This window comes from Gorilla gorilla, chromosome 11, assembly GCF_029281585.2.
Source record: "Gorilla gorilla gorilla isolate KB3781 chromosome 11, NHGRI_mGorGor1-v2.1_pri, whole genome shotgun sequence".
NCBI classification, from domain to species: domain Eukaryota; kingdom Metazoa; phylum Chordata; class Mammalia; order Primates; family Hominidae; genus Gorilla; species Gorilla gorilla.
In genome coordinates this window covers 115,823,701-115,890,383 of record NC_073235.2, presented here as the reverse complement: position 1 = coordinate 115,890,383, position 66,683 = coordinate 115,823,701, and the positions used below count along the sequence as shown (strand labels likewise).

The following is a 66,683-nucleotide window of genomic DNA, read 5'->3' as shown; positions in this document are numbered from 1 at the left end:
GGACTGTTGAGACAGATTCTTGTGCACAGAACCACACAAATCAGAGATTCAGAAAACATGAGAATAATGAAAGCTAAGACCCATATGTGAAATACATAAGGGTTAGTCAGATTTTAATTAAAAATGTACTATTTTTTTAGAGACAGGGTCTCCCTCTGTCACCCAGGATGGAATGCAGTGGCCTGATCATAACTCACTGTAGCCTCAAATTTATGAGCCCAAGGAAGCCTCCCACCTCAACCTCCTGAGTAGCTGGAATAGCTGAGACTACAGATGCATGCCACAATGCCCAGCTTTTTCTTTTCTTTTTCTTTTTTTTTTTCTTTTTTTTTTTTTTTTTGAGACAGGATCTTACTACATTACCCAGGCTGGTCTTGAACTCCTGGCCTCAAGTAATCCTCACACCTTGGCCCTCTAAATTGCTGGGATTATAGGCGTGGGCTACCATGCCAGGCCCCCCAAAAATATATTTTTTTATGATAAGCCACTTCTGCAGTTCAATATGTGTACTTGCTTTAAACCCTACTTTGAATCTAAATTACTTCCTTGATGTTAATTGAGTTAAGGTCTAGAGGTACCCTCCTACCTGACACAGACACACCCTGATTTTCAGGACTTACGTATTTCATAAATCCTTATCGATAACTTTATAAATTAATTAGGCACAAGCAGATGATTGTAAAGTTTTCATAAAATTTGTAGAAGAAAAATAATTTGTGTTTATAAGAATATCACAGGAACTTTAGAGACAGTAGTTGCTGATGACAAACTAGAGCAGGAGAAAGGTTTCCTGAGACAAGGATGGTACAATTATGCTGACAGCTATGAAGGCTCCAATTTTCCCTACTTTAGCTACAACCTATGAAAACTGACATCCTATCAATATTCCCTAGCATTACTCTTGCATTTACAGCACAATGTTATTTTTAAATTCTTTAATAATTCCAATATCCAGACAAAGTTTACTTATGTAAATCTACCCATTCATTACCATTTTTTCATATTTACCTACTTTAAACAGTCAATGCTTTGGAATCTTTTTTTGTTTTTACATAGAAACATTTGAAACATTAAAAAAGAAATAGAATATAAAATATTCAGATGAGTGAACTTAGCAGCCAGGGAACATTTGAATAAGGATGATTGTTCCCAGAGACTGAGACAGTTGAAAATTATTGCCGGTTGAGCACGAATTTTTAATAAACATCCCAGAAAATCCAATGGCTAATCGATTATAAACTTGAATTTAGAGGGAAATAAATATTCTATTTTCTAAGAAAGCTTCAGTCATGAAAAACTGCCTCTCTTTGGTAAGATTACTCACTATTTTGGCTTCTGAGAGAGAAGTAATGTGGAAAGTGTGTCTGAGACACTGTCTTTCTACCTGACCTTACTGTGAAGGGCACTCAGCAAATTGCCCTCTACCACTCAAAGCACTCCCATACCACTGTTACCCATATAGTTATGCCTAAGCTCTGCTGATACCACCCACATGAAGGCATCTACTTCTTGGTGTAGTGAGCGGGCACAAGATAAAGTCTTAAATTAGGAGCAATTTCATGATATTTGCTAGTTTTCCAGTGCTGAGACTATTAGAACAATAACAGCTAAAACATACTGGATGCTGTATCTGGAATGTTTTATTTGATCCCACAATAATCCTTTGAAGCAGTTGCTGAGGGAGCAGTGAGAAAACTCAGATGCAGACAAAATACATATCCTGCACAAACTACCTTGTTTAAGCAGTGCTGACTAAGATGTCTTCACCCCTAGGGCAAGCAATTGTCTCTGATGCGAGAGGATTAGCCTGGTAGTGAGGCTCACCAATATCCCTCCTCACCCTTTCCATCTTGGAAACACTTTTCCTCTTACTTTTGGTCTTTGCATACAGTAGAGAAAACCGCTCCCTTGGAAATAACCTGTTCCTTTGGGGTTAGGATGTTCTATCACATTAATCTACACTAAACTCTAAACGAATAAGAGAGTGGTGATTCAGTTTTTCTCCCTCCCAAGAAATTATCTCTTTTCTTCATAAAAAACATGTTTCCCATTTTTATTTGGCTTTTCAAATATATTTTGCTATAAAGTATGTATAGTAGACCACCAATTGTGTAAAGCAAAGTAATATGCATGCTTGTATAGTCTTGTATACTTTTTCTTTTTTCTTTTTCTTTTTTTTTTTTTTTTTTGAGACAGAGTCTCACTCCATCGCCCAAGCTGGAGTGCCGTGGTGCGATCTCTGCTCACTGCAACCTCTGCCTCCCGGGTTCAAGCAATTCTCCTGTCTCAGCCTCTCAAGTAGCTGGGACTACAGGTGCATGCCACCACACCCAGCTAATTTTTTGTATCTTTAGTAGAGACAGGGTTTCACCATGTTGGTCAGGCTGGTCTCGAACTACTGACCTTGTGATCCACCCACGTCGGCCTCCGAAAGTTCTGGGATTGAAGGCTTGAGCCACCGCACCTGCCTCTTTCTTTCTAATTGAAGCTGATCAGAGTGGAAGGGTCAAGAATGTACCACACACTCTGCAGGAAATGCTCCTCCTCAAATTTTCTGTCTCTGGAATACCTTAACCCAAATTATTGTTGATTATTAAAACTTCTCTTACACACATACTAAAATATTTACCATTTAGAGTTTTATAATTAGATTAGGTTTTAAAATGTTAAAAATTTAAATGTAACACAATTAAAGTTTCAGAGAGAATTCTGAAATACTCTTGTAGAAAAACTTGTCTTCTTGTTTACTTACTGTTAGTATACATGGATGCACTTCTTCAAAGTAACAAAAAATCATTACCTTTTAAAAAACAAATGCTTAGATTGTAGTGATTGACCAACATTAATTAACATAAGTGTAAAAATTATTTATACCTTTAGCAGAACTCTTTTTGTACCTACCATTCTTTGGAGCAGCAATGAAACTCCAAAACTGTAATAAGGGAAGACAAGTATCTTTTCAATACTGTCACATTTCTAAACCAACTGTTATATCACTGAAGGTAAGCATCAATGAGTCGGCATAATTTTTCCTGCTTTGTGATCTTTGGCATAGTCACAATATGCAGAATGTCTGGTGTAGAACAATGGCTGCAGCTAAAGGTGAGGATCAACAATCAAGCAGGAATTATATGTGGAAGTCACTGCAAGTCATATTTAGGCACTACATATAGACCTTATCCTAAAATCAATAGGAAGCCACTGAAGTATTTAATTTACAGATTAAAATGGCCAAATACCAGGGGTTGTAACCTTAAAAAAATTATTCATAACTTATACTTTGAGTTAAAAACATAATTATACATAAATGTATACATATATACATATATTTGTGATTATGTGTTTATTAAATGCAGTCTTTTTCATTTCTTTTTTGTTTGCTTCATTCTTCCACATCTTCTCACCCTTCCCCCCACATCAACTCATTCCCTGCAAAGTCAATTGTTTTGAAAATATGATACATGTTCTATATTTTTCTCCATGCTCCTTTGCAGCTCACCATGGCCCCTAAATATCACTTCGTGTTCTTGCTAAGTAGGCTAGATTGCAAGGCTTATCAGTTTTCTCACGCCAAGCAGTTTCTCTTGTCACATTTGTAACAACATAGGTCAAGGAGACCACGGTTTGACTCCCTATCACAACTTGACTATCTATTGGGTAACTTTTTGCTCCCAGCAAGAGGGGGACTAGCTTCTTTGCTGCATACTATGGTTTTTTGTTTGCTCAAAAAGTACAGGACTCTTGGCTCTATCCATTCTATAATGCAACCCTCTTCTTCTGCAGATGTCAGGTGGCTTTCCATGTCACCCCTGTAAGACTCCAGGGCAAAGGGAGCTATTACAAATATGAAAATGATCATTCTGTTTTCTGTGCCATGAGTAATAAACCTCTTAGTTTCTGACCCAGGAGTCTCATGTTTTCTATCAACATCTGTAAAACATAAGAAGGCTAACTTGTTAGTTTGCAAATAGAATAAAATCTCAGACCCTTTGCAGTATTGATATTCATATAATTCAAATATGCCTATTCAGATAGAAATAAAGGGCTTCTTGGTTATTTTATGTTTTACAAAAATGGATGACATTATATTTATCTTTTCTCCTCTTGCTTTTCTTACTCAAAAATGCCTTATAGAAAAGCATCTAAGTCAACTTGCATTAATACAGTTTATTTTTGGTGGCTATATTTTATTCTTTGATGTACATATAATGGAATGTATTTAATCTTCCCTGTATAATGCCACCATGAGCACTATCACAATAAAATTCATGTACATGTGATTTTAATTAATGATGCTTTGCTTTATATAGTAAAGTTTCTGAGAATTACAGAAGAGCTGGATCAAAGTATGTGTTTGTTTTTAATTTCAATGGCTATTGCCAGATTGCTTTCCCCAAAAAACTATAAAACCTCACATTTTTATCTGTAATATATACACATACAGCTTCTCTTTAATTTTTCACTCTTCTTTGGGGATAACCTGATATCTCAATATTACTTTAGTTTTCATTCCTCAACAAATAGTGAACTACAGTGTCATTTTTATGCTTGTCATTTCAATTTACAATATTGTAAAATGTCTTCTATCATTTTCCTATTTTCTTTCTTTTTTTTTTTTGTTCTCTCCACTATTCAGTAGGGAATTCCCAAAACATAGACTTTCTTCAATTCCTCCAAGTAAAATGACAGAATTTTAAGAAATCTATACATATTTCATTTATTCACAAATTTTATACTGACTTTATACACACTGTAAAACTCAGAATTGTTTTCAAAAGCTAGTTACCCATTATTGTAATTACTCTGTGTACATTTTTTTTTTTTTTTGAGACGGAGTTTCGCTCTAGTTGCCCAGACTGGAGTGCAGTCATGCAATCTCCACACACTGCCACCTCCGCCTCCTGGGTTCAAGCAATTCTCCTGCTTCAGCCTCCCAAGTAGCTGGGATTCCAGGCATGCACCACCACACCTGGCTAATGTTTGTATTTTTAGTAGAGATGGGGTTTCACCATGTTGACCAGGCTGGTCTCAAACTCTTGACTTCTTGATCCTCCCGCCTTGGCCTTCCAAAGTGCTGGGATTACAGGTGTGCCACTGCGCCTGGCCTATTTTCTATAATATTCTTGTCAATTTGTAAATATTGATATTAGGCTTTGGCCTATCAATTCTGTTACAAATATTTCTACAATTACCATCTTGTTATTGACTTTATTTCTAATATTTGGTGAAAAGAAATAGCTTTCAAATTTCCTGTGGTCAGTTGTGGCTATTTTTTAAAAATGTATACTGAGTTTACAATCTTGATTAAGAATACTTTGTTAAACCTTAGATTGTATAAACACATTCCTTGATATTCTTGCAAGGTTCTTGTATTTTATTTTTCCATATTTATGTCTTTAATTCATCTGGAATTCATTTCTGTGTAAAAGACAAAATAGATTCCAATTTCTTCCAGGTGGATAGACAATAATACCAGAAATGTTTTTAAAATAATTTCTTCCTTCTCATTGACTATCTCATTGTGTACATTAAATTTTTAATTTTATGAGATTTGTTTATGAAATATTTGTTCTATTCTTATAATCTATTCGTCTGTTTCTCAACACTAATACCATATTGATTTGTGTTTAGTGGTTTTCAGTTTTGATATTCTGATAACTGGAAAGTCAAGATCCTTTTCTTGGTCCTTTTGCATACTCTCTTCAGCTCTTTCAGGCAATAAACATTAATATTATTTTATACATTTCCCCCTCCTAATGAAACATTTTGGGATTCTAACAATAACTTAATTAAGTTATTAATTTTAAAAGAAGTGACTTCCAAATGATAGTAAACCTTCCTAAGACATATTAGGCTTTCCTATTTATTCAATCTTGTTTTATGTATTTTAATAAGATTTCATATTTTTATATCATGAAATATTTGCATTTCAAACATATATTAGAGTAATAAAAATCACTTACTATATACCTTTTACAGAGATTAAACAAGGATTCTCTCACTTGAGAAAATATATATAACTGCCAGTTATTTTCATGAGTTCCTTGATATAAATCAATTAATTTTGTCCTATGAAGTATTCTCTACTACTTCATTTCATTTGACTTGTTTAATAGTGACTGGATTTAGCCAGTGTCCTCTAAAAACTATTTTCAGGTAAAATTCTATTTAATTTTTAAACTCATTTCTAATCAATATATCTGGATTGGTTGCTTCCTCTTGATATATTGTGCTATAAAACACCAAATAAATAACAAAGAAACATGGTACATTCAAATAAAGGAATTAATAATTTAAGATCCTGATTGATTCAGGTTTAATCATTTCATACTACCTTCTCTTCCTACAGACCCCTATAGGCTTCCATTCCTCTCTTCCTACTTCCTTCACCTCCCCGTATTTAAATTTCAGATGATTTAAACTCTATATGTGGTTTTTATGGTCTTCAGAAAAAAGAAATAGAGTCAAAAATGTAATAATATTTATTCAACACCTATGTGTTTATTTTATGTACAATGCTCAGTGCTACGCATTAGTTAAAAGAGGGAAGTGGGGATTTAAAGATGAACGGTATATGGTTCCTTGTGTCAGAAAGCTTACATTCTAATGATTACTTATCCGAAAAATTACTCCAGGAAGTTACCGTTTTAGTAATATATAGTAACCATAAAATCAGACAAATGTTACCAAAACAATAACGGAGAGGGGAGACGCAGCTTGGGTTGAGAACAAAATGAAGACTAACAAGGAGGAAAACAATCCCAAAAATTAAAAGAAGAAAAGTGAATTCTACAATATATAATGACAAGCAGCTATATAGAATACATTTTGAAAATAAATTTTAAACTTTATGATATCATAGTTTATTTTCTATTTAAAACTGTAATACTGATTTTGTAATTTCAAGGTCAATTATCTTTCTCTCAAGTGGCTCTGGAAAGTTCTGTAAGTTTAGTGCTCAGACCAGCAGCAGCAAGATCACTTGGAAACTTGATAGAAATGCAGATTTTTATGTTTATTTCACTAAAATCATTCCTGCATTTTTATTTATATCTGTTTTAAAATAGAAGATAATTCTTCCCAATAGATCTGAAATCTTAGCAAGGAAATAGTTTAAAAACAGAAGGTTATCCAGGAAAATGATAGTTCCATACTTCACAAATAAGTATATGCAAATTCAGTGAAACTGTCAGTGATTTAGCAAATACACTAGTCTAACATGCATTTAATCATTCTCAAAATATTTGAAAGCCCTTGATTATCTAATCATTAAATCAGAATTGTGAATGATAATTTGCAGTTCATCAGCTTATAGTCTAGAATTTTTGAGACCACAGGAGGTATCCATTTATCTTCCTGAGAGTCAAATTTTTAAAAATTTAAAAAATTTTAAAGTTTTTAAAATTTTAGATTTTTTAAAATAGTATTATTTCTACTTCATTTCCATTTGATATTTAAATAAACGTGTGAGCATAAACAATATGTGGTAGTAAAAGGCAAATGTACTTAAGTAAAACAAAAAATGGAGTATGACATCACCAAATGGGAATTAGTGGTTGGTTTTGTAGAAGTTAGTATGCTGTTTTATTTATTTTAAAATATGTTTGTTCTCAAACTATAACAGCAAAACAGCAAAAGAATTAACAGGCCAGGCACGGTAGCTCACACCTGTAATCCCAGCACTTTGAGAGGCTGAGGCAGGCGGATCACCTGAGGTCGGGAGTTTGAGACCAGCCTGAACAACATGGAGAAACCCCGTCTCTACTAAAAATACAAAATTAGCCAGGTGTGGTGGCGCATGCCTGTAATCCCAGCTACTCAGGAGGCTGAGGCAGGAGAATCACTTGAACCCAGGAGGCGGAGGTTGTGGTGAGCCGAGATCGTGCCATTGCACTCCAGCCTCGGCAACAAGAGTGAAACTCCGTCTCAAAAAAAAAAAAAAAAATAGCTAAATTCATTTTTGTTTAAGGGGCCTTTACCTATAGGCAAGGATAACTTAACTTTAGAGCACTGAGATACTACACAAAAACAACAAAATATAGTTTTTTAAAACTAACCCTGGAATTAAAGGGTAAGTATGTAAACAACTATGTTTTGTTAAAGATTTATAGGAACACTGTGACCCGATCAAGGACAAAGTGATTCCCAACCTCCTTAGAGCCTTGCTGGTGCCGAGATGTCTGTGATCATCAGTCACCTCTTCATCCCAACTCCCTTCTATTCCCCCCACCCTTAACATAAAAAGAGCCTGAAATGTGTACTGACTTATTTTAGGATGCAAGTCCACCATCTTCTTGGTTTACTGGCTTTCCAAATAAACAGGCTGTTTCTCCCACCAACTCATGTCTCTCGTGTTTAGCTTTTGAGCAGTGAGTAGCTGAATCTGGGTTTGGTTACAGTTTTATGGCGCCCAGTGTGGGGCTGTGTGCCTTGGGTGTCCTAGCCTGCGGGATTTCCAATGGATGGAGCAATCGGCCACAGCGGTGTCCCAGGAATTACCCATTCACACTATCAGGCAGATCAACAACCAGTCAAGAGTGCCAGTTGCTCATGGCTAGCTGACACCATGACTGGAATTCCAGAGACATCCCAGCAGCTGCCAATAATGCTTTTGTCTGAGAGATTCTCCCTTCTTTCTTCCTTCTTCTTGGTATCAGCTGCCTGTAAAGCTTTGCTGGTGGCAGGAAAAGAAGTATTGACAGGCTCCAAGACTGGGTAAGTCACTCCAGTGTGTGCAACCAAGAACTGCCTTCCCTTCCATGTGGGCTTTTCCTCAGAATTCACTGCTTTGTTTTTGTATTTGATTGGGGTATCCTGTGGGAGAGGGAAATAGTTGTTGGACTTTTACCCAATCTGAGAACCAGGTCATTTGAATTTGTCTGTTGTTTTTTGTGGGCCCTGGGCTTACACTTCAAAGGCATGCCAGGTTTTCTGGGACTTCAGCGGGTTACATATTGTGGACTGTTTTGTGCACATTTTAAAACTAATGGGCAAATTGCAGTAAGAAAAATTCAGAGCTCAAATTGTCAATCTACAACTATAAAGTTAAGTAGGGTCTTCTAAAATTCTATTTTTCTCTTTTCTGCCTAATTTGAATCTGCTGTTATTAAGCTACTGATGTGGATATAAAACTCACAAATTTAAGGTTACTTGGAGATTTTGGTTTTCTTATAGTGTTCAACCAGTTCTAGCTAAAATGGAATCATTAACTCATTTAACTGTTCTGCCCAGTAACGCAAACAGTAAGTCCTGGGACGCTACCGTGGCTAATTGCTCCATTGCTGTTGGAAATGAGGCAAGCTAGAACATCCAAGACACACAGCCCCATGCTGGGCACTATCAAATTGTAACCAAAACCAGATTTGGCTACTTGCTAGTCAAAAGCCAAACACGAGAGACAAGAGTTGGTAGGAGAAAAAGCAGGGTTATTAGGAGAGCCAGCAAACTGAGACTATGGTGGACTTGTGTCCTAAAATACCATCTTAAGTCAGTACAAATTTCAGGCTCTTCTTATGTTAAGAGTGGGCAGAAGAGAACACGGTTGGGATCAAGAAGTGACTGGTGATCGCAGAAATCTGGGCACCAGTGAGGGTCCGAGGAGGGTGGGAACTTCTTTGGCCTTGAACAGGTCATAGTGTCCTATAAATCTTTACCAAAACATAGTTGTTTATGTCCTTACCTTTTCATGCCAGAATTAGTTTTTTAAAACTACATTCTTGTGGGGGCCGGGCGCGGTGGCTCATGCCGGTAATCCTAGCACTTTGGGAGGCCAAGATGGGCGGATTGCCTGAGCTCAGGAGCTGGAGACCAGCCTGGGCAACGCGGCGAAACCCCGTCTCTACTAAAATACAAAAAATTAGCCGGGCGTGGCAGCGTGCGCCTGTAGTTCCAGCTACTCGGGAGGCCGAGGCAGGAGAATTGCTTGAACCTGGGAGGCAGAGGTTGCAGTGAGCCGAGATCACACCACTGCACTCCAGCCTGGGCGACAGAGCGAGACTCTGTCTCAAAAATAAACAAACAAACAAAAAAACAAAAACTATTATTGTTAGTTTTGCATATCATGTTAGTCTTTAAAATTATCCTTGCCTACGTCCAGAAAAGTGTAAAAGCCCCTTAAACAAAAATGTAGTTATACTAGCTCTTTTGTTGTTTCACTGTTGCAAATCTAACTCAACACTAGATCTATAGAGCTACTCTAATGGTACTTATAGGGTAGTACTGTTATTAATCAGCTTGTCAGAAAATATTTTATAATTATAATGAACTCGAAAAATAAATTGTTCAAACTATTGTTAATTCAAATAAATCAATGTTATGTCAGAAATATATCAACCTTTTTCTGGTTGATGAATTTTTCATTTGGACACAGCCGTTATTATTGTGCTAAGAAATTTTAAGTTGTAAATTCTAAATATAAATTTTTTCCTTCTTCATCCATTTTGTCCATCATCTGTTTGAGGGTTATAAGTTGTTTTCTTTACCTCTTCTTTTTTATTGTTTATGTATTCATAGTGCTAAGTGGAGCAATAGAAGTTTGAATTCTTACTATTTAACAGTTTCTTATAAGTTGTTTAAACACCCTAGTTATTTCACATATGAAAGATATTGCAGTTAAACTGCCAAAAATATTGAAAGAGTGCAAAGCCTCACTTCAAAGTGATGTTCTAATGTGACCTTCCTCCAAAAGACCAGACTATTTTCTGCTAAGGCTATGGAATCATTACAACTGGATCACAAGGTGTAATTAATCTGTATTTTATTTATAAGAAATGAAAGTTTTTTACTTACAAGAAAAAAATCTCTTTCAATTGAATTTACTTCCATAGCAAACATAGATTCAATTAAAAATGTAACATTTTCCTATTTAGAGTTGACCTTTGCTAGTGAATAAGATTCTCCTGATATATTTGAAATTATGAGTTTCGAAAGAAAAAGAGGAAGGTGGAACTAAAAATAAAAGACCAAATTTTATTCTTACCAATATAAAAATATTAACTGCTTATAAAATAGTAAAGAAATCTATATGTAATAAAATATTGAATCAAAAAAGTTGGGTTTAAAACCAAGAGAGAGCAAATCAGGAAAACATTAGAGAACTTTTCAGAAAGCTAAAAATTGTAAAACTCCAGCTGTCTAGAATTCTTTGAATAACATTATTTTGCATAGTCAGATTTTATAGACATATGATGTTTTACCTCTAAAAGTTAAAAAGCAAAATTTTGGTTTGTAAATATTTCTAAAATATATTATACATTTATCTGAATCCTTAAATAAAAAATTCTGCTGAGAATGTAAGTCTGCATCCAGATGATGAAACATGATTATTATGAACATCTGCTATTTCACTATCTGTATATAAAAAGTGCATAAGACTGACCATTTTAAATGTCTCCAGACTTTGTACTTTGTGATCATAATAGCTACTTTTCATAATTATGTGGTTTCCTCCATTGTGGATAATCTGCTCTCTTACTTCTACATTTATCACTGTACCTGCATATAGCATCACTCTACAGTTTATTTTGTTGTTTCTAGTCTATATAAGACATGTTAATATTGTATGCAAAATAATATTAAATATCCTCTGAAAGAAGACCTAATGAAACAAGTTGTCATTAACTTATGTGGAATTTCTTTGGCAGGAGGCTTTTTTGCTTACCTCCTGATGGTAGGTAGAACTTCTATTCAGGATAGACAATATTGCTTGCCGGTGAATTCTAAATAGTTGAAATGTTATTATATGAGAATACAATTAACATAAGGGAAATAATATATTTAGATTCAGACTCTTAGTGTAAACCACTTTGTGTAACCAAAAAAACCCTTTAATTTAAAGAATTCATTATACCAGTGTTTTTAAAGGCATGCTATCATAGATTCCTTAAAGGAGCCATAATAAAATAATCTTATTTAAATTTTTACAATTTGTGCACTTCCTATTAAGAGATATTTAAAAAACAACAAACTGTTCCAGTAATTTTTTTACATGTGTGTTTGAAAACTTCAGAATCTTAGAATCATAGAGTTTTAGACCTGGAAACTTTCAAGATAATCTTTCTGATCCTTTTCCTTTATAGATGATAGCCTGATAAATAGACCAATTGTGCCAGTTCACAGTAGAACAAAAAGAACTGGAAGCCAATAAGCGCACATTCAGGATTTTGCTATTCTTACTAATGCATGCATTTATTAATGCTCAACAAAATAATTCTAAGGTATGTCAGCTGTCAATTCTTACACAAAGACCACCAAAAAACTGTTGATCAAGTAAAGCTGAGTGATCTTTTTTTTTTTTTTTTTTTTTTTGAGATGGTGTCTTGCTCTGTCACCAGGCCAGAGTATAGTGGTGTGATTTCGGCTCACTGCAACCTCCACCTCCCGGGTGCAAGCAATTCTTCTGCCCTAGCCTCCTGAGTAGCTGGGACTACAGGCGTGTGCCACCACGCCCGGCTAATTTTTGTATTTTTTCAGTAGAGTCGGAGTTTCACCATATTGCCCAGGCTGGTCTCAAACTCCCGACCTCGTGATCCACCCGCTTCAGCCTCCCAAAGTACTGGGATTACAGGTGTGAGCCACTGCAACTGGCCAAAGCTGAGTGATTAAATATACTTCAGCAGGAAAGAATATCAATTTGACAGTTTGAGTCATCTCTCAAAGGTAGAGAGGTTAGGGAAGAATAGGAAGTTTTAGAGTTTGTGCTCATGGGGTATAAACCAGGTCTTCAAGAGGGCAACTAGTTAGAATTGGCAAAAAGGGGAACTAGTTAGAATTGGCCAAGTTAATGCCCTAATAGTTTAGAATTTGAAATGAAAGTTTTAAAGTAAGTCTTAATAAATTAATTAATACCCTGATAGATGATGTTTGTTCAGGTGACCAAACTAATGTTCTTACTAGTTATTTGCCCAGATAAGAAAACTATTTGCCCAGAAAAACTGCTTTGCAAAAAATTTTCTGAAGCAAACAACCAAGATGTTTATTGGTGTAGAGTCTTATTTAAAATGTCCTGGCTCAAGGTAAAGTAATGTTGACACAGGTGGTCTCAGATTATTTTCTGATGTTTGGTCTGATCTCAGGCATATCACTTAATTAGTTAGTGTTTCATTTTTCTCATTAGCAAAATGAAGCTAAAGCTGTTACTAAGCAAACAGAACATCTTTCATCCTTTATCAGTCATCTACTGCTACAAAAACGTGGTCTTACAAACCACTCCAAAATTCAGGGCAGACAACATATGCGTATGTGACTCAGCTGGGGTTCTGCTGATTTAGGCTAGGTTCAGCTGGCCTTGACTCCAAACTTTGAGTTGAATACAAGTATTTTCCATGTCTTTCATCATCCTTGGACAAGGCTACACAAAGCATGTTCTTCTCTAGCAGAAAGCAACTGCACAAGAGAGCAAATATAACCACTCAAGCATATTTCAGGCCTCTGCACATGTCACACCTACTAAAATCCACATTGACCAAAGTAAAATTCAAAAATCAAGTCTAAAAATCACCTGCCGTGAGGCCATTTCAAGGACTGAAGAATTGGGGCCCAGGAATTCAGTCTACCAAACCTTAGGAAAACATTCTTAAGTTTAGCCTTCCACCAGCCTGAGAGATATAAGAAGACTGACTAAGGCAATATGGTTTGGAAAATGAGAAAGACTCTATGCAGGCATAGAAAAGTGCTTGAATACAATTAACATGGATAGTTTCTCCCTGACATCATTCATTATATCATTTCCACAAATCAGTTTCTTGCCTGTTAGAACTAATGAAAATTTTGGCATTGTGCCAATCAAGAAAATAGAAAATACTGAAATTCTGATTTTGCATGAGATTGCTTCCATGTTAAATTACTTAAATGTACTCAATAAATCTATCAGTTTATAATGAATATGTAAGACTCTTACAGAGTTTACAGAACTTTTTCTATGAGATAAAACTGCTCCAGTGCCCTTTGATTATTCAAGTAGCCCCAAAAGAGCTATCACTGCTCAAGTTATATCCTTCCTTCTTTATTTCTAAATTCTCAATTGCTGTTCTCAGAACTACAATGTCCTTTTGTTCCCATGAGCATACACTATGTTTTTGCTATAACTACTATAAAAAATAATGAGTACAGGATGCATTATAAAATACAAAATAAGTATTTAAAATTCACATTAAAGTAATTATTCAAGTACAAAATACCAATGCACAGTTATCGTTTATTTTTTTTATTTTTGAGATGGAATCTCACTCTGCCACCCAGGCTGGATTGCAGTGGTGCCATCTCGGCTCACTGCAACCTCCGCCTCCCAGGTTCACATCATTCTCCTGCCTCAGCTTCCCGAGTAGCTGGGACTACAGGCGCGTGCCACCACGCCCAGCTAAGTTTTTATATTTTTAGTAGAGACGGGGTTTCACTGTGTTAGCCAGGATGGTCTCAATCTCCTGACCTCTTGATCCGCCCGCCGCAGCCTCCCAAAGTGCTGGGATTACAGGCGTGAGCCACTGCGACTGGCCTATAGTTTAATTTTTATTTTTAAGGAAGACAATCTTGTAGTGGTATTGGCCATAAGTCCAAATGTCAGCCTAAAAAGGATGAGGGTGTCAATATCGTACCCACAGTCTACCTATGGTCGATACATAGAACAAGCACAACTCATGACCTGGTGACAAAGCACCATAAGCTTTTTTTTTTTTTTTTTTTTTTTTGCCAGAGTCTCAGTCTCGTTCTGTCACCCAGGCTGGAGTGCAGTGGTGAGATCTCAGCTCACTGAGATCCCAGCTCACTGCAACCTCTGCCTACTGGGTTCAAGCAATTCTCCTGCCTCAGCCTCCTGAGTAGCTGGGATTATAGGCATGTACCACCACGCCCAGCTAATTTTTGTATTTTTAGTAGAGATGGAGTTTTACCATGTTGGCCAGGCTGATCTCAAACTGCTGACCTCCCAAAGTGCTGGATTACAGGCATGAGCCGCTGTGCCACCCAGCCACACCTTCAGCTTTCATGACAATGGCAGAAATTTATTAACCCCAGTTAATGAATAAATACAAAGAATAGATTCGAGAATAAGCAATATTGCTGAGATACAATCTCATTTAAAAAAATAACTCTTCTGAAGTGACGTTAATTCTAAAAAGTTTAATGGAATTTGTTAGCTTTATAAAACAAATAACATCATTATTTCCACATTGTACCAGAATCTTATAAAAATTACTCATATTAAATGTGAAGACAGGAAAGGATGGTGTGTCATGACTACTTTTTATCCTCTTCACATGAGTTACTATTTTTAAACCTTATACAGTATTTCTATTACATGTTAATAATACTAATAATGAAATACCCCCTCATATCTGTTAGGATGGCTATTATCGAAAAGAAAAAAGATAGGTTCTGGCAAGGATGTGAAGAAATCGGAAACTTGTACACTGTTGGTGGGAATTAAAATGGTGTAGCCAGACAGAGACAAATACTGAATGACCTGCCTTATAAGTGGAATCTAAAAAAGGTAGAACTCATAATGACAGACAGTAGAAGGATGATTACCAGAAGCAGGGGAATGGGGAAAATGGGGAGATGTTGGTCAAAGGCACAAACTTGCAGTCTTAAGATGAATAAGTTCTGGAAAACTAAGTATAGTATGGTGACTATAGTTAATAATAATGCATTTTATACCTGAAATTTGCAAAGAGAGTAGATTTTAAGTAGTCTCACCGCAAAAAAAGGGAACTATGTGAGATGATAATATGTCAAACAGCTTGATTGTGGTAATTATTTCACAATGTGTATATATATATCAAAACATCATGTTGTACACATTAAATTCATATACCATTTTAATTTTTCAATTATACCTCAATAAAGCTGGGGAAAAAAGAAATTACTCCAGAGTTACTTGGTATGTCATCAACGACTGGATTTCTAAATAATACTCAATTAACTCTACATATGTCTGGTTATATCTAACACACTTTATGAACTAACTTTACATGAAACTTTCCTTTATGTAAATACCCAGGTTACAGGGTATTGCTGTTTGCAAAACTACAATGTCCTTTTGCTCCCATGAGAATACACTGTGTTTCCACTATAACTACTATAAAATTACTAAATTTATGCAACTAACTAAAATCAGGCCCCTATCTACTTATTGTACACTTGATAATAAAATGAAGAGAGAGACAATTTAGCTTGCAAAAATTAAGGATATTTTACTGACCTTGTGATTCCCAATAGTCTCCTGGAACCAGTTTCTGCAATGCTTCTGTTCTTGCTAAAAGAAATAATTTTCCGTGGAAGCTTATATGAACAGGCCCTTTTTTTCCTAATCATAGTAGCTTCTTGGTTTCCCTCTCAACCCAGCCCCTTCCAGTACCATAACAACCTATTTTCAGGCAGTGTCATTACCAGGTGAGGCAGAATTGGAGCTTTTGGTGTTTTATGTTCTACAGCAATTAGGCTATAAAAACTCTAGATGCATCACAGCCCCAGACTGTTTTGTGTCTGAGTGTGCCATTACAATTCCATGTCTTCCCCCGGCTGTCGAGAACATCACAACAAAATTCTAAATTACATAAATCTCACAGAGTGGCTGAGGATAAAAAGATCTCCTTCAACGTATTCCCATAAACATCAACCAGGTTGTAAAAAAAAAAAAAGAAAAATCTCCTTGAGGGATTTTGATCAAGTGAGACCACGAAAATTTTAGGTTACAGGGTAAAGTGTTCTTCAGTATAAAGGCATGGAGAAACAAAGAGAAACAATCCCATACAGTTATAAAATACCTTGATTATGCAAGTCAGTTATCAAATGCAACTCGCCCTGTTCTGTTTGAATATCAGGCTACACAAAATCTGCTTGAACAATATGCTTCCCTCATATAAGCAATACTTTAAAAATATGAATATGATTTGGAAATAATGATAATAATGGCACCACTAGTAAAAGCAAACCCTATGAATTATAGGGTTTACCTCAGCTTTACAGGAGAGGAAACTTCACAGAGAAGTTAAGAACTTTCCTAAGGACATAAATCTACCAAGTGATGGTGCTGGAATTAGAGAAGATCAGGCACATTCAGGGTGCTATGGCTGGAAACAGTGCTGGGATTAGAAACCCAAGAGTTGGCTCCAAACAATGTGCTTCTTAGTTTGCATCTAGAAGGTGACCAATAATCCCAGTGACGAGAGCTTCAATCTTCATCTGTCCTAGAGAATGTACTTAGCTAATGATAACTCTCTTTATTGGATGTATTGAATTCTTTCTGTGTATTGGACATCTGTATGGATTAGACTCATCATACCCTATAAATAGACAGTAATGTCTTCCATTGTACAGATTAGAAAATGGAGGCATAAAGAAATTAAGCAATTTACTTGTGATTCTTTTTTTTTCTAGTTTAGGCTATCTCTTTTATTCATAGAGCTATTAGAAAGTAAAAAAACATGTCACATTTCTCAGGACTTAAACAATTTTGAAAAATAACCCAAACTTTTCCCCTTCCACATGTAACTAATATAAATTACCTCTTAGAAATGGAATGGCTATTTTTTTTAATACTTCAAGTTCCGGGATACATGTGCAGAACGTGCAGGTTTGTTACATAGGTATACATGTGCCATGGTGGTTTGCTGCACCCATCAACCCTCATCTACATTAGGTATTTCTCCTAATGCTATCCCTCCCCTAGCCCCCTACTGGCTGACAGGCCCCGGTGTGTGATGTTCCCCTCCCTGTGCCCATATGTTCTCATTGTTCAACTCCCACTTATGAGTGAGAACATGTGGTGTTTGGTTTTCTGTTCCTGTGTTAGTTTGCTGAGAATGATGGTTTCCAGCTTCATCCATGTCCCTGCAAAGGATATGAACTCATTCTTTTTTGTGGCTGCATAGTATTCCATTGTGTATATGTGCCGCATTTTCTTTATCCAGTCCAACATTGATGGCATTTGGGTTGGTTCCAAGTCTTTGCTATTGTGAATAGTGCTGCAATAAACATATGTGTGCATGTGTTTAAAGTAGAATGATTTATAATCCTTTGGGTATATGCCCATTAATGGGATTGCTGGGTCAAATGGTATTTCTAGTTCTAGATCCTTGAGGAATCGCCACACTGTCTTCCACAATGGTTGAACTAATTTACACTCCCACCAACAGTGTAAAAGCATTCCTATACTCCACATTTTCTCCAGCATCTGTTGTTTCCTGACTTTTTAATGATTGCCATTCTCACTGGCGTGAGAAGGTATCTCATTGTGGTTTTGATTTGCCTTTCTCTAATGACCAGTGATAATAAGCTTTTTTTCATGTTTGTTGGCTGCATAAATGTCTTCGTTTGAAAAGTGTCTGTTCATATCCTTTGCCCACTTTTTGATGGGGTTGTTTGTTTTTTTCTTGTAAATTTGTTTAAGTTCCTTGTAGTTTCTGGATATTAGCCCTTTGTCAGATGGATAGATTGCAAAAATTTTCTCCCATTCTGTAGGTTGCCTGTTCAATCTGATGATAATTTATATTGCTGTGCAGAAGCTCTTTAGTTTAATTAGATCCCATTTGTCAATTTTGGCTTTTGTTGCAATTGCTTTTGCTGTTTTAATCATGAAGTCTTTGCCCATCAAAAAGTGGGTGCTCTTAATGCAGTGGGAATGTACCCTGTGTGTCATAAGGGCTACAAAATACTGTTTTTCTACATAAGTTTTTGACGGGGGGGTTTATTAACTTTAAGGTAGAAAATAAAACTTCTTTGTTGACTAATGCTAGGAAATTTTCCCTCCCATTTTGTAGAAAATATGAACCCATAATTCCCTGCTTCTTTCCTGTAACCCAATATAAATATCCTGCCTAGGTATTCTCTTATCCTCTATCTCCCCCATTGTTTCCCCTGTAGCAGCAGCTGTGGTTAAACGTGTTTGCTTTAAATCATTAGTGTTAATGTTTCAGGGTTCCTCATTTACACATCACTTCCATGGCCCTAGATGATACCAAGGAATGTATTTGTACTGAAATAAAGGTTTGAAAATTTTGCAAAAAATATGATGTTTTACTGTCAATTAAGATGTCTCTGTCCATTCTAATGTCCTTTCATCACAGTTCTATCTTGTATAATGGGATATTAAGGTGGTCACCAGCATTTTTGGTGTCCTATGCCCACTCCATTCCCTTGGTGACTTACCCAGGATTGTGCCAGCAATGTGAAAAGGTACAGGTTGAATTTCTATATGAATATGTCCTATGGTACTGAGAACCGAAAGAATGTGTGGAGTGGAAGATGAAAATGGTTTGAAATGTGTGGACCCAGAAGCTAGCCCATAGAAAATTCTTCCAAACATCAAGCCTGTAAAACTGTGAGCAAAGAATTTTATTTTCGTAGTTGACAAGTGAAAACAGAAATATTCTCCTGTTATGAATAAACTCGATAATGCAACATTTACTATTATAAACACTATAATAGGTAACTATAAATCACCTATTCCCTCTATTTTGAAAATATTAAAAATTCATCACATACACAAAAAAGTTATTTTAAAAAATCATATAAATGTTTTTTAAACATACAAAATAACATTTTTATTGAAAAAATAGGCAGCTGAAAATGTAGGCCATAGGTGTGTTATAAACAGCTGAATTTTTAAAAATTGTATTTTTTCTGAATTTCGTGATAGTTGTGTTTGTCAGCTTTTCAAAATTTGTTATCTATTGTAATTTCTTTTTTATCATTCAAAATAATTATTAAATTTTATGCTCAGTTTTATTATCATAATTTTTTCTTTTTGTCTGACAGTACCCAGAATGATATAAATTTGAAGTCCTACAAAACTGGATTCTCAAGTAAAGAATAGAAATAATACTGGAGCAGTGAAATTACAGATAAAAATCATATGCAGTATTTCTTAATGGGAGGTGGGTGATTTTGCCCTCCAGGAGACATTGGACAATGTCTGGAGACGTGTTTGGTTGGCCGGATTGGAGAAAGTACTACTGGCCTCTAGGGGGCAGAGGTCAGAGATGTTGCTAAAATACGCAAGACAGTCCTGCACGACCAAGAATCATCTGACCTAAAGTGTCAATAGCTCCAAGATTGAGAACCCTTGGTCTGTGTACTGAGAATGCCAGACAGAAGATATCAGTGCTGATACAGGATATAACCATTCTGACATGAACTGGAATAAATAAAAAAATTAGATGTAGATTATCCCTAATTGCAGGAGCAGATGATTGAGAACAGGTATGATGGCAGAAGACAACGAAACCAGAATTAGCAAATCTATTTTCCTAACATTTCTGCCTGAAATTTTGACTAATATCCCAGTAAGAGAAGACTGATAGGTAACATTGAATTTACACTGGCATCATGCTGCTCTGTGATATGCTGTTGCTACATCTTTGTCTTTCTAAGTCCACTTGGAAACAGGAGCTAATAATCCTTTATAGAGGTATTACAAAGATTTCAAAAGTCCCCAGTACTCGTTCCTTATAGAGTTCATTATACTGTGTTAAAAGTGGGGTGGGCCGGGCGTGGTGGCTGACGCCCGTAATTCCAACACTTTGGGAGGCAGAGGCAGGCGGATCACGAGGTCAGGAGATCGAGACCACCCTGGAAAAATGGTGAAACCCTGTCTCTACTAAAATGTACAAAATTAGCGGGGCATGGTGGCATGCGCTTGTAGTCCCAGCTACTTGGGAGGCTGAGGTAGGGGAATCACTTGAACCCAGAAGGCAGAGGTTGCAGTGAGCTGAGATCGTGCCACTGCACTGTAGCCTGGTGACACAGCAAGACTCCATCTCAAAATAAAAAAGCAAAAAACAAACAAACAAAAAACAAAAAAATACTGGGATGGTATGAGAGGCATTAGTTGAAGTGCCTCCTTCCCATCTCATACTTCCACACAAGTATGTTACCCTAGAAGGCTAACAATCAATGTCTGAAGGAGAGAAACTATGTAGAAGAGTGCCTATGGAGGAAGGTGTTTGCTTTGTTTTGCTTTGCTTTGCTTTTCACCTTCCTCTTAGATCAGGTAAGAGCTTCCAAGAGGAGTGGAAGAAGAGAACCTAAGGAGTCAACATGACAGAATGTCACCCTGGTATGGGAAGACTTGAGTCTTGTTCTCCTTTAGGTCAAGTGGGTGATGATGGAGCAAGGAAGGTAGAGAGAAAAGTAGTAGACCGCTACATAAGAGTGCTGATCCAAGACGAAAAAAGAATGGCCCACTGCACATCTGGAACTCCTAGAAGCAGTTGCCTCGCATGTGATCCTAGTGCCAGAGTGCAATGGAGCTGGAGAATAGAGATGGCAGCATGAGATGCAGGTCACAGTTGGGTAACCTGAGGCAACCCCAGAACTTTCTACATCCTCATGATTTAAAATCCAATTCAGACAGAAGGGAGCAAGATGGAACCCTGAACTTAACTGAGTTTAAACCTCAAATGCTTGAGAGAAACTTCAGAAATAACTAAAATCCCCTGAATGTAAATAAATCACATTTTCAAGTTTATAGATTGTAAAAATCACACACTACACATGTATGGTTTCTGTACTTCTCAGCTAATCTTTTGTATTGTCTTGCTGAAGTCTCAAATTAAAAAATAAATGTGACCCAGCAACAAGAATCTTCAGGTATTTTTCAAAGCACGGCACAAGTAGAACAGAATAATATTTTTAGGAAACGTCTTGGTCCCTAGAGAAGGTGGAAGAGAGAATCAATGCCCTGCTTAAAAGACAGGCTGACTGAGTAGTCCCTGGCAGATTAAACTTTGAAGAGCAAATTGTCAGGCTTATATAGCCAGCTGTCCTATTTAAAGCTTTAACAAATAATTTGCTGAACGACATACTAGGCTGTATAAGGCAGCATACCAGGAACAGGACACAAAGAGGGATAAGAATGTTGCTCCACTCCAAGGTACACACACGAACCTCTCCTATTTGAATTACAGTATAAAGCGCCTAAAACACCTACAGAGATAATATTCCTTGTCTTACATGGATTCTAATGAAAACAAAGAGGTCAAAACCTTGAACTTGATAGACTTGAACCAATTTGAAATAGAAAGTAGAGATAATTTTATCTCAATAGCTCTAATAATAAGGCTGAGGCATTCAGCACCAGCTGCAAGCTATTTTGCCGCTAATAACAATCATAAATACAAAGAATAGCAATACCTATAGAATAGTAGAGTTGACTGATGCCAGGCACCTAGACAAAATGCAATGTCGGATCTCTTTTAATCTTCCTGTAAACATGTTCCACCTTTGTTTATACCATTTCAGTTTAAATACAAAATTTTCAAATCACTTATTTAAATTTGGCTTTTTCTTGGCTCTAGTAGTGGATTAAATATAATGTATAGAGGAATCATAGAGTGTACCCTTTATGCCCAAATTAGTTGGACTAAAAATGTCTTTGTAACAGATAAAAGACACTCCTAGTATGTTGAAGAAAATCACAAACATGTACACAAGACCAAATATAATAATTATCTTTCACTTTTTTGAGTTAAAGGAAAGCACAATAGCAAATAAAACAAAAACAGATAATCACCCTAGAATTGCTTCCAAATAATTCCTCTATCAATGCATTATTTCACAACATTAATCAACTATGAAAATCCTTGAAAGGCAGACTAGATCCCCAACATTGAAGCAAAATGAAAATCCTAGAATCGCAAACCCTATTTTTTTGATTGGACCAAAAACAAAAATTGCAAAAAAAGATTGACATGCCTAATTGCTCCCGTGAAAGGAACAATAGCAAGTAGTTTTAGAGAAATGCTTACAAATCCATTTGTGCCTGTCAATAATATCCACCTTTTCAAGCTGCTAATCCATTAGTGACTAATGGCTGACTTGGTATTAAGCTGGACAATAGAAACAGCCCATTCATTGCAGGGAAAAGTAAAGAACTAAATTTTTGTTGTTGTTGCTATTATTGTTTTGCTTTTTTTAGGATAAAAAGTAGCAGTAAATGGATTTGGGATTGACAAAAAGAGCTGAGGGAGGTAATTTCAACAATTTGCAAGAAAATGTAAACACAGATAATCTTCCCCATAAAAATTAAGTTGACTCTAACTTTCATGATCACCGTTACGTTACACATGCGATACTATTAAAGAGGGATAATAAATATCAAAGGTGAGTAAAGAGTTTTAGTATCCTTACCATGAAGAGATAGATTTTTCTTAGCATCATTTATGTAAAACGTTGTTCTGTTGTGCCAGCAAAAGCAATACAATATTTAAAATCAAATTACACATCAAAGAATTTTAGACAACCACAAGAGAGCAATTAACAGTAGAGGTGTGAAGGAAATTTTGTTCTTTTAAATGAAAGAGTGGCGAAAGAATAAAACCTTGGTGTCATTTCCAATTAATAGTGACTTCCAAGATTGATTCTTGGATGGTAGTGCTGCTTTAAAAGAAAAAATGTGCGTCTTTTGAGCTGAGCCCACTCTGACTCAGCACATTGTTAGAGAATAACAATAGTGCCATCTACTGTCAAATTATGGTATCACTTATTTCAAACTGACAAATAGGGGGTTCCATCCAATACTGTAAAAGAAATCTTAAAATTATATGTTAAGTAATATTTATCTAAAATATTCAAGAAAATGAAGAGACTCTTTCCACATAGGCAAGAATTTCGTTCTGTACTTTCTTCCACTAGTTATTCTGCATGCTGTTATATATTACTTAAAGCACTGTTTTACAAGCGTTATAAAAAATAAATTGAAAATGTACCTTACATGGCAGCAGTAAAGATTTCATGGATAATTTTGAATTAATTGTCCCTTATTTCTAAGTTTATTTTTTCATTAGTTTCCAGGCTGTTTCCTAAATCTAATTAGCAATGTAATTTTCCTTGTTAAATTTGGAGAATTTGTTTTGGGAGACAACTGCACAAAGCAAGATAGTAAAAGAAACATATAGATGTGTTTATAACATTATGGTATTGCTGCTAAGCACTGTCAATAATGAGTTTTAAATGGTAATTGTGAATCCCTAATGTACTTTATATATTAACTATCCTATAGAAGAAAGTTTGAAGTCACAGAATAAATAGACCCCATACATGTAATTCTAATTAAAAGGCATACAGATTAATTGCATTTGCTATGTAAGTCACGAAGACCTTATAGACCTAGACAATGGCAAAAATTAAACAGGCATAGAAGAAAGTAATAGGCTTTAAGTCAAAGAATATTTTTTAAAAAATATACAATATGACCAGAAGCAGTATACATGTTTGCTAAAGCTATTGATAACATCATTTTTACAGTTGGGCAATTGATAAGGAAATTGGTTGGTTGCAATAGTTAAGCTTGGTTTTAAATTTAGAATCAGGAATACTCTACCATAGTTTTTAAAATGCAGGATATTTTTATGGACACCAAGTTACCAAGTGATTGTGCTGAGATTAGACGAGACTAGGCACACTCAGGGTGGCATGGCCACAGGCAATGTGAGTATTAGACCCCCGAAGTGGGCTCCAAACAACTTGCTTCTCATTTTTCATCTAGGAAAGTAACCAACAGCCCCAGTGACTGGAACCCCAGTCTCAGTCTTTCCCCAGAATCTCTGTAGCTGATAATAACTCTCATTATTTCACGTATCAAATGCTTTCTATGTATCGTGCTAAACAACCCTCTGTATGGCTTAGACTCATATCCTATAAATTAGACCTTCATATCTCCATTTTGTAGACTAGGAAATGGAAACATAGAGAAGTTAAGTAATTTACCTGTGATATTCCCTTAAAAGTATGCTTGATACATGACTCAAGTACTTAAGTTAAATGAATATGGCCACAAAAGTTATAAACACACAGCTATGCTCCTTACTTTTTCTAGTTTGTTTTGTCTGTAAGGAGCCAGTAGGAACACCATAAGAAGCCATTATTATGAAAGATAAGACATTTTCTTACTGTGGTGCAGCAGATCTCGAGGTGAATGGGAGGGGCAGGCTGTAACTACATAGGGGTGTTGCTGACATGGAGTAGAATGTCCCATTTTTGCTCTCTAAAGATACGTTTTACTTGGATGCTCTAGGAATTATAAAACCTCTCCAACCATTTCAGACAGCTTTACCTTTCTCTAGGGATCCCTAAAGTTCATTTTCTTCCTTTATTTTACTCTGACTTCTTTAACCCCAAGCCAAACCACTACTCAGGAATGCTGGATTTGTGAAGACTAAAATTCAATTTCTTTGGGTTCCCTCAAGACTCTCCCCTAGTCCACCAGACACGGAAGTCAACTTAAATTAGTGTGCTCGGTTAACTTTATTTCTTTCTCAAATTTTTCTGTTTACATTTTTGCTCCTTCAAATTATCTTCTGTGGTTGCATATATATCTGTCCTGAATGACAATAGAAACTAAAATGCAATCCTATTTTTTGTTTCCTATCTAGTCAGTTTTTTTTCCTACTACAAAGTGAAGTCTAGCTTATTTCTTGGTGCATTCACTGACTGTGAGCATCAGCACAGCAATTAACTTGTTTGAAATACACCTCATTTCAAAAAAAATCAAATGCGGACAGCAGACAGCGCAAACATGGATCGTAACTGGCTCCTGTTAAGTTAATAACCTGTACCCTCGATCAACGCTAAGGTCAGACTGTCAGCTTCAGAAAACAATGAAAGAAAGATCTGCCTCAAAACTGGGCAACAATGAAATAGCCAGAGGGGAATCTTTCAGATGACAGGGCAGAAGAAAATTCTGTGGTTTATAGGAGAAAGATCCTGTGATATGTTTTGAAAGTGGAAGTAAACTGTTTTCAGAGTTGTGTTGTTGTTGTTGTTGTTTTGGGGACAAAGTCTTGCTCTGTCGCCCAGGCCGGAGTGCAGTGGCGCCATCTCAGTTCACTGCAATCTCCGCCTCCTGAGTTCAAGCGATTCTCCTGCCTCAGCCTCCCAAGTAGCTGGGACTACAGGCGCCTGCCACCATGCCTGTCTAATTTTTTGTATTTTTAGTAGAGACAGGGTTTCACCGTGTTAGCCAGGATGGTCTCAATCTCCTGACCTCGTGATCTGCCTGCCTCGGCCTCCCAAAGTGCTGGGATTACAGGCGTGAGCCACCGTGCCCGGCCAGAGTTATGGTTTTGATAGATGATAAAGTGGAAAAGAGGAATGTCAGGGTGTGAGCACAGATAAGAAAATAACCCCATGGTGTTTGTGGCAGAGCACAGCATGGCCTGGGAAAGGTGAAGAGGCCACATTGGGAGACAAGCAGTAACAAGCTGGTTAGGTATCGGGGCCATGCACACACTGTGGAAGTCACGTTAGTTCAACAAGATTGGGTAATCAAGGTACAGGTCAGGTATGGGAGTGGACTGGGAAGTGTCTGCATCCAAGTGAGTGATTCAAGTCAAAAAGTTTAGCAAGTATCAGAATCCACAGGCCCCAGTGAAACCAGATGACAAACAGGTTAGTGAAGTCAGAACATAGATCAGAAGGCTCAACAGTAAGGGAAAAGGCAGGGCGTCAAGGGTTCATATAACCTACATGATTCAGAAATGCTGGTGGCAGGCAAGACCAGGCAGCAGGAATCCTGAGCCCAAGTTGAGTCTAAACAGCAGAGTGATCAACATTTATGCAACTAACTCTGCAGTAGTCTATCCAGAGCAAGAAAATTCTGAGTGGAAAAAAAAATATTAACTATATTCAGCCTCATCTCTGACGACTTTAAGCCATTTTAACTTCCTGATGTATAAATCATGAGTGAATCCAGCCCAGGTTCCCATACATCAAAATGCATATAAATTTGTACATGATAATAAATGGACAGGTGTGGAGTGGAGATAAATGTTACCCTAAAAGGAGTACATTCTGGAGGGCTTTGAAATCTCAGAGAGATCTTTGAAGGTCTTCAACAGGAAAGCAGGCTGGGCGTGGTTGCTCACGCCTGTAATCCTACCACTTTGGGAGGCCGAGGCTGGTGGATCACCTGAGGTCAGGAGTTCAAGACCAGCCTAGCCAATATAGTGAAACCCCATCTCTACTAAAAATACAAAAATTAGCCGGGCATGGTGGCGGGCGCTTGTAGTCCCAGCTACTTGGGATGCTGAGGCAGGAGAATCACTTGAACCCAGGAGGCAGAGCTTGCAGCAAACCAAGATCATGCCACTACACACCAGCCTGGGCAACAGAGTGAGATTCTGTCTCAAAAACAAAAAAAAAAGAAAGAAAAAAAGCAGTGGATGAGGAATTCAGTCTGACACCAGCAGGCTGAGCCACTGGAGAAAAAGAGTGCTAGGAAATTGTTCCTGAGTAAGAAAAAAAATAGGTTTTTGGAATACTAAAAAACAGTTTCCTGGTTTAGTTTGTAGGCTTCTCTCTGCTTCCTTCATAGTTGTCTTTCACAATAAAGTCAAAAATATCGCTTAAGTATTAATATTGGAAGACAGAATTCATGCTTGGCATATAAGCTCATCGTGCCACATGGGAATTCTATTGTTCAACAGGAGGGATACTTTGACTCTTGCCACGTGGGAACATGTTTAATCCTGAGGCATAACAAGACTACACCAGGGACAGGGTGCAGGGGAGAGGGAATGATAACTCTCCTAATCTGCACTATCGTAACATTTTTAAATTCACTAAATTGCATGTCCCTTGAGAATAAGGGACATTTCTTCTTTATTCATGAAGTCCCAACACTTTCTGCCTCAAAATAAAAGATACTCATAATGTTTATTGGATTAAATACTATAGATGACTTCCATATTTGTATTTTAGAATACTCTTTCATTACAAAGAAATGGAAGTTTTGGAGAATAATTATTTAAAATCCAAACTAAGTAAAATATGTATCTCCTCAAGTTCTGAAAGCTACCACAATTTCATTTTAATATTTGTCAACCTTGAGCACATTCTAAACTTGAGTTTTATAAATAAGGAAACAAATGAAGAATTAAATCTGTTCGGACTCATTCACAGTAATAAGAACAATAAATGTTATTTTTGTTCTGATAAAACTTTTTATAGAAAATAAACTATGCATCAGACATAGTTTTAAAATTAGACATTGGAAACATTTTAATCTTTCCATTTAACTAATCTGCACTGTAAAAATAACCAATTGGAAAACTCAAGTGACCTCTCTAGAGAAAAATATTTTCAAAGGAAGAGAACTCCTTACTGTGTTGTGGGCATGCAGAAATTGCTTAGATGGCATAGAAAGCAGTTTCTATTACTATCACTATAAATCATAGCATTTATTTCTTTTTAAAAAATTGGCTGATAGCAAATGATTTCAGTATATATGTATATATAATTGCCAATTTGACGTTAATTCTGAATTACACCATTTACAACCATGGATCACTTGCACCGCCTAGTGGTCATGTGTAAGTATTTCTTACTCAAGGTGTTGGCATACCTAAGATAATATTTTAAAGGTTTGAAGTACTTTGTTTTGAATATATTATTTTAAACCAAATTCAAATAAAATATTCATTCCTATGTAAATATGGAGTATAAGATAGACACCCAAGTATATAAGGACATGTCTATATTGTACAATATACATATGTAAATAGATCTCAAAAAATTATGTGGTTCATATAAATGTCCATAAAATTTGTATAAGCCTGAAGCACATCCCTCAAGACTATCTCTTCTCTTTTCTATCACATGAAAAATTAAACAGAGGCTTTTCAGCTCTCAACAGCCATGATTTTAAGTGTGTTCTCAACCCTGACTCCATATTAGAACTGCAAGGGATATTAATAATAATAATACAATGTCTAGGCGTCAGCAAAGAGCATTAAATCAGAATTCTTGAGTATAGGTATGGGAATTATAGTTTTATAGTTTTTATAGGTGACTCAAGATACACCCAATGTTTCACACCTCTTATCTAAAGGGTGCACATAAAGATTCTTCAGTTGAAAGAGAACATACAAAATGAAAAGATGAGTCCACGTTACCTGAAAGTGTGAGGATGGTGATGTGTTGAATCACTCAGCTCTGCCTGGTTCTGCACAGGGCCTATTATTGTAGAATTACAAGAAGAAGGACACTTGTTTCCTCTCCTAGAGATTTCAAAACTTTTTTTTTTTTTGAGACGTTATTGGCATACCTGAGGTAATATTTTAAAGGTTTGAAGTACTTTGTTGCCCAGTCTGGAGTGTAGTGGCGTGATCTCGGCTCACTGCAAGCTCCGCCTCCCAGGTTCACGCCATTCTCCTACCTCAGCCTCCGGAGTAGCTGGGACTGCAGGTGCCCGCCACCACGCCCAGCTAATTTTTTTAAATTTTTTTAGTGGAGACGGGGTTTCACCATGTTAACCAGGATGGTCTCGATCTCCTAACCTCGTGATCCACCCGCCTCGGCCTACCAAAGTGCTAGGATTACAGGCGTGAGCCACTGCGCCTGGCCGAGATTTCAAAACTATTATACAAATGCACCAGATTCACTTATTATTTGATAAAATACATTATTGTGCAGTATACTGCCATTGTCCAAAATATATTTTGGAACTCACATTTGTGAACTGCTTTCTATGCTGGAATAAATAGAGATTATATAGAAAAAGATGTGGAAGGATTATTTTTTCATGGAAAAATCACTACCAGATTTGCACAAGATCTGTTACCATATTTTAATCCATCCCTAGGCGTATGGACAGGTGTTTGTCTTTAAGATACTCAGGTAATTAGTCTATAGTTTGAAACATTGAAAAAAATCAGCATTAAAATCTTGGATGTTTAAAGGTGTTATATGAACTTTTGGGCCATGTGGGAAAGCCAAGCTTTTTAAATGAAAAAGCTAGTTTTACTACCGGTAGACACCTAAAAACATTCTGCAGTTCATATTAATAAGACTGAATGTAATTGAATGTCAGCAGATATGGTGATTTGTAAAGTATTTCATACCCTGTGTATAATAAAATCCCTGGCACTGAGTCCTAATATTTGATGAAACATGATAGTGGCTTTATTTCCAATAGAAAACTTGATCTAGAACCTTCTATCATTTTTATAGTGAAGTACTTTACCTGTTTCTATCTGTACTCAAGTTTTCATCTTAAATTAAAGAAAAAAATTACACAATATGGATTTTAGCCAATTTCCTTTTTGAGCTATTTCATACATCTTCAAGACAATAAAATAAATATTTTAACAAATATATCAGAATTACATATGTCTAAATGAGTGTAAACTTTTTGAAAACAGACGCTTGAGGAAATTGACATTTACTTCACTGATACTGACTGCCCTTGTCCAAAATATATTTTGGAACTCACATTTGTGAACTGCTTTCTATGCTGGTAGTACATTTTCGAATATCTGTTTTATGAGAAAACTTTGTTTTTGATGGTGGATTTGAATTTTTTAAACAGCATTAAATGACATTTGCAGCCAAGACTAATGGGTAATTGTGTTAAGGTGGATGATGAGTAAAACAAAACAAAATAGAATAAGATGTGTGGGACTATAAAGTAAGCACGAGGGGGGTGACGGATGTCACACTAAAGACTATTTTGAAACTCTCCTTAAACCACCAATGAGACATTTCCCAAATAATATCAGTGATATCAGCACTTTGGGGATATGCATAAAGTCTCACAAAACACCTGCTTTAAGGGTAGTAGATGTGCTGTCTTGGTATAGGTTTCTTTTATCAGGGTAATGTTTACTGAACTATTTATTAAATGTTCATTAAGTTGAAATATTTATTGAATTGGAAAACAATTGTAATTAAAATGTTTTATATACACTCACAAAATTGTATATGTATCATGAACATAGAGCTTGATTAATTAACACACAAACTGAACACACTCGTGTAACCAGATCAAGAAAAAGAACATTGTCAGGTTTGTAGAGTATTTAAAACAAGCTCAGTGCTTTGTATTCACACATTTATTTAAAATAATGTTGTAAAAGAACAGCATCATCCAGCCACAAAACCTAGGAAGAAATGTAATTTCAACTCAGAGAGCAAGCTCATAGTTCATTTTAATCTATTAAAAATTAAAATGTTTTAATATGATAAAACACATAATGGGGTGCTTTTAACTAAACATGCTTTATAAATACCTTGATAATTTTATAAGAAGAAAATTGAGAGAAGTAAAACAAATTTTGATAAGATTTCTAATATTTATTCATCATTTTAAAATGTAAAATTTGAACATTAAATAAAAATTTCCTAGTAATTTTGATAACTTTAAATGTATATTTCTATTCATGTTGATGTTAAAAAAAAAAAAAGGTTCCCCAAACTTTACTCTCAAATCTGAGTGTGCATTCTACCAGCCTGGAGGCTATTGTCAAAATGCAGATCTTGGTTTGATCTTTCTAGGTTGGGGCCCAGGAGTCTGCGTTTCTGACAAGTTCCCATCTGGTGCTGATGTTGCTAGTTCTTGTGCCACACTTTCACTAGCAAGGGTGTAGACTTCAACTTGGATATATTTAATAGATATCATCACGTAATATTTTGTCATCTTTCTAGCTCTTTCCCAGTCTCTGGACGTGCCATTTATTTTTGACCTTTTCTTTTCTTCCCTGTTTTTGGTTTGTAAAAAAAAGCAAAAAACTCCTATTACTGTGAATTATCTGACTTCATATTCTCAGTGGCGGAAATTCCCTCAAAAACCTCTCCCTTCCCCTTGCCTTGGCACGTTCTCCTCCCACTCCCCACACCTGCAGCTTCCTGTAAGCACTTTGATTTTCAGAGGTTAGTTTCTACCTCCGTCTAAGGTTCACCTTAATTCTTCAGTGTGGTTCTGTGTAGTAAAATGAAACTGTAATATCAATGTCCTGGACCCATGAAGGCCAGAAAGCTCAATGATTCAACAGTTTAAAAAATCAATTCTGCTTAAAAACAAACAAAACCCAGAGATATCTAAGGCAGCTGGGCTGTAATACTACAGTTCATCAGCTGGTACCACTATCTGATAAATTTTGTACAATCCTGAAATATTACTTGTTTTTATGTTTTGATTAATGCAAAAAATTAGTTCCTTTATATCAATTCTGCAAGACTGAAGTGCAATAATTTCAAGAATGAAAACAACAGTTGGCGATTTCCAGTATGAAAAAAGGGTCTATGATGCTAACTTTACAGGTTATAAGACAAAAACAGAACATAAAATTATAAATTTAATTATGACTGGATAAAGCATAAATAACTTTAGATAATGGTTGATTTTCAAATAATATAAGAATTTATCCCATATAGACTTTTAATTCAAAGACTTTGTAAATAAAGGCAATAAAAGATCAATAAAGTTTAAACCAAGACACAAAATCTCCAGAATTCTTTAATGTCAACTTTGTATAATGAAAGAAAGAAAAAGAAAAACCTATCAGTAAGATGAATATATGAAATTATGTCTTATTCAGCAATTTGCTGGTAATGGAATTTTCTGACCTGAAAATCACATAATTATTAACAATCTATAATGAATCCATCTGTATTCAACTCATTGAGATGTATAAATAATAATCAGAAAAATCAGTCAATTCTGAGACTTTCCAAGACAAATGTATATATATTTTACAAGATAGGTCTATGAATTACTTCAATTTATCTGTTCCATAATCTGATCTAAATTTTTGATTCTCTTTGCAGTTATGAAACAGTAGTGACAAATGAACATATCAAAAACAATTAAATATATCTATCAGCATTTCTGATTCATTCAGATCATGTTCTAATGAGCCCTGGTGTGAGAATTGAAAACTTGGAATCTAATTTTGTCCCCAGCACTAATTAGCTTGTGATCTTGAACAGGTCAACTAAATTCTCTGACTTCTAGTATCTGATATTGGAACAGATCTTTGGTGCTAGATAGAAAGATTGTAAGAATCCCAGGAGTAAGCTCAGAATCAAGTCTCATTCTGACCTTAAACCCAGCTTCTAAAACTTAGCTTCTTGACACTTAAGACCAGATATTTTGTCCCCACTCCTGGTCGAGGATTCTGGTCTCTGGCTTGCTGCCCATACTTCTGCTTTGGTTCTCATCCAGGATTGTAGTTGCTCTAGGACTAAGATGCAGACTTATTCTTCTAATACTTGCTTAATACTTCAGATTTTCTTCTAAGCCCCAATGTCCATAGCTACCTTCTTCCCTTTGACTCTTACACCGCATAGATTTCTGGCTAATGTTTCTTGCCAAAACCCTCTTGATCCTGAGATTTGCCTATCTACCTGGTCTCCACTTGCTGCTGAATCTCTCCTCATCATACAGCCAGTGTTTTGTAGGGTCTCCACGTCCCACCCTAGCCTTCGCAAACCATGCAGTTGTTGAAATAACATTGACTTCAAATATCAGGGTCTACGCATGGGATGATGGTCTGCGGGTATAAAACTGAAAATGTTGTTGCAACAAGGCAAACAGGTCAGATGGGGGGAAAAGTGATGAAGTGTTGCATCACTTCAATAGAATGTTTTCTTGACCAAATATAATTGTCATGAAAATTAGCAGATTCAGAGAACAAATATAGCTTAGACAACTGCTTGCTAATATCAGTTCTAAAAGCATGGTAAAAGTTTATTTCCCATAGGTCATTCAATGACATGTGCTTCTAAGTTAAGTGCCAGTATCTGTAACCAATATCTGTTCTAGGAGCTCTCATTTAAACAAGTGAAAATACATCAAAAGAACTGAAACAAATCAGCAGTCACCATTCAGGATTTATTTGTATTAATCTACTTACTCAAAACACTTTTTTTCTTGATCTCTACTGTTTACTGCACCTATATCTTAAAAAACCATAAGCCATATGCAACAAATACAATAGATAGGAATGTGTATAGCAAGCCAATATTAAAACATCAGGATTGCTTCACATCTGATACCTCTTATTGCAGCAAACCCTGCATCTTCAGTCACTTGCCAGTCATTTCTGATTGATTATTTTTAAAGTATGTATCTGATTTTATAATCGTTTGTATATTTTTAACAATAGATTCTTAGAAATATAAACTTGTCTGTGTCTAAAAATATGGGTTCCTGGGTCTACAGAGTTAGAATATCCAAGCATGGATGAGAATTTGCATTAACAAACTAACCAAGTCATTCTGTTCTTATCTTTCACAGAGGTCACTGTAGAACAACTGTTGTTTTCATTTAGCCCCTCTGCCTAAAATGTTAGGAAAGCAAAACACTGGTGAACAGTGTTTGAGAAAAATGTAGACTAAATTTAAATACCTGTAAGCAGAGTATACCAACCTCTCATCTCAATTCCCACACCAACTTAGCAACTGCAGAGGTTACTTACATGCCTGGCTGCAGAGGCACTGGAATTTGCTACTGTTGACCTCAGTTACTGGGGGAAAATTATCATTACCTGTTGTAGAAAGATGCTAAGCAAATAAGGCAGACAAGGTACTGTGCTGACTTATATTATTTAATTAAAGTAAGCTTTCTTTTCTTTATGTTCTGGAGATCTCCATAAGTTGGAAAGGCCACTGGTCAATGTTGTTTAAAAATAAGGATCATCTTTCAATTAAAATGTTTTCAATTATAGATAGACTGAGCTACATTGGCACAATGGTTTTAAGATAAAAGTAATACAGTTTTAAACACTAATCCATGAGATCTGAAAATAGATAAAATCACTCTCAAATGCTAGGCACTATTTTAGTATGTCAAACTTAAGTATGTTTATTGAGTTTTGAATATTCAATAAACTTTTTTTAATATCTACTGTTATTAGAGATTCAATAACCAAATAGTGTGGCAAAACAAATTCAAATGAAAAATGCATGCTATTTTTAATTTCTCTTGGGTTGTTGGGAGCGTATATAAATATATAATATATGTGTGTGTACATGTGTGTATAAATAGATGTTTCACTTTTAAATGACTATTGATTTTCACCTAACAAATATTTCTCCAATTATATATTTTCTACGATGTCTTGATGCTTATCTGTATATTCTATGCAATATGTATAAATAGGAGCTTTATAAAAAAATGATATTTTAAAGTATAAATGTCCAAAAAGAATAGCCTGTGAGTACTAAACAATGCTCTCTCAAAGGAGAGTTTTTTTGTCTGTTTGTTTGTTTGTTTGTTTGTTTGTTTTTTGAAACGTAGCTTTGCTCTTGTTGCCCAGGCTGGAGTGCAGTGGTGCGATCTCAGCTCGCTGCAACCTCCGCCTCCCAGGTTCAAGAGATTCTCCTGCCTCAGCCTCCTGAGTAGCTGGGATTACAGGCATGAGCCACCATGCCTGGCTAATTTTTGTATTTTTAGTAGAGACGGGGTTTCACTATGTTGGTCAGGCTGGTCTCGAACTTCTGACCTAGCGATCCACCCACCTCAGCGTCCCAAAGTCCTGGGGTGACAGGCGTGAGCCACCGCGCCCAGCCCCAAAGGAGAGTTTTACCCTTGAACATTCACTTATTTTGCAGGCTTAGTATTTTTTTTAAGTTAAATTAAAGTTAACCGAATGTTATTACATAAAGTCATATAAAAATAGAGCCAACAACTAACCAATAGTTTTTAATTGTCTTTTTTATTCTATTTTAAAATATGTAATTATTCTTAAATCAAAACTAAAATCCTGGCAACTAATATTGTTCTGTTATAAAAATAAGCTTTCATACTTGTTCCTCATTTCAAAATATGTAGAGTAAGAAATCCACCTCGGTTTTGTACCTCTGTGAGAACTTGGTGTTTACATCTGTTTCTTTCATTTATTGACAACATGCATACTAGGAACAAACTGCCTTTCTTCTTTATGTGGATAGTTCATTCTAATCTGTGTAATAAATATGACCATTTTGTCTCATTTCATCATATTCTGAAACAATCTCCATTTTTCTAGTGTGAGTTATTTCTGGCTGTCCTTGTGTCAATAAGGCACATGATGGCTTGGTTTTAGAAAAACTAAGCTTTCCAGTTTGGTAACTATAGAAAAGTTTAAAATGGAGTTATCTCAGGAGAAGGAATTACTTGTGTATTTTTGCAGCTTATGAACCTTAAGTGTGAATGAATTTGATATTCTGCCTTTAATATTACGGCACTTACTCTTGAATTCTCAACATGGCTTTGGCAACACCCCAAGTCCCAGTGCAAAGGGTATTACACGTTTATCTGCTCCGATTTTAGGTTGAGCAACAAGACTGCTTTTGTTCAAAGAATAACTAACAGATGAGTAATGAAGTCACTTACCCAAAACCAAATTCCATTGTCAATAAGAGGAGATTTGGATTGTACAGTTTCATCTGACAACTATGTTGGAATTCAACTTTTTTAGCAGAAGTCAGAAAGCAACTGTTCTTTCAACCAAACTATTTTTTCTCAAGAATACACCAGCAATCTCTGAAGCATTTTCATTTGACCACTTTTTTTAGAAGGGGCTCGTAAGCTTGTGTTATACTAAAGCTTAGCTCCTCAAGCAAACTGGTGTTTTCCCTTTTTGTTATCAGTAGAGGACTTTCATTGTTGCTTTTTTTCTTCAGTAGAGTTTTTGAAATCTGCAGGGGCTTTTCTGTTTTTCTTTTGTTTTGCTCTTTTTGCTTTTTTTTAGAGAAAGTTTTTAAATGTTCATTTAGTAATGGAGTCAAAGTGGAATCAGGAAGGCAATTCTTAAAAAAAAAAAAAAAATTGTCCAAAATTAAAATTCCTGACCTTAATGGAAAATAAAAAATTTTACCATTAAATCATGAGACAAATGCAGTTAGGATATATCAGCTATCAAAGTGCAGAAATCAAGTCTCCATGAGAAATAAACCTTTGCTGCTGGGTATGTAATAATAAATTTATTTATATTATATCTTTATTTCTCATGAAAATGCCTACTGCTTAGATAGGGGTACATTGATACTAATTTCTGTGTAGCACGCTTGGTGGGTTCCTCCCAATTCGGCAGACATAGCACTTATCCTCAATATAGGAATAAATTTTAAGATAAAATAGATTAAAGTATTTTCAATTTTTCTTCTCTCATGGAGACATCTACAATGCTGCACATGTAGGGCAGCTGGTTAGGAATACATGTTTACTAGACTTATATTTGTACAATTCTCAACTTCAGTTGTTACAGTAAATTAACAACTGCCCCAGCCAAAAAACTATTTTCTCTTTGTTATGATTTTTCTGTACTTTTTAAACAGATTTCTCTGCCTAATTTTATACACATTTTCTGTTGCCTTCCCAGTCATTTTTTTCTTTTTTTCCCAGAAAAGATTCTTTCTAATAAATTTTGACTTTCACATAATTATGCGGATTTGGGGTCTCATGTTTCTACAAGGTACCTTTCTCGTGAACTCCAGCATCCACGACAGCCTGCTGTCTTCTCTCCACGGTATTCTGAACAAGCCACCAGCCTTGGTCTCTGATAAACAAAACTGAGGCTTAAACTGCCTTTTATTTCACTTGTGCTCTTTTTAGCCTAATTCCTTATAGTCCATATTCTAATATTATTTCTCAATTTTAAACCTTTTCCTATAATCCAGAGTCAAAGTATTATTTCCAGTTTCTAACTATAAAGTAACTCTAATTGCTTTTTTGCATATGCAGTAATTAGGAAGTGTTTAGAACATGGTGTTTTAGCATATGTGATGAAAATTTAAAAACAATCTTGACTTAAATCTAGAATGTTTTTCAAGACAAGCATAACAGAATAGTCACTAATAAATTTATGATAAGGGTCAGAAATGGTAGATCAATGTATGAGTAAGAACATATGCCTTTCCTTTTTTCCTATAACCACGGCACAGTTAATCTAATAGTTTTTCAGTGTTCTTTGAACCCTCAGGTAATGACTATAGCTAAAGACAGAACATTAGGTCATCCAATTATCTGGTTTATTTTTATATATTCTACATGTTTATATTTTCAGATTCTTTCACTATGATGGCAGAAAATCAAGACTTGGAGGAGACTGTTATATAAAGTTTCTCTAACATTCATTACATTTATCTAAGGACTCTATCAGATACTTTCAGTGTGGTCTCTCCTAAGTTCATTGAAATTCAAAATAATTAATTGAAATAAAGCCCTGTATTTGTGCATGCGTTCTGAGCAATTAAGTGGAGTGAAACACATGTATTGCTAATCTTGCATGCTGTGATTAAGATAGAAATGAAGACGTCCATCAAACGAGATTACTTCTTCATCAACAAGGCTCAGAAATATTTCTACAGCTGTTTAGATCGTTTTAATTGTATCAGAGCCTCTCACATCATGGTTTAAGTGAGGCACTATTTCCCCCCATTAAAAAAGAGAATATGAAGATATGAGAGTATACTAATCCGCATGTGAAAGAAATCACAATGCATTTAAAGGTTTCTTTACCAATAAAATTAGATTAGCTAAAGAAACAAAAGGCATTTGTGTGTTTATGATCTATTTTCATACTTAACTGCACAAACAAGGAGCTGAGAGGACCAGCTGGGTCCCAGTTTTCATTATCAAATATTCCTGGATGATTCCCTCTGGCCACTCTAACTCCTTTATTTGAAAAAAGAACAGGGAATGGTACTACCTTCCCTATGTAAAAGTAAATCTAATTGATGACTCACACACAAAAAAACCATGATACTTGTTACCATTTCCTCAAGTTCCATTCCTCCTTCCAATAGAAACATAGTTTTTTTAAAGCAACTAATTATTCCAAAGAGAAAAGAACTCACTTATTCTACCAATTTTTTGGTTAGTTACTCAGAATTATCCCTAGTAATATAAACTTGGATTCTGAGTCCCTCAATGGGACTGAAGAATAAGACCAAATGTTGTCTCAGAATAATGAATGATTAGACTCAAAGTGATTTCTTAAAAGCCAAAGTTACCATTTCAGAAAATTCTTTCTCTTGTGGTTCAGCGAGCTATGAAGGAGGTGAACTGAACAGAATGAGAATAAATCAAGATTGGACTTTTCATAGGTATAGAGCCCTTTCTTTGGCTATCTCAAAATACTACAAGTAGTACCACTGTCATATCTCTCATGTAATTAATATACTGAGTTTCATCTTAAAAACCAAGTGCAAAACCATGAACTTGAGTGATTTGAGACAGAAATATATGTATTTGTATTCATAAATGCTTGAACCAGCAAAAATACTTTTCTATCTAATTATATTACTTTAGCAATTAGTTGTGAAAAGAAGTAGTTTTAATTAACATTTATTTTTTTCACTGTTGTACATTGTAGGATTTCAACTCATTTTAATAGATCTTCAAGTTGAACATAAAAGAAACTCTCAGACTTTAGGAACCTATAGGTCAGAGTGGTTCAACTGAAAAAGCAAGGAGAAACATGCAGACCCGTGGTGACAAATGGCTGAACCCTACACTTTACTGAAATTGGACAAGCAAATGTTTATGTCACTAAAAAAAAAAAAAGAAAAGAAAAAGAAAAAGAAAAAAGAAAAAACCTGGACAAAGTATTAAGTAGTGATATTGAAAATGACATGTTCTTATAAACAGAATTCAAATATTAAAAATAATATTTTTATGCTTTACAACTTCAATTACAATCACTAAACCAAATGGCAGTGTTAATAACAAATACACTGAAAAAATATATGTTAAGGTAGGAAAAACAAAACAACAGGAAATTGGAATGTCCTATAATAACTAAAAATGCTGTTGTTAAAATGCACTTATTGACATAGAAAAACGTTTACGTTATGCTAAATTTTTAAAGTAAATTATAACAGTGTTTATATTGTATAATGTAACATAATACATAAATAACATACTACATATAATAATATTTAAATAGGTAATATCATCTATTATTCTATAAACCACATATTCCAGAAGAATATATGATAAAATTTTGTGGTGAGGATGTATTTATGACTTTGAATCATTTCTGTCTCCTAATTTTCTTCAATAAACATATGTTACTTATGTAAAAACACTTTTCCATTTAATTCTAGAGCCCTTAGGTTCACTCTAGCAGTTAGTTAACAATATGTGACTCAGTCTCCTCTGTCTTTCCAATGAAATATTTTCCAATGAAATATTAATAGAAACAAAACAGTATAATTTCTCATCAGCAAAGAAAATAAAGAAGCTCCATCAGCTAACAGCAGGAATTACTTGAAGGAATTACTCCTAAGTACAGTATGAATGAAACCAATTGAGAAACTATGAGGATCAGCCAATCATAAGAAGATTTCTCCCTCCGCATTCATTACCCCCTGCCTCCAAACTCACCTACAACAGAGATGCAGAGCCTCAGACCAGAAAAACCTAAATACTATATTATTCACAAATTGCCTGCTAAGATTGTCAGAATCATCTCCTATTCTTGCATCAGGTCTTCTTATTTTGTAAGTATTTGGCAAGCTGTGCTCACAGTGACCCGACAAGGCCAGACACACAAGAGGAACAGCAGGGAAAAGTAGGAAAGAAACAGGAAGAATACCTGGAGAGTAAGAAGAGGGAATATCAACAATGAATTAAAGAGAAATCCAGGCCAGTCACAGCACTGTCCATGCTCCTTGGGGGCAGAAGAAAGAACGGAAGCTGTTTTCCCTTGGGAAGGGAAAGGAGCATAGAAATTTCCTCTCCTGCCCAGTACTCTTCATTGTTCTTAAAGCAAACCCAATGAGGCAGAAATAATTGTGTCTCTTTCACAGGGAGATCAGCAAAGCTCAGAAAGATAAATACTTGGCCCCAAATCACATAAAGGAGATCTTAAAATTCTGAAGCCTCATAATCAACCTTAGAACTCCAAATAATAAAGTCAGTGTTTTTAATTACAAATGCCAAAGATGAAATTAATCCAATGGCAGCATCCATAACCAATATAAATTGAAAGAATATGTGCTTTTACTCAGTCTGTTTTCAAACTAGCAATTTCTTTATTTAACTAGTGGTTCTGATGTCTTTTAAACTAGTAAAAGTAACAAAATTATCACGATTATTACTTTTTATAGTCTCAATCATTTTTGAAGGCTTATGATTTATAACAATGTTATGATTTATTAGTAAGAAAAAAGACAAGTAAATAAATAAAGCCAATAACTTTCTGGATGTGCCTCATCACCATGACCTACCATTGTTTTCATAATAAGTTGATGGTGGGATTTGATTTGTCTCTACCTTATAGTTTTTTAATGATTTAGGAAGACAAATAATACCTGTAACCACATAAACTTCTCATATCCTGTTTTGCATACAATGTGAACTTCAAAGTATTTTTAACAGAAATTTAATTAGTCCTGGGTAGATTAGAGATAATGGTTGTGGGATCCTTTTTATTTGCATGACTTTTAAATTCCTTCTGAAATTTCTACTATACATGGTAAGTCCACTTAAACTCCTTTTAATAGAAAAATCAGTGCTGTCAACCAAGGACAACATCCTTTCAATTCATACCAAATAGAGATTTAAGTACTGCTAAATCCACTGCCAGCTAAGGACAACCATAGATTAGGCAAGGTTGATTTGAATCACTTTCCACTAACTAATGGAGAGCATTTTTATTTAAACAGGATAATCTTTGGCTGATAATCTAATATGCAAACTTAGTGTGCAATTTATGCAATTATGTCATTATTAAAGTGTAGCATCCTATATCTTCTGCAGATTACTAAATATGCCCCCTCATCTAGCAATCAGAGACCTGTAAAAAAGATGAAATTCGTTTCTATAAGATAGGTAGAAAAGTCAGTTAGCCTATGTTTTTCATCAAATAGCCTTTGATTTGATGCTTAATATTAATTGTTTTTAACTGTGTGAATGTTATGTTATTTAGTGTGTCTAAACCACAAATGGCTCCTGGCAAGACCTCATACCATTAACAATGAGATTAGCAGAGGAAAATTCAAAAACACTCATGGGGATTGTTTGTACTGTTTTTTGTTGGGTATGTTTTTGCTCTGTGGGATAGAAGACAGTTTAAAACATCACTGCATGAAAAAAGAAGCGACTGACCGCAGGTTGCAAGTATGCTTCAGTGAAGCAGAAGTTTCTACAGCTCCGTCTCAGCAAAGGGGAGGTTTCTAACGGTCCCCTGCTGACTTCAAATGTGTTCACAGCCTGCACGCAGCAGCCACAGTGGAAACTTACCGGTGTGATAATAATCACTTAGAGTGAGACTGTGGTGCAGACCCTCTTCCCCCAACCAGAAATCCCCTGAGTAAAAGCTCTATCCCCTGGGGAGACACAGAGATGTAAAGACTTGAAAACAGGTGTACCTTTCCCTGACATTCAGAAAAATTGGGTATGAACAGCTTTTCACTCTTCATATCCTCAGAGTCCCAAAATTAGCCCAAGCACAGTGTTTCCTAATCTTTAGGCATCTAAGAAATGCCTTAAAACATTTGTTGGGACCATTTTTCACATGTAAAAAGGGACAATTTTTGTTAAAAGAAAAATAAGCCTCTGGTGAGAGAGACAGAGAGAGTGTGTGTGTTTGTGTGTGTGTGTATGCATATGCATGTGTGTTTTTCTATATAAATACAGTCCTGGAGTGACACACAGTATATGTCTCTGTAACATGAGGTACAGGATAGAAGAGCAAGGATAGTTATTCCTTTTATTTTTCATATTTCTGCATTGCTTGCCTTTGTTACAATTACTGTTTGGTAGGTTTATAATTATTTTTAAAACATGCTTTCACAGTTATTTTGAACCGTCTCCTCGGATGAAGGTGAACTATGTACATTTTCTAAAAAAGCGAACTTAACTTTTTGCAAAAGGTGTGGTATAAGTAAATACACATAACAAACTGTTGTGCAAGGATCAACATCTTATGATTCATTAAATTCATGAAGGTGATTTTTAATTTGATTCCACTTTTTTTTTATTATTTACAGATTACAGAGTGCTTTGCCCACTCCTGACCGTATGTTAGGCAACCCCATCCCCTCTCAAGAACATATCATTTTTGTTACATTATAATAACACTTATATTAAGATATTACAATGAGTTATTATATTTAAGGAGTAATATAATAAAAGCAAACCTAAAAATATCAAAGTTCAAGAAAATACTTCATAAAACACAAATATTTTTGCTACATTGAACTGAGATATCATGTACTGCTGTCAAACCATTTTCTAACAAGAACTCTAAATGCTAGCACTGGTGTATTAAAAATTCACTCAGCAGGTGGGCAAATGTTGTAAGGATCAAACAGAACAAGAGAACACAAAAGCAGTTCTAGTTTGTACATAGGTGGACATGGTGATGGGCCCTCATGAATCTAGATACTCTATTAATTATCTCCCACATTCTTATTTTTCTACTCTAGCCAAACTCACATAAGATTGGAAAACAGAATTTCTGGGGAATCAATAGCATGTTCTTTCTCCAGCTGTGCCTGCTAATACTAGAGAAAAGCTAACCTTACCTTTAGAATTAAAAGATCTATGAAAGCAAAAAGACAGCTTAATTAGGGACACATTTTAGAGTCACCTGGGGACCATTTTAAATGTATAGCTCCCAAGGCAGGCTAACTGAACAGAATTTGTGGGGACGAAGCCCTAACATGTATATACATATTAAATATATTTTATATTTAAACCTCCACAGATGATTAGAATGTCTGATTATCAAATATTTGTAGAGGAACCTACAATATTTATCCTATATAATACAATTATTATATAGGATAATAATTATCCTATTATCCTAGGATAATAAAAAGTAAAAGAATCTAGTGGTAAAATAATGTAAAAATCTTTGCTCATTTATCTAATTCCAAAGTTGAGAATTAAGATCATTAACCATTAATAAAATGCATTTAATAAGACAAATGAAACAATTAATTTAAGTCGTTACATAATGTTAATCTAACTCATGTCTGCCTTAGCAACGTGAAGTCAACATGGTGATGTAGGGTAGGTATTTTCTAAATTTCTTTTATCAGTGTTCAATAATTTTTAATTTTAAAAAAGTTAAACATCATTTAAACAATATGTTAAACATATTAAAAAACTCAAAAATTCACAAAAAAGTAAATTTCCATTAATAAACACGGTTTCCTGTTTATAAGCATAGCTTTTCTGTCACCAAAGCACTTTTTTAACTGAAACATATATGACCTAATAATATAAACCTTTCTTATATACACTGCTTACTTCAAGAGAACTCAGAGATCTATGGATGCTAAATCATCACTCCAAAATTTCTATAAGGAGTTAGTTTTATATCTATATATAAGAAATTGAGGTATACACATATTAATAAACTCACAGGAGCCTATAGCTAGACCAGAAATAGAATCCAGGTTACGTATTTTTAGACTAGTGCCTCTTTAATTTTCACACACAATATGATACCTACCCATATGCTTCAAAAGGACGCAGATTTTAACAAGGAGAATAGCAGGAAAGAGAGAATTTGAATAACCCTAGAAGTGAATAAAAATCTGCATGGTGTTGCCATAAGCATTATTGAAGTCTTCTCTTTAAACCACCCATGGCTTCCTTCAAATCGTTATTTTTTTATTCTAAGTTCAACTTGCCACTTTTCCTTACTCTAAGGACACATATAGCTCTCTCCAGGACATAACAACAATCATGAGAACGGCTGCTTATTCTATATTCCAGGCACCTCCTATATGCCAGACAGTTTCAGGCATCCACTGAGGCTCTTGGGACGTACCCCCAGCAGATAAGGATGGACTGCTGTACACACGTTAGAGAAGAAAATGTTAAGGAATTCATCAAGAGGCAATAGAGTATAGTATCAAAGTATTAACAGATACTCTGAGATTAGACTGCCAGTTTTAAATACTGGCTCTGCAATTTGTCACCTTTTTTTTTTTTTTTTTTTTTTTTACCTTGGGCAAATTCCTTAAATCTCATTAGGTACTTGACACAAATTTTATTTAATGGTCATAACAACTGTATAAGTTAGATATTACTACCGTTAATAAGCGAGGAAATTGAGGCTCCATGTTTTACCAAATGAAAACTTGAGTTATTTGGACACATTCGTGGGGAAAATGAGAAACTGATATTTCAATTTTTTCTATTTGATTTTGTGTTTACTTCAATTTACTTCAGGTGAGCAGCCAGATAAGGAAGGGAAGGATAACTCAGTGGTGACCAATGGTCACCCTTAGGTTCACTCTTAATACAGTAGTTTCCCCTTCTTGGTGGTTTTGCTTTTCATGGTTTCATTTATCCATGGTTCAAAAATATTCAACTGAAAATTCCAGGAAAAAATAATTCATACGTTTTAAATTGTCTGTTCTGAGTAGTGCGATGAAATCTTGCATGGACCCATTCTGTCCCACCTGGGACGTGAGTCATCTCTTTGTTCAGCATCTCCACATTGTTTATGCTATATGCCCGTTAGTCACTGTTTAACTGCTTCGGTGATCAGAACAACTGCTACGGTACCACAGTGCTTGGGTTCGGTACTATCCACAGTTTCAGGCATCCACTGGAGCTCTTGGGACATATCCCCAGCAGATAAGGAGGGACTGCTGTACACACGTTAGAGAAGAAAATGTTAAAGAATTCATCAAGAGGCAATAGAGTATAGTATCAAAGTATTAATAGATACTCTGAGGTTAGACTGCCAGTTTTAAATACTGGCTCTGCAATTTATCACCTTTCTTTTTTTTTTTTAACCTTGGGCAAATTCCTTAAATCTCTGTTATTATTTCATCTTCTTTAAAAATGATACCAATTGTTCCTATCTCAAAGAGTTTTGTAAGGATAAAAAGAGACAATAATGCATTTCAATGTTTAGTTTTCCACGTGGCTCATAACCAGTGCTCAACAAATATCAGCCACTGCTCTTCCAGAAGGGCTAACACTGTTTGAGACCCTGGTGAGGGCCCCAGCACTACTTATTCTGATAATCTCTTTGTTATCAATAACAGCAGACAGCCAATCACAAAACTGTCTCTGGGCAATCACATTTCCCCAAATAGGATATTAATATTTAAGGTAGAAAAAAAGAGATTTTCTGCACATTTTGTTTAGACCTAAGTTGGTTTGGAGTTGTTAAAATACCTACCATTTAAAAATGCCACTTACTATTATCCAGGCTGTAAGTGTACTATTTCTTTTAATTCTCCAAATCTTGCTATGAGGAAAGACACTATCATCAGAGACAGGAAGTAGATGCATAAAGAGGTTATATAACTTTACCATTTAACAAATGACAGATAACGGGTTGTGAAGCCAGGACTCAGATCCAGATATCTAGGCCATATAGTGCTCACTTATGCATTTTACTATAGTGCTTCTCATTATGCTATATATTTGATTATTTTATTCCCATAACTCTGCTTCACAGAAGTCATCTAAGACTTGCTTTATTACTCCCCATTCCCAGCATTTTAAATCCTTGAGTTCTTTTGTGATATGGATAGGCATCATCTAGGCTGAGTCATGAAAGAGGATGCAGGGTGATCTGATTTCTTATTACCTGACAGGACCTTTGCTTTGGGATTATAGCATTCCAGAGTTCCACACCTGATCCCACCATTTGCTGCTATGTGCTCCTTATGTCAAGTCAGCACATTACCAATGTCTTTTGAGTATTAAAAATTGAAAAACAGTGACCATAAAATGTGATACTGCTCATTAAATTAAATGTAAAATGAAAATCTTGCACAAATAAAATTTAGTGTTAATTCTTTTTGACTTGAAGGGTAATATATTAAGAATAGTGTGTGCATTTTAATACGGTGCAAGAATGTCGACATTACAAGTCAGGCTCCTGCTTGGATTGTATGGGGGCATCCTCACCAGGATTATCGTACAGGTTCTCCGTGAAAGAGTGCCGCAACTTAATCCAAATTTCCAGCCACCTATATTATGTAGAAAAAGATTTGTTTCAAGACTTCCAGTCTTATCTGCAGTTTGTTGATCATAGAGAGTAAGACTTTATCTGAATAAAGATTGTAATTATCGCTTGAACCTGAGAGGTTAAAGTTGCAGTGAGCCGAGATCATACCACTGCACTCCAGCCTGGGTGACAGAGCAAAAAAAAAAAAAAAAAAAATTATAATTAAGTACTCTTTCTTATGAAGCATGCATGCATGTGCAGACACACACACACACACACACACACACACACACACACACAGAGCTAGAAAAGGTCTCTTACACTGTGTTTTTACATAAACACAAGGCCTTAGCCTCATTTTTTCCCCTCAAACTTAAAAGTATGTCTCATCCCTGGGACAGCCAGGAGGAGCTTATGGTGGCCTAAGTAGTCTAATCTCTTTACTCCACCGCGATATCTTATACATTGTTATTTTCAATATGTATCATATGTCCTAAGTTTGGGGAGTACCAGTGAAGACATTGTTCAGTGCTCTCAATGTATAGGTAGAGTCTATATTAATCACCAGTGCACATACTTTCAGTGAACAATTGGTATAGTTTATAATTAGGGCTTTATATTATATGTCTGGATTTGCTGTTTATTTTTCAAATAATTCATTATTATTATTTTACAAAGGTATCTGCCTATGATGAAGTGGGGGAAAAATGGTCCTTTAAACATAGAGAGGGACATGCTCCAGGCTACATCTATCTCAATAAACAGTAAGTTCATTTCCTCTGCTCTTCTCCAGTGCTGGATTCCCTCCCAAATGCTTTTTATACTCAAGAAGAATTGATTTTAGTTTCTCAACACTCAAGCCAGGACCCACACCGGCTCCCTTGAGGTTGTAGGAGTCATAATCACTTCCTGATGGCAAGTGCACTCTTGCATGAGACCATGATCCTGGTGTGGTCACCAACTGCAAAGGCCTGGTGTTTATGTGAAACCTAGCTAGTAGAAAACGTACTTCATTTGCTTCCATATTGTTAGCACTACGGTAAGTTTTCCTTGTCTGCTGAACTTTTCCAGGGCTGCCAATGGTAAATACCATTTCTGCCCATTATAGTTTTCTTAAACCTTGACTGTCATGCCCTTTTCTCATGTTACTTGAGTTGCAGTGTTTGAACTTACTAGACTGCCTCACATAACCTGTTCCCTGGTTAATAGGGACAGCATCTATTCTGTATCCTTCATGGATTATATTGCCTCATTAATTCAGAATCATGATTCTCATTCACCAACATGACCTGGTGTAGGAGTCAGCCCAGCAGCCCCATTTCTTCCTACGTTTATGGTAACTTTATCTTAGAGAGAAATTGCCTTTGTATGTTAAAAGACGTAGGACAATGCTAATCCCAGCAATTGCCACACTTTAAATCTAATGTGGAAGAAGTTTAGGGTCTTTATCCCTTTTCTGCTAAATAGCAGCTGGGTTTGATCATCTCCTTCCCCAGCAGGCTTCAAGCTTTCCTCATTAGTAGTAGCTTTTGCCAAAGAATATACACCACATACACTAATTCCGCTTCCCCGGAAACTCCTTTACATATTTTTCCATTTTTGTTCACCTTAACATTTTTCATACATCACAGTTCATTTTAGACTTTAGTACCTTTGACATTATCCTGACAGTCAGTATCATTGTAATATTTAAGTAGGTAGCCTTTCTTCTTGTGTCTCACCAGTTTAAAATCTGATCTTGTCAGTTGTTTCCTGGGAAGTTACACTGGTTTCTTTCAGTACATTGCCCTGTATTGTGTTTCTTCCAGACAATATGAAAATGTATAGGCCAACAGTACCAATTTCCCTAATAGCTTTCTTCACCTTTTACTGGATGAAAACTATCAGTGAGATAAAACAAGACCTTATCAAATGCTCAGCTTTCAATAAATTAGATTTTCAGTTAAATGTGCACTTAAAGTCCAACTTGTCATTTGCACCAGGTGATTATTATCTATTCACTTTCTTTGGTCAAGTTCTCTCTAATACTCTTCTACAGTGATAATAATAATTAATATTTATTGAGCACCTTCTTTATGCCTGGAGATTTGCGTTTAATCTTATTTAATCCTCACAATAACCCTATGTGGTAGGTATTATCATCACCCACATTCTACAGATACGGAATTGAAGGACAAAGAGATTAAATAAGTTGTCCAGGGTTCCACAGCTATAAGTGACATATTCAAGATAGGAGCCCAGGCAATCAACTTTAAAGTTCAGCCTGGTAACCACTGGGAGATACTGCCTAATTTTATTTCTAATCTCTTTTTAGCATCACACGCATACCCTCCACAATTCTATAGATTTTCCTGAAGGAATATATCTTCACCGTACTGCTCTACCATACCTTTCTTAATAATAGTTCTGTTTCTTTTGAACCCAGGATCATCATATCCTATCATAGTGTATTCTAGTAGTGAATTTCCTCCTTCATGCCCTCTTGTGTCACGTGAACTTGCTTATGTCACAACCTCAGTTTCATTTTGTTTATTAATCATGTTTTTCAACTACTCTGGCCCCTAGGTAATACAAGTAAAACAGACGATCTGACCAGATTAATCTAATTTACTTCCCTCAAAAGTATATGAGATTTTGACAAATACAGAGAGGAGCATACCCTTATAGTTCCATTACTTATCTTAGATAGTTTTTAAGTGAGAACATTAAAAGAAGGGTTATTTATAAGGTTAAAGTTGGAAGAGATTTTGGAATTCATCTAACTCGACACCCGCTTTTACCTTTTAGAAAATGATGCTTTGGTATGTTAAATGATCTGCTTACAGTTAAAGCAGCTAGTTTATATATTATTTTTTTCCATAGTAATGCTTTCAGTAAGTTATCACCAGTGAAAATATACTTCTTTTTAAATTTATTTATATTAACTTCATGATTATTTAACATTTTTCCCCAATTTAATATGTAGTAAACTTAAAATGCACCCTTTTATCACTTTGTATTTTTAGTTAAGAAGGTTATAGTTATTTCAATTAATATGTAGAAAACTAGATATTGTTATGTAAAAACTTCTACTTTAATTAGGCAACACATATTTTGGAAGACACATGTGATAGCCATGTACACAAAAATTTTATAGTATTTCTGATCAAAAAAAATTCTAAAATGTCAAATATAAAAAAATTGACCAGAAATTATAATGACAAGAACACGAAATGTCTTAATTAGTGACACTAATTAAGTGTCAAAATAATAAAAATAGTATACAGGTTATAAAAGTAATCTCAGGGAAATATACATTCAGTGGAGAAACATACAGCGACATTTTCTCTGTTTTCTTTCTCCCTCCTCAGAGATTTAACGGGTTGCTTCTCTCATCCTAGTAACACTGGATTTGATAAGTACATAGCAGTTACCTATGGTTGTTTATTTCATTGTTTTGCCATAAATGTTATTTACTGACACATGTTATAAAAACTATTCTGGTTTTAAACATAAGCATTATTTAAAAAATAGTGGAGCATTATGAAGAAAAAGTTTTCAAAATTTACAATTTGATGATAAAGATCTGCATGAGTAGGTCAAACTGGATATTCAGGAAGTCTGAGAAAATTAAAAATTGTGGAAAAACTCAGAAGTTTCAAATGTGATTTAGCTTTAATTATAACCAAACTCATATCCTTTCATACATCTGATCTTCATATTAAAAATAAAATTCAAAGGTAATGTGGAAACTGAATTTCATTGTACATTATATACTTCATTTATGAGAATACAAGTTTGCAGACAAGGGCTTGTGGGGTGGTGTGACAATGATATAATGGAGAAGTAACGATCTCAACACAAAGGAGTGCATTTCTTTTCAGCTTTTATTCTCTGTGTGTGTGTGTGTGTGTGTTTTGTAATAGTAGTCAACCTCTCTACCAAGCTTCTCCTCCTTGTAGGTCACATGATATGTAGGATTCACCTCCTCCTCCTGTTCCACTAGAGGCTTATCCTTTGTAAGTAAGAGACTGGTAGCTGACTAAAGTGACTCACCTACATTTAAGACCTATGATTACAAAATTGGGAAGGGTTATGTTTCAAAAAGTGAATAGTTTACTTTTTCAAATACAGGATTAACACATTTAGTGTTCTGGTCACAACAGGCAACCTGGCTTCACAGCCATCCTCAGAAAAGTCGGGAGTTCCAATGAGAATAATATTTCCAAACTAGAAGTGCTTGAGCTCTAGGGCCTAAACTGTAACTTTAAAAAGTGCTAATAAATAGAGGAAAGTCACTTACCTTCCCTGTTCTACAGCATTCTTATCTATGAAAATGACATGATGCTAATTGTTGCACAGTCTTAATTGATCATTTGTATTAGTTTTATGTGTCTATTCATACCTCAATTTCATCTGAAAATAAATTTGGGACAGCTTCTAAAATAAAAGGAAAAAGATTAGGTTAAAAAGTTAAGTAGGAAGATCAGAACAAAAGGAAATATAAGGAGAGAAATATAAAATCAAGTCAGGGAAAGGATTGGTAGACAGTTCGCATGACTTTACATTTGAATATTAGCTTCTCCATTGCCAATGACTCTCATCTTAGTGTAAATTGATGTCCTCATTGTCAGAGATAAGCTGTTGATAGTGAGAAAGAGTAGAGAAAGCATAAAAACCCCAACTGCCTCAGGCACATAGGATAAATGTACATTTTTAAATTATATGACAGTTTTGCCTACACTAGAGCACACCCGAAAATAAATAAGATAATTTCTAAAATTTAAAGTGGGTCAGTATTGTTTGGCTCTGGCTATGTAACCAAACTGCTATATAATCTTTGGGAGGCCGAGGCAGGCAGATCACGAGGTCAGGAGATTGAGATCATCCTGGCTAACACGATGAAACCCCGTCTCCACTAAAAACACAAAAAAAAAAAAAAAAAAAATTAGCCGGACGTGGTGGTGGGCGCCTGTAGTCCTAGCTACTCGGGAGGCTGAGGCAGGAGAATGGCGTGAGCCTGGGAGGCGGAGCTTGCAGTGAGCTGAGATGGCAATACCGCACTCCAGTCTAGACGACAGAGAGAGACTTTGTCTCAAAAATAAAATAAAATAAAAAAATAAAATAAAAACATCATAATTCCAGAAGTTGAAAGATCTTTTAATTGCTGACATAGAAAACAATCCTATAAAATATTTGCTTTTCTGATACTATCATCACTAAAACATGTAAAATCGTCATGTGTAACTGACCCTTGCAAATATTTTCTTTCATTTTTTGCCACTCTCCAATTTTTGTCTTCCTCAACTCCAAATTGTGGAAGCAGTTTTCAAGGTCTTACAGATGCATTTCCTTCCAATCCAAAATAAGCCTTAATGATGTTAATGTCAGAAATTAGTTCCATAGCAACTACTATAGGAGCTTTCACATGCACACACATTTCTAGAGAAATGATGTTTGTAATTCACAATAGTACAAAGAAACTTAAACTAAAATTATCTTTTGCCTCTGGTACAAGAAATAGGAGTACTTCAAAGATCTCGAGGAAGTTTCTTAAGAGCTCTCCCTAGGTCAAATAAGTTGTATTATTTTGCTCCCAAGCTCATGTTGTTTTAAAGCAAGATCCAGAGCCTGGAAGTGACACTAACTCTTCTATCAAAGTGATTTAAATGATCATACTTTCAGAAGATTAAAAAACTAGAATAATTTTGCCACTGTGTTTTATAATTTCCTTTCTCACATATAAAATAATTTTATTCTTCTAAGAAAACCTGCTGAGTTAATATGGGAGACATTTCCACTACAAGTACTAAAAAATCAGTCACCCTTACAGTTCATAGAAAGAAAATCAAATTCTATTTTAGTGAAGTTTTCATAACAGCCTTTTGGTAATAATGTTGAAGAATCATGATATATTTAAGAGATATTAATTCTAGTAATAGTCATTTATCTTTGATGTCAGAGAGAGACAAAGGCTTGGGAAATAGAAGATTTACGATGACATATTATAGACTTACTTGGTAGATGTTGGATTTTTTACTCTTCCTCTGAAACGACAGATAATGAAGCTTTATCAACTTCCTTTTATTAAGGCTAAAAATATATCCTATAATAGGATCATAAACATTTAATGAAAATCACAGCTGTACTGAATTTTAAAATTAGGTGAGGATGGGCAAGTAGTTCATAGAAAAGTAAATCAGCATAACTCATACATTATGAGTTTACAACCCAGCTTGTTTTAATTTAATATATCTCTGGCTCTGACCTCTTTCCTGTAGTCCAGATATATACTGCCAATTTCCTGAATGAACCTGGATGTCCAAAATGAGTTGATTTTCCTCCCAAGCACATCTGAGACATGTCAGTGGAGAAAGCTCAAATTTAAGAAGATAGAACAGGATGACTGATCTTCTCTTTATTCTTCCCATTGCTTTCTGGGAAGAAGATTAAAATTCTTATTATTATATCTCTGCCTTAAGTTGTATTCCCCAGAAACAGACTCTCAGAAGATGACTCATGTGAACACGATTAATAGAAAATTTTCCCAGGAAAATCAGGGGCATGGGGTGTGTAGCAAGGAAATAGGACTAGTAAGGTAAGAAGGCTAAGGAGGGGTATATTATAAAGCAAAGTTTCATGGAGGGTAACTTTGTCTCTGTCGCATAGAGGATATCTCTAAACAGTGTGGATCACACCTCAGACTTATCCTGATCAAGCCACAATGGCTGAAATATTTAAACCCCTGAACCTATCAGTGATTGGATAAGAACTACTCCTGGAAGGATATAAGTCCCCAAATACTTCTACCACAGTGGAAAAAAGTAGATTCCGGCAGTCAGGGGCCACCCCTCCAATAAAAAGACACAGTGCTGTCAATGTGAGAATAAAAACACACGTGGAGACGGAGAGCCTGGGAATGTAAAAAATTCAAGCAAGCTATGGCAGTGCACTGACTGTCTGCTTTAATCTACATACTGGTCACAATGTAATCTTATTTTCCTAATACCTACACCTTTATCACTTTCCATTTATTTACTCATTATTTTCTTCTCCTTTATTCCTTCTATGTGCATCCTGCAGGTGGGGTGAGGTTCTGGGACACCAATGGCTAGCAGTAGAGTGCCACCATAGGTTGGCACCAAGGTTGCAATTCCTTCCTTCCTCTCTTTTCTACTGCTTAATAAAGTCAGGAGATATACATCGTTGGCCAGCTCAGTATTTTAAAAACTTGAATATGAATGCCTTCAGATGAGGTCTTTTTTTTCTAATTCACCAGAATCTCCTAACACTATCAGTTAGAATTTGATTCAACTGCATGTAACAAAAAACCCAAAGTAACAGTCATTCTCACAGTAGGGTTCACGGACCAGTAGTATCAGCATCATGTGGCAGTCAACAGATACTACAGTTCTTTTAAGTCATGAAGAACCCAGTCATCTCTCAGCTTCATGGCATAAGAACGCTGCTTTAGCAGCATCCATCACCTCCCCATTCCAAGCAGCAGGTGTGGAGGAAGATGCAGGGGAGAAGATGCAAGGGACTCATGCAAGATGTTTTTTGTTTGTTTGTTTGTTTTTAAAGAGGATAACACTTTCCAGTTGGTTCATTGTGCAGAATCAATAGTGTGCTGGAAACATTTGACAAATAGGCCTCCAATCTTCATTGTGTAAATATACCTGCTATGGCTGATTTCAAGCTACCAACTTGACTTCACTGAACAGTGATGGAGAGAGATGTGCACAAGTGACTCTCCCAGCCTAGCCAGCTCCAGCAAATCACTGTCCATGACTAACATATAGCCATCCCTAAATACATGGGAAGTTTCAAAAAGAAGGCATTATTCCAAGGAATTATGTGCTCAGAGTAAAATTTGAGTATACATTGTTAAAGTTGAAAGGAAGAATGGCTATTGTGCAGACATTGGCTCTTTCTGCTGCAAGATTGCTGTCCTATACCCAACTTTCATTTGTTTGTATCCATCTTTCTTGGACTCTGTAGAAATATATCTTTGTCTGAGATAATGCCAAAATTCTAGTCAAATGGCTTTCAAAGACAAATCCAGTTGAATCTCAAACAACATGAGTTTGAACTGTGCAGGTCCACTTACACACACATTTTTTTCCAACCAAATTAGGATTGAAAATACAGTATATGCAGAATGCAAATCCCACACATAACCAAGCACTGCCTTTTCATATACTTGGATTTAGCCTGCTGATTGCAGGACTTGAATATGCAGATTTTGGTATATGCAGGGGGTCCTAGAACCAATCCCTGTGTGTTCTGAGTAACGACTGTAACTGCTCACAGAAATTGCTAGGCAATATATTATAGATGCCAAAATAGCTCAAAATACATTGCATGTGATCACACATGAAAAGCAGCAAATATCTGTAGATAGATGAAGCTTATTCACTAACTAAAAGGTCATATTTTTGCAGTAGGAAAAAATAGAATATTAAATTGCCCGTTTTGTGATGCTGTGATGATTCATGTGGTGTGCTAAGAAGCACCAGCTCTGTTGACTGGCAGACCTGGTTCAAACCAAAACTCTTCCACTTAGACTGTACAATGTATTCATATTCTTGAAACTTATGTCCTCATATGTAAGTAAATAACTACTTAAGCAGAGGAAGAAACATAGCATTGGGTACATATTTAGTTCACACACATATATATATATATATATATATATAGATAGATAGATAGATAGATAGATAGATAGATAAATTGCTTATAAGAAGGAGCAGCACTAAAAAAGGATGCTAGATACAGTTGCATAGTAACTTTCCAAACTAAAGGTTACTGCTGTTCTGTATATTTGTGAGGTCAGAGTATGTTATGTTAAAGGGCTTTCACTAGCTCACTCTAGTTCAAGAATTTCCTCATAGAAAATGAAGCTATTAGAACTCTCCTGCCTCTTCCTCCTCAGAACATTTTACTAGTCAACACTTGGAGCAATTTGTAGTCCTCTTCCCTGCTACCTGTCTTAGTGATGGTGGTTCCAAATCTCACAATCTATCTGAATTTCATCTTTTTTCTATGACTGTGGCTAAATTACTTCTGTCGTGGTTATACTACTGGGCTCTAAATTCAGTCTAGCTGAATTTGAAGTCAACTCTGCCACCTACTATTTAAATAACTCTAGAAACCTTACTTAATCTCTTTTGTGTCTGTGTGTTCCAATGAAACTGTACCCTTTTTCAAAAACAGCGTTATTGAGATATAACTCACCTACCATTCAATTCACCTACTGTAAAATTCACCTACCCCACAATTCATTTAACATTGAAAGAGTACGATTCAGTCTTTAAATATATTCACAGAGTTTTGTAGGTCTGACAATCTAATTGTAAAACATTTTTTCACCCCCAAAGACAATCTATTAGTAGTCAAACCCCATTTCTTCCCTCAACCCTCCCAATTTTTGCAGCCCTAAGCAACCACAAATCTACCTTCTGTCTCTGTAAGTTTGCCTATTACATACACCATACAAATGGAATCATATAATGTTTGCCTATTACATATGTCGTACACATTGAATCATATGTGACTTTTGTGTCTGGCTTCTTTCACTCAGCATAACATTTTCATGTTTCATCCAAATAGTAGCATTATCAATACTTAACTTTTTAAATTACTGAGTAATAGTTGTTTTTTATTACTAAGTAATAGTTGTTTTTCTGTCTAGTTGTTCTATTATTGAAAGTAGAATTCAAGTTTCTAACTATTATTGTTGAATTTTCTATTTTGTCCCTTCCAACCTATCAGTTTGCTACATATAATTTGGAGCTCTGTTATTAGGTACACACACATATATATGTACACATACATATATAGGTACACATACATATATATGTACACATACATATATAGGTACACGTACATATATAGGTACACATACATATATATAGGTACACATACATATATGTACACATACATACATATGTACACATATATATGTACACATACATTTATATATATGTACACATACATATATATATATACACACACACATATATATATCCTTCTGATAGATTGGCCCTTTTATTATTATTTAGTGACAGTTTTTATGTCTAGTAAAATTTTTTGTTTTAAAGTCTGTTTTCTCCAATATTGCCATAGCCACTCCAGCTCTTTTATGACTGCTATTGGCGTGGAGTATCTTTCTCCATCCTTTTACCTTCAACCCATTTTTTAATCTTTGAATCTAAATGGTGTCTCCTGTAGACAACATATAATTTGATCTTGGTTTTGTTTTGTTTCTTTAAATCATAGCTCTACAAGTGATTACAGAGGCAGATGGTGGCTTCCCCTTGTCTTCTTGGTTTGATCTTCTCAATATGGAACTTCAACCCTATGAGTGAGCTGAGCCTGGGGAGGGGTATGCAATCAAGGCCTCAGTATGTCTATGTGTGTGTGGGTTAGGGCTTCTATGTCTAGTGTGCCTGGGTTAGAGCTTCTGCCCTACAGGTGGGGCCTGCATGGGGAGTAGACCCTCAGTCCACTCAGCCACACCTGCTTTTACAACATGAAGTTGAAAGGAATGAGAACTTCTGGTAGCCTACTCCTCATGGGAAGATATTGTAGCCCTGGACAGGGAGTTGGAGAAATAGGGAGTTCCTGTATTAGGTGCATATGCTGAGGCAGAGCTTCCACAACACCAAGCTGAGTAATGAAGGAAGTCACAGTTCAAATGCCACATACTCTTATTGTTCTTATTTAGATTTAGTGCATTTTCTTAAATGAATATTTCTACATTTTTTGTATGTCTGTAAAACAATTTCCGGATATTTAAATGAATGCTTTTTATACTCTTCAGCAGTTAAACTGTTTCATGGTGAGACTTTCTTCCATTATTGTGGAGATCCTGCTCTCTAACCTCTTTAAGCATCACTTTTCTCATTTGTAGCATTTAGTTGATAATAATAATGGTTATATGAAGATTAACTGATATGATGCTATAAATAATCAGAATATGCCACTCCAATCTATACAATTTTGGCATATTAATTATTTTGAGCTGAAGTCAATTAAGAAAAGGCAACAGAAAAGCACTCTGCCCTTCCCCTACTTGCCTAAAATCTGAGTATATGTCTCCCTTGGGAAGGTATCTCCTTCTCTCATGCTAGGAAAGAAAGAACAACTTTTATCACCAGAGGTGGAAACAGCAACAAGAAAAATTTGCATAAACAAAATCTTATTAAACAGCCTTTGTCTTCCATTAATTTCTGCTATATATTTATTGCCTGTAAAAGTCCAAATTTATTTTCCTTTGTTTTATCACTTCTCCATAATTTATTGACTTTTGTTAGGATATTATGTAATCCCTTCCATTTCAACCACTTATTTGATCATTATTTCTTTCTATGAAGGTCTCTATGCATATCAAAATTAAAATGCTAACATCAAATAAAATTTGTATGCCTTCTCTCCTGTTAATCTGTGTTTTGTCAGATAAAATTAACGAGTCTCAGCTGCTTAATATTCTTCCTCTATTTTAACAAAATTATCTATCAATACTGTTTTTATTTACCAAAGAATCAACAGCAATGTATTACAAAATAGAAAAAAATAGAAGATCTGCTCCTCAAGCTATAGAATGAATGTTCTATGTGTGTATATACTTGAATTTTAATTTCAGTTCTGTTTCAGGAACTCCTAATGAAATTTTGAATACTCTGTTTTACTGCACAAAATCACTCCATATTTGGTCTTGTTTTTTAACTTCACATTGTACAAAATGATCAAATATGGAACTTGTTCTAATAAGGAAGCAGCTTTCTCAAGGGACAGTACTGTTTTCTTTATGTGAAAGGTAATAGAGAAAATAGTCTTGAAACAAATTCCTGGCACACGATTGAACTATATGCATCAACATATGTGACATCGACACAAAATGTTCTACAACCAGGAGGTAGTTCCATCTCGCTTCTTGGAATGCTAAAACTCTATTTGACCCTGGAACGAGATGGAATGGAAAACAACCAGTTATTTTTTTAAAAAAAGATTCACATTGTAGCTTCTCGTGACTCATTTAGCAATTGAACTTGACCAAACTGGTTCTGGCTGTTCCTTTTTTTGCATTAGCAAATCAAATCCAAAGTAAGCTGGTCTTGATTTCTTTACTAGACTAAACTTGTTATTTTTAGTTATCTAAATGAATTTGTACTCATTCATCTGCAATTTCTTGCACAAACAACTTATATATGTTTGTAACAATACAATCTGAGCTAGAATGAGTTAGAAACATTCCATAAGAACTTTATGAAAATTATTTTTGTAGATGTACTCTCAACTTTTAAAACAATTTTCATGATGTTTTTGAGAAAATCTGTTTAAAAATCCTTCACCAATTTTACTATGTTTGATACATAATTTATCTGACTTTAAACCATTTGCTCTTATTTCTATGCAAATAATAGTGGAAGAGGTATTGTATTAAGCTATGGTGAGTTGTGAACAATTTAGTTTATTGTATTATTTTCAATCATGCAATTGTTCAGAAAAGTCTTTGGTCAATTAAGGAAGTGATTAAGAGCAAAGGAAATTGAGAATAGTAGTCAATGGACTGGTCTTTCAATATAGGATAAATGGCATCATGGAAGATTATATAGACTCCAAAAAGAAAAGTAGGAATTTACCCTCTCACAACTGTCTTAGTTCAGGATGCTATAACATCCTCCACTCTCCACCAAATTCATACGTTGGAATTTCAACATATGAATTTGGTGGAGAGGGGAGGACACAAACATTCAGTTCATAACAACAACTGTCCCTATATCAATATAGAATCTCAGCTATACCACATTAAAGTTTTGAAGTATATAAAGTATTTGAAGATATATCAAAATACCTCACTAATGTGTACGTCCAAAAAGCCTCTATGATAGTTTGTCAGGGGTATTGATGCAGTGCCATTTAAAGAGAACCTGACAGTTCTTTAAAGCTTTAAAACAAACATGAATAAAATGAGTAGCATCAAAGAATCTAGTATAAGATGTAGGATTATTTTTCAACGGTACCTTCATAGGTCAACAAACACACATAGGTCAACAAACACACATCATTTATTTATTCTAGTTATGTCCCCATTTTTATTTCTAACACTGGTTATTTGTACCTCCTGTTTTTTGTTCTTAATAAACTTTGCCAGTCTCAACTAGTTTTTTGCTGTTGTTGTTAATCTTCATTTTTTATCATTCAATTCATCAGTTTGTGCATTTGTACACTGTTTTCCACTTTCTTGATTTTATTCTACTGCTTTAAATCTAACTTTCTAAGTTCAATGCTTAACTCATATTTTTCTGTCTTGTTTTCTCTTAGATACATATAATGAGCTAAAAATGTCTCATTAAGAAATTCTATAATGGGATCCCACAAATTTCTAGTGTAATGTATTCACTGAAATTCAGTTCTAATGTCATAATTTACATTACTATTTCTTCTTAGATCCAAAGTTGTTTATAATTTAATTTTTTAGTTTGCCAAGATAAGAGTAAGATCTTTCTTTCCTTACTTATTTTATTTATTGGTTGCATTTTAGTCTAGAAAATCATTCTACATCATATCGATTTTTTATTATACGTAGAGATTTCCCCTGAGGTTGATGGGTAGATTATTTTTGTAAATATTCTATATGCACTTGAAAGAATATGTATTCTCTATTTCTTTTGAGAGCCTATAGATTCACCATTAGAATAAGCTTTTAAGTGTGTTATTTAAAATTTCCTAATCATTACCACTTTTGTTTAGCATAATTTATTGATTTTGAGCAAGGTGTTAAGTTATCCAATTGTATTTTTTTCATATAAACCTGTCCATTTTTACTTTATATATTTTGAACCAATATTGTTATATGCCTACAGACTGAGAAATATTTTATATTTCTGGTGATTTGAAAGTTATTATAATTACGGGAGTCTGTGAATCTGCTGTGATTCTGGAATCTTCATTGCTCAGTTAAACTCCTTTAAATTAATTTGGCTGAAGTTTTTTTTTTTTTTTTTATCAGAGGGTGTCAGAAGCGGGATCTGAAGTGGAGCTTCAGCGACCCCGGGAGCCCTGAGTGAACACGCAAGGCACCTGCAGGACCCACTGGCGTCCATTGATCTCTCAGAGCGCTGGGGATCGTGGGTAAGCTCCCTCGCGGATTTCGCAGCTCCACGGATTCCTGTTTTGAGCTCTCCGAGTTTCTTTAAGCAAATTTCTGATCCAAACTGGGTTTGGAGTAACGACAGAAACTGGACTGGATCCAGGAATGGATTTGATTTGGGAATTAACTGGCTTGGATCCAGTTAGAAGCCTCTTACGTCTGACTGGGTCAGAAAGGAGTTGGTAGTAAGCAGCAATATTGCAGGGATTATAACATTTGTCTTTTGAAAATTCACAGGGATTTTTGAGTTCCACCCCTTTGTTTCATTTTTCTTGCTCGCTTAGGTAGGAAAAATAATTGGCTAAGTTAATCGAGAGAACCTGAGAGTAAAGCCAGTATTTCAGGTAAGAATGAGACCCTTAATTTCTGGAAAACTGAGTTCCTTCTGGCTTATACATTAGGCCTGGGAGGCAGTGAAGTCTTACAGAAACAGCAAAATCCTACTAAAGATAACTTACTGTGGAACATTCCAAATTAACAACAACGCATTAAAGTACATTTAAAAAATGAGGGCGCTCGGTAAAGTCCCTTTTGGCTAAGAATGAGTTTGGCACTACAGCATGTCAACTGCTATTCTGTTTGGAATAATCTGCCTTGCACTCTTTGCTGTCAGCTGTGGGTGACAGGATTAGGCATGTACAGGATCATGGGACATGGGGAGCTTTTTCATCCCTAAAAGGGGAAATTTGAGAGATGATGGGACTGCTGGAAAAGATCCCTTTGCTACCCAGAAGCAACCGCCTGAACTTTTCAGTGTCGCTGCGATGGGTGGGGTCTTTCTTTGGCCTCCCTGATCATTTCGCCTTCCCCACCCTGCCACAGGTAATGCTTTTCTCTCTCACCTTTCCCTTTCTTAACTTTTCTATTACTTAGGGCAATCATCTTGCATAGACACCACGTGTTGAAGCTCCTGGTCAGAGGTTGGGTTAACAATGATGGGGCCTAACTACGGGCAAATGTAAGCCTTGCCAGTTTGATATTGGGTGCTAAGCAGGGTGGCTAATGTCTATGTTTTATCACACATATTTTACTCTGGCCAGAAGAAAAAGGTAATTTTCCTTTATGATGCGGCTTGGCTCCAGCACGATAGTGTGGCAAGCTGAGTCACTGGGGCCGCTCAGGGAAAGGGAATCCAGAAGCCTGGCATGCCGGCAAAAGGGTAGGAATTTCTTGCCAGTCAGATTCTGGCTTCTCTCTCTGTGTGCAAATGGTTGAATGAATGGTAAAAATCACTGTTTATCTCTTCTTTAAAGTTTTGATTAATGCAAAAAGTAATTCTGAGGCGAGCCTTAACCTGATGTATTTGTGTTCTTTTTTCTGGGTCGAGGGGTACCTTAGGATAAAACATGGGCTTAGGACCACATAAGCTCACTGGTCAATTTGGCACAGCAAGCTGGTCAATAAAAAACTTTCCTGCAGGTCCCTGCAACAAACCAGAAAAACTGGATGGGGTCTCCATCTTGTTTTATGTCCTTGAGAATGTAACCTTGTAACCATGTGGCAGTATTTTCTCTTGGTCTCCACCTTCCATAGCACAGGAATTTTTGGGTTTATGTCATAGTTAGCTGTAAAAATTATCTTGAGTAGTTAAAAGCCTTTGCAAGCTCAAAATTAACTACTCTAGACTCCTTCTGGGAAAGACAACAGATATGACCCTGTGCTATAGCTCAGTAGCTATGATTTTGGCCTTGTACACTGGTGGTCCAGGTTTGGTTCCCTGCTTAGGAAGTAAGTCCTTTTTGGTTTAGTATCTGCATAGCCTTGTCCAGTCTCTTCTCCTCCACAGACTATCTTAAATTTTCCTTTCTCTGAGCACCTGGAAGGTTACATTTGGTAAAGTTCAAAAGCCAGGAATATCAGCTGTTTGGCCTGGCTAAAATCAGGTAATAAGAAATTTTGAAAGGACTTCATTAAAGAGTGCTATGGTTAAAAGTCAGCTTAATTAAAAGTGAATATTCAAGCTCTAACTCCCTGGAAAAACAGGAGGCACCAGAAACCCCTTTCCTGGCCCTGTTCTTCCAAGGGCTGCACCCAAAAGCCAATAACCAATTAAGAAACTTAAGAACTGGCAAATGAAAAACCTTACAATTACTGTACTAATCTTCTTCTGTCTGTCTGGGTAACTATATATGTGTTGTGTGTAATGTTTATATAAAATAGCTCTAATTAATGAATTGACTTAAACAAAAATAAGCACTTAAAATATTTTGAAAGCAAAATAAAACTGTAATGCCTTTTAGTTCATGTAACTTTAGTAATTTTGGGGAAATAAAAACAGCTTTAAAGATTATTGATAAAATAAAGACATTTTTATCTAAATTATGCAGGTCAGATATGAGGTTTGCTAAATGCTTTAAGGTCATAAACTGCTTCAACTTTTGAAAATTGTTCAATTTATTTTGGAGACATTAAATTCTAAATAAGTCCTGGGGATATATGGAATTAGCCATGGCCCTAGCTATACAAAGAAGGTTATAAAGAAAAGAGATACTATATAAGAAAGGATGTTGTATGGTAAATTCTTGTCCTAAAGTAAAATGACTGTTTAAGAAGAGGGATGTTTAGAGCAAGTCAGAAAGTCTAAACATGTCATACATTGTCTGTGTAAGTCATGAAAGAATTTATTAAAAGAAATGTACCCCAGAAATGTTGTACAATTTAAAGGTGATTATGCTAAATGCTTCATAAAATGCCACTGAGACTCTTAACTATACAGCTTGCCTGTTTTACAGCTAGGTAAGGCCTGCAACACGTGGAGTTAGATGCTGGAAAGAGTCAGACCTTATCTGCATTTCTGCCTGGGTCCTAGGCTCCACACCTAGTACATAATAAAAATCCCTTATTTACCAAAGTTTTCACCAAAAGTAAAAGTCTCTAAAAGTTAACATTGTAACATGTAATTGAGGCTACTGAAAAAATAAGTTTACATGCAAGGTGTGTAAGGAGAATGAACTGTGTTTTTTGTAAGAGATTATAAGAAAGTACAGAAATGTAAATGTTTGCCTGGATTAGAGAGTTAAAGGATTGTTTTAAATTAAATAAAGTTTGAACAAGTTGTGGATGGCTTATAAAAATTAATTATAAGAGATTCTGTGTATGAACATTTTGGCTAAAGTTAAAATGGCATTATTCAGGTTTTTTCCCATAAATTGGAAATTGGAATAGAAGCACAACAGAGTTTTCTTAGAACATTGCTCTGCTCTGAGAAAAAAATTGTAAAGGGTTATAAAAGGTTTCTAAAAATCTTACCTTATGGTCAAACTAATTAAAACTGAATAGATTTATAAAATGTTATTTAAAAACTAGCTTTAACATGAAAAATACACTAATGGAAACACAAAATTCGGTTTTCTCTTTTAAAAAGGATTTGTATGTAATATTAAAAGATAATGAAAGGTTTTTGTTTACCTTTTAAGTAAACTACAAAAGAAAAAGGGGGAAAGGGAAAGAAAGGAGACAGAGTCAGTTGGCTTCATGCTATCTCCACTTGGTCTTATTTGGAAAGCTGAGTCTCCTCTCTATCTGAATAATGTTTTCTCCTCTTAAAAGTTTTCGAGTTATCATTTTGGTTAAATGAATGACTTTTGGTAACCTAGGATTATATTTTGTAATATCCAATGTTTTATACTTTTGGTATTTAACAAACCTTTCAAAATCAAGCTCTAGATTATCATGCTAAATCAGCCAATACTAAAATTGTTTAAATATACAATTTGAAGGAACTCCATGGCCTGTCAAATTACCTACAATAACCCATTAGTTATCAGTGCTATGCACCTAAATTGGAGAAGCAACTGGTATTCAAGAGGATATAAGTCCAGTGTTAAGCATGGACTCACGAAGAATGAGGATGGCTGCCTTGCCCTTCCTGAGTCCTTAAAACTTTTGTTATTAAAGGTTCTACATTCCATGACCTGTCATGGAAAAGATAAAATAATCCAAATTGAATATATTGATGTGGTGACTTATAAATTGCAGAGACGGTTTAAAGCCAATGTTTGGTTCCATATTCCTGGGAAGACAATCAAAGCTTCAGGTACATTTAGCTACCTCATGGGCCATTTTAACATTTATAAAGGGATTTCATTCAATTATCATTTTCAGTGCATGTTTTCTGGTTGTATGAAAGCTTTCTCATGCAAGAGGGCTGATGTTATAACAGTAGATTATTATGATACAGTGTATTTTCACTAGGTAAAGAAAGCTTTCTGTGGTACACTGAGGACAGTCCTTTCACAATCTATAACCCAAAAATTGGATCTTCTGAGAACATCAGAGAAAGACTGTCCTTGCCGCCCACACTACAGCAAAACTTCGGAGTTTTGAACCTTGGGTTCATAATCTCACAACTGAGGAGGGTCCCTCCACACTCCTGGAACTGTAAACCCATTGGAACCCTTAAGTTAAAACTAACCAGGAAAGTTTTTACCCAGAAGAAGATGGCATCCTTGATGTGAACAGCTTTTCCCAACATCATGAATCAAAACTTGTACTATCACAAGACTCTTATCTTTGAATATTTTTTCCTTGTTTATGTGTCTATGAATGATAGAAATGAAAAGGGGGTCTATTATGCGCACTTATAGGGCATACTTTTATTTGTGAAGAATTTTGCAGACAGCCTTATACATGAATAAACATATATATATATACAACACTTACGTTTAAGTTTATTCATGAATATATAAAGTTTATTCATATATATATATATATATATAAATTTTATTTTTCTTTTTTTGAGATGAAGCCTTGCTCTGTCACCCAGGCTGGAGTGCAGCAGCATGATCTCGGCTCACTGCAACATCCGGCTCCCGGGTTCAAGCGATTCTCCTGCCTCAGCCTCCCAAGTAGCTGGGACTACAGACACACACCACCACGCCCAGCTAATTTTTGTATTTTTAGTAAAGACAGGATTTCACCATGTTGGATAGGATGGTCTTGATCTCTTGACCTCATGATCTGCCCACCTTGGCCTCCCAAAGTGTTGGGATTACAGGCATGAGCTACCATGCTTGGCTTAAACTTATATTTTAATAGATAAAAGATGAAGGCCCAATATGGGTGAGAAACAGGTGGCACAAGCATTGCCTCATAATCAGTCAAAAACCCTCTCAACCCACATCATGGATTAAAGAGAACATTGTCAGGAGGCCTTCACTCTTCTAAAGTACATCATTTGTTAGGTCCTTTTTCCATCGTTTAGAATAAAGGACGCAATAATAAGAAATGTCACCCTCACAATAGGTTCTACAGCAAATTCTACTTTAAAGGCTATAGATACACAACAGACTTTAAATTATCTTGTGAGAGTTATGCTAAATAATAGAATTGGCTAAACAGAAAAGTACCCGCGCAGCTGCTGACACTTGTGGCCTATGGAGAAATACATCAAATGTAGATGATAAAAATTCAGTTGAAGGGGATTAATGAAAAGAGCACTTAATCAAGTGAGTAGACTCTTCATCTGGCTCATTCTTTAATCTATTTAATTTTATATGGTTTGGTTTATGGGGAACCTAGCTAAGGAGCATACTCCAAACTCTTGGTATTATCCTTCCAATAGTCATAATAGTCTCCCTGGTGCGCTTTATTCTCTCAAAGGTTTTAAATGTTTGCATGCAGCCATCTGTAGAACGTCAAATGGTCTCCAACCGGAACAACAAAAGCTGAAAGAAAAGTGTGATCACAAATACACCATAACCTGTGAATAATGTGCTGAGACTGGAAATTCAAAATGATGGTAACTGAGAGTGGGGCTAAGGCCCTAAATTTTGGTCAGACTTTCATCTGAGAACGTGGCCAAAAAGGGGGAATTTTTTAAAAACCAAAATTATGGGAGGCCTTTAATTTGGACTGAGCTCATGCACTAGTTCCCAACAAACTGAACAAAACTAAAATGGAGTCACTCATGCTAA

General features: G+C 35.5%; 1 long non-coding RNA gene across 1 annotated transcript; it reads left to right on the top strand.

Moving 5' to 3' along the window:
* Positions 1-45,209: 45,209 nt before the first annotated feature.
* LOC134756673 (uncharacterized) lies at positions 45,210-56,992 on the top strand. Its single transcript, XR_010129693.1, has 3 exons — positions 45,210-45,401; positions 47,310-47,395; positions 56,892-56,992. It is a non-coding gene; the product is annotated as an uncharacterized lncRNA (long non-coding RNA).
* Positions 56,993-66,683: the final 9,691 nt, after the last annotated feature.